Raw genomic sequence first — 72,089 nt, 5'->3', positions numbered from 1 at the left:
ACTACAGTCCTCCCCTTCATCTCAGGAAGAAGAAAACAAGAGAACAGTGATTAGAGCACGAAGGGACAGGAGAGTTGTGGAAGATACTCTCCTCTGAGAAGTTCCAAGACAAATGTCTGCAAGAAGTAAATGGCAATGATAAAAGATGAAATCTCATATATATTCAATTCCTACTTAGGGATTTCCAATAATGCATGATCAGAAATGTCATTTTTGTCATCATGAAGCAGGAGAAGAGCCAACTGCTGTGAATGAACACAAAATGAGAAGCTGAGACTCTGCAGAAGTCTCTTTGCTCACTTACTGACATTTGCAGCCATCAGGGCCCTGACCCTGAGGCTGCAGCCCCACAGAGGAAGGGAGGGAAAGCACAGAAAGGTGAGGTCAGAGGCGTCCGGTCAGAGGCGTCCACCCAGAGCTGTCCAGCAGTGAAAGTGCTGAATCAGCCCTCACCTCTTGCATAGAGGGTCCACTGAAACTACCTACTGCCAGGGCCTGTCTTCTGGAAATTCACCTTTGCAAGGAGGGCAGGAGGTTGTGTAAATAGCCACGCAACCTAATTATTACAGAATCATAACTAGAATTTGCGCTGCTAAAAGAGCTCTGTTGGGGAATGGGGTGGGTAAAAGTCATGGAAGAATGCCCCAGGCTGGTCCTAGAGGAACATGAACTTGATAGAGACAGCTGGACACCTAAAGGAGAAGAATGGCAGGAATGACCATCATTCTCTCCCGTGGTGGATGGAACCTCTCCTCTATTGGAAGATAACACTTGACTTTAAATTCCCCTGTTAATACTTGATCCCTTTGAAACTCCTTTTATTCTATTAAATAATTCCTGCCCGAATGTCTTTTGAAACTGCAAAATAAAAAATGTCCAACTATCTAGAAGTGAATGTAGCAATAATATGAATGTGCATCCATTTTAATGAAAATGGTGTGTGTATGTGACTCTGTGCATGTGTATACTGTCTAGAGATACATGGGCATGGATGGTTCAGTTTCACCAGCCTGCAGTACAGGATTTGCATCTGTTAATCAGTTCAGGATTCAGAAAAGGAGACTCTGGTAGAAGAATCCCATTACTAACCAGCAGGCTGTGAAATACTGTACCTGTTACATACTTGTAAAGAAAAATCTATTTCATTTCCTATGAATGTGCATACACATGTGAGTGCACACGCACGCACACACACACACACACACACACACAGCCCATGTGACCCAGGTATACCATGAGGGAAATTAGCTGAAAATTCCTGACATGGTCCCTAAAGGGCAGAGGGGGTAGGGAAGGGGAACCAAGGTTCTTTGAATTTGGTTTTTGTATAAACTGAAATGAGATTTTAAAACCAGAATGTTGGACATGTTTTGGAATTAAGGAAGGAAAGAAAGGAGAGAGGAAGAGAGGGAGAGAGGGAAGAAAGGAGGAAGAGAGGACTCTGGCAGATGCAGACAAGTGTGAGCTTAGTAAATAGTTATTAAGTGAAAAATAACAATGATGGGAATAAAGTGCACATGACAAATATATAAGTCAAGTCATCTCATCCTCTTCCCTTATCTCATGGAGGAGCGGCATTTAAGTACTGACTGGAGTTCTATCCCTTGAGCCCTCCCTCACTGGGATTTCATTCAGATTATACTTTTATCTAAACTGTAAGAAAATAAAGGTCTGAAAGAGAAATGAAATCAAATGGAATATAAGGGAGGAAAAATGATGGGATATTATTGAGAATTAACTTCATTATTGTATTTATTGCTAATCATGATCCTTTGCCTTGATTTCCTGTCCTCTAATAGATCCTCTTGACATTCAATGTGAGTTGAGTATTGAACTAACTTTAGGTAAGGTGATTCCTAATCCAGAAAAGTAAGTAGAATATAGTCTCTCCTATTTAAAGCAAATAATTCAAATTGGTGATCAAGTACCATGTCCATCATTCAATATATATATGATATTCTGGAACAAGCTAAAAGTTCTGGCCAGCTTTCTGTTCAAAGCGAATTTCATAATCAAGAGCCTAATTACTGAAAGGCTCTCATTGACATAAGAGAGATCTGGGCCAAAGCAAGTGACCAATAATTTCACACCTAATGAAAGACTAGGATCCTAAAATGAAGTCAAATTAGCTGAGCACACCACACAGAATCAAGTAAAGGCTCAGAGCCCAAGTTAAGGATTTAAAGAATCAACATAACAATCAAGAAAATATTCAGTTTAATGTATATCTGCTCCGATTTATCACAAGTCTTTCCCATAAATGACTTTATCCCATTCCTTCCCTACTCCCTGCTCCTACAATTCTTCTCCAAATACTTGAACGTGCATCCAAAGGCATGTGTGTATGAATACCTATGTGTACATACCCCATGCTCTTGCTTGTGTCATGTGAGCATCCCACCTGCACACCAAAACCAGCTAGCTGTTTTGTGTATGCCTGAGTCTTCTCCTTGTATTTGATGTCATTGATTATCCTTCTTCTCCTCGTCACTGAAGAACTACCACCTTCGTGTTGTCTTCCAACTATGTGGAATCAAATGTACTATTACCCTTCTTCTCCTGGTCACTGAAGAACTATCACCTTCCTGTTGTCTTCCAACTATGTGGAATCAAATGTACTACTTATCTGTATATGTGCACATTTCAATCTAAACAGTGTGTGCACGCTTGTACTAACTGGGAAAAATACACAAATGTGTGTCTCTCTCCTTATTCTCCTTTTTTTGTTGTTGTTGTTGTTGTTCTTTCTAAATTCAGATAGTTACACCAACCATTCTTTAGTTCTTTTTGTGTGTGTTCTCCCCTAACAACCCATTCACTTGGAAGGCTTTAACTATCTCTCTATAAACACAATGATCAAATTTAACTTCAATCCTGAAATCATTCTCAACTGTCACTTCTAAATATCCAAAGGCTTGCTGAACTTCTCCATCTAGATGTTTCTACCATTATCTTAAACTTGGTACATCCAAACTGAACTCACCATTCATCCTATACCCCATCAGAAAAATCAATGAGCTGCCCCACCTGCACTCCCTGTGTGTTAGGACACTTCCATCATGTCAGGCTCCAAACCTTCATCCTCCTCCTCCTTCTCCACTACAATAGATTCTCTTCAAATATTGTCAATATGGGCTTCATGACACTTTCTTTATCTACTACTGTCACCTCCATACAGCAGACCCTCATTATATTAGTCAGCTTCCCATTCCTGTAACAAAATACCTGAGGTAAACAATTTAAAAGAGGAAAAATTTATCTCAGATCACAGTTTTAGAGGTTTCTGTCTGTGTTTGTGTGGCCCTGTTGTTTTGGACTTGTGGGAAGGCAGAACAGCATGGTGAAAATGCATGGCAGAAAAGGAAGCAAAGAGACAGTGTAAGGGGCTGCAGTCCCAAGATCCCCTCAAGGGCATGTCCCCAAAGACTGGACTTCCTTCGAATTAAGCACCATCTCCAAAACATTCCACCAGCTCCCAATAATATGGCCTGTTGGAGACAAAGCTTTCCACACATCAGCCTTTTGGGGACATTCAAGCTCCAAACAATAACACTCATTTTTTAACTTTGGGAGGGCTATAATATCCTCTTATACTGCTCTTGAGGCCTCTAGTCTTCTCCATCTCTAGTTCACTTTAAAAATCCCTACCAGTGCCACCTTCCTAAAGCAATGCTCTGACCTTCTACTTACCTGTCTCAAAAACTCATGTCTCCTTTTCACCAGTTCCAAAATTTACATTCCTTAATCTGCAACCAGAGTTCCCAGGATCTAACGTGAGCTGACCACATCTCCCATGGATCCCTTCATCAGCCCTGGGTGCATCAGCCCCACTGAACCACGGCCACTCCTCACCACCAGCGCTCCTAGCTCACCTTTGTTCCCAGGGCTCACTCAGCCAGAGTGTTCCTTTCCATTTCCACCTGTGTAAATGCTCATAACTGCTCACTAATGGGCAGCCTTTCATAGTGACAATGAGCACTGTGTTCAATACACATCTCTTGTTCAAATCTCTCCCTAGAAGTCATACCTGATCTCCAGAGGAAAGCAATGTTTATTTCTCTGATCTCATTTTATCTGTTTCTTTCCTGACCCTTGTTACTTAGAAATTGGGATTAAAGTTACATGGTAGTATCTCATCTCTTCCTGAAAACTGTAAAATTCCTTACAAGCAAAGCCCCTATCTAGGTCTTAAATGACACAGCCTAGTTCCTTCATCACAGAAAGCGATTAATATGTTTGAATTAATAAGTACATATTAATGCTTGCATACATGTGCTTATGCACCTACGTAAATACTCATACCTGCTCACTAAATATGCAGCCATTCATGGTGACAAAAATATGGATCAATCACTTTTAAATCAATCATTTAGTCACACGTTTATATTATAACGTGCTCATGGTGAGAACAGTGCATTTAAAAGTGCAGGCCCACATGCACTTAGGCTGAAAAACATAGAAGAACTCTGTATAAATGGGCAATGACTTCCTGTGTGTATTGCAAGTCATTCTAAGCATATATACCTGTGTGAAAGGAAATGAAAACACTGGTGTGGCTCTGAAAATACTAGGCCAGATGAAAGAACTGGCAGGACTGGAAGAGATCCACATGCATTGAATAGATAGATACAAGAGCAAGGATCCAGGCCAACCCAGGCTGCCACTGATGGGGCAAAGACACCAGACCCAAGGATGTGCTCAGAGGGATGAGAACTAAACTGCAGACAATCCCAGAATGGTTCTGTATGAAAAACAGCCACCAAATACAAAGCACACAATGTTGCCATGGCTGACGTGTAGAAGGATCTGTGTGTGTGTGTGTGTGTGTGTGTGTTGTGTGTGCATGGGTACAGGGTGGGGAGGAATACAAGAATGAATGAATGAATGAATCCAGGGCACCCTGATAAATTCCCCCAGGGATAAAATCCAAAGCATCTGCTTCTAAGAGATAAACAGAAAGCTCTTCTCCTCAGAGGCATGGCCAGTGGCTGAACACCACGCTAATCTCCTCTGCACCAGGTCCCAAGCACCACAGCAAATGTGTGTCGGAAAAAGAAAGAAAAAGGAAAAAAAATGGAGGCAAAGGATAGGGAATCTCACTAAAGGCAATAATATGAATTCAAATGCTCTTGGCAGTTTGGATGAAAGCAACCAAAATTGATGTTGTTTCAAAGAGGGTATAGGAGCAAGAGCGAGAAAGAGATTAATTTGGCTGGGTAGATGAAGAAGACTCCATGGCTAACGGGGTGGGGCCAGGCCAGCTGCCAATGAGCATGAGAATGCCACACATTTCCTAAGTGCTGTGTGCCTCGAGCCTCGCAGAGCACTTTCCGGTTTATTGTGTCATTTGATCTCCCAAGCACCGTGGTGAGTTAAGCGGCAGAGAAGCTATTATTTCACCTCCACAGAAGAAGTTAACTGGGACCCAAGAGATCCCCAGACTAGCGTCCATCTCCTTTACACCATATCCAGGGCCCTGGGCCAGTGTTTCCCAGGCTTCAAGGTAAACATCGCCTGGAGAATGTATCGAAATTCAGATTTCAGCTCCATAAGTGTGGATTCGGGTCTGAGCTTCTGCATTTTAAAAATCTCCCAGTTGGACTGGACACTGCCAGGCTGGGCATTGCACAGCTTGACACACCATATCCCTGGGGTGCTGAGTTTGAAAGACTTGTCTCCATAAATGCCAGATTGTAACTTTTTTTTGACAGAACATGGTTTAAACAACTAAATGCTTGACCAGAAGTCAGAAATGAATCCTAGTGAGGACTGGGTAGTCTTCAGCTCCAAGACACATGAGGAGGAACCAGAGGATGTCACCCTGTGTTCTATTCAGTGACCCTGGAAGGCCCCAGTCCCTCTCTAGGTCTCTGGTTTTCCATTTATGCAAAATCAATACACATTTCTCTCCTGACCCCAGCTCTCCCCCAAATGAAGAAGCCCAGGAAGAACTTTTGTTTGGATTTATTTAGCTCTGGTGAAGCCCCCCAAACACTGAGACTACAAAAGGAGCTGTTTGGATCATCACACATGGAAAACTCGACTCCTTGTTTTCCTTCAAGAATCCTAACACACCTATTCACCCTCTTCATCCCCTTTCTAGGCTAAGAACTCAAGCAAGTGTCATTGCTCCGGTCCGTACTGAGAATGAAGGGGTGCACAAGAAGTGCATCTCACCCAGCATCCTGCGACAAGGCGGAGACCAGACGCTAATGCCCTGGCTTCTGCTCCCACAATTTAGTATTCAGAGTACAGCAAAGAACCTGGTTCCCAGGCCTTCCTCCCTGATCAAGCACCACACCTGCGTTCCATCATTTAAGGCATATTCCTTTGGGATTATAAGTCCTTTTTAGCTTTAAAAATGTCTTTCAACAGCTGTACACATTCCTGGGAGGGCTGCTTAAAACCTTTGAACTCCAGTCATTTCACCACATTCAGGGAATTTAAATGTTAGATTCTTTGTGACAACCAGCTGGCTTGAAGACACTGCGGGAATGCGGAGTGGAAAGGGCACCTGGGATAAGAGATGTCCCCCCAAAGCAGTAATGAGACATTGCCCAAAATGGCCTTTGCCTGCTTCCCAACGTTGCTGAAAGTCAGGCCCGTGTCCATGTTTCCACTGGTACCACCCACAGCCTGCTCTGAGTCCTTAGACTGACCTCAAAACTCAAGTGCCCGCCAAAGCCTCCTCCTTCCATTTGCTCCACCCATACCTGGGTTGAGCTGTTTCAGCTATGGCGAAAGTGTGTGCCATCTTGAAGGATATGGCTTTGGTCTCAGGGGACTCAGTTCTCCGATTCTGCAGCATGTCAGCCCTGGCCAAGGTCCCTTCATACAGCCTGTCCTCAGTGGGCTTCATTAAGATGATGATGATGATGATGATGAAGAAAAAGAAGAAGGAGAGGTCCCATCTCCTGACTCCCCTCTCCAGGGCCTGCCACTTCAGCCTCAGAACCAGCTCTAGATGCCCTTCAGAGACTGTAGACCTCCAGGAAAAATTAAATCCTCACCAAACACCCTTTAATTTTATCCACTTGCCTTAATGAAGGTTCCGGTATTAATGACCTCAGAGGCTTTTTGTCTGACAGTTCTGCTGGTAACTAAATCCTGTGCTGTCCCCCCCACCCCACCTACTCAGCCTGAAATCTCAAGCGTCGCCTCTAATCTTATTTTCTATTTCTGGGCGATATTGCATTAGCACCTTTTTATTTCTCCTGGCATGTTTGACAGTGAGTTCAGGCTAGTGAGAATCATCTCTTTGTGCTGGCAAATGGGGATTGCATTGGTTGTTTTAGAATAATGACTTATACTTAAAATTACCCCCAGGATGTCATAATTGCATGGTTATAGCTTTCTTCTTTGACAAGGTGGAGAGGCAGAGCTGAGGTGGCCTATGGGAAGTTACTTGGGATGGAGGAGAGAGGAATAAACAGATGTGTACCCAGCGCCTCCCCACCCCCAGGAAGCACAAGGACCAGGAACAGAGGCCCAAACTGAAGATTTGCTGTGATCAGGTGGGAAAGAGCCCGTCAATACACATCAGCATGCCCCCACTTGCTCCCGCCTGTTCATGCACAGTTGAAATGGGAGAGTGCTACCTCCCCAAGGGTGGCACCATTTTTAGGATCCCGCAAAATCCCCCAAACCATGAATATCACACTTTCTGAGACTCACTACAGTCTCTGGAATTCACAAATGAAACTTGCCTTCGACCCAACTCCTTAAACAAAAGGTCTCTGCTAAAAGACAAGCATTATTTGGGAGGGGTTCATCATTAACATTAATAGTATGAGCTGAGTTAATTTGTGGGTGCTCAAATGCAATTTTTTAAGTATTTTCTTTTAGCAGTGAAATAAACATTCTCATTATCACAGTAAGCTGTGGGTATACAGTGCTGTAGATGGAAATCTGCCTTGGAGCCCTCCACCCTGCACCACCCAAGGTGCTTCCAAGGAGAAGCATGCTGGAACTTTGCTCTGACAGCCATCATTCTGTCTCATCTTCTAGCAGGAGCCTGAGGGGGAGAACTATGGAATTATGAGCTTTGATATCCAGAGACCGGCGACGAAATCTAAAAGGTTTTAAAGGTTTAAAATGCTGCTTCCTGCCAAGGTCAAAGGGGAAGGGCCCGCCACCTGCTGAGATGATGAAGATACTGATCCAAGAGGGAAATGATGTAAGCCAGAAAAGGAGCAGAAATAGGACAGGAGATGAGATAAGCGCACTTGAGGAGGGGGCACATCACACTGAGGGGTCCACAGAGCTAAGTGGATGTGAACATGAACTTGGAGTCAGACCTGGGATCCAATCCCAATGCCATCGCCACCATCATGTTTCCTGGGGCAGATTATTCAGCTTCTCTGTGACTCAGTTTCCTGATTTCCAAAATAAGAAAAATAACAGGATCCAGGCTACAGCGTCTGCAACAACTAAACGTTAGGTGCAGGGGAAGTGCTTAGAACAGTGCATGGCATGGGGTTTGCCTTTTAATAAGCAAATGCAATTAATATTGCTATTTTCAGATAGATTGTGTGGTTTGAACTGATCTGCCCTGCCACCCCTCCAGCCTCCAGATTGCTGTTATCTTGTTCTTCTCCTCTGGAAGATTCTAAAATGCTACATTGAGTCCCTGGGAAGAGGGTCCTGAAAATTCCCAGGGAAGTATGGAAGCTGAATCTGTTGAGTCCCAAGCAGCTGCTGTGAGGTGTGGCTGGGGTAAGTCTGGGCAGGACCTCAGCCTGTATTGTTTGTCTGAAAGGTGAACAGGACCCCAGTGGGGCACTGGGAAGTGAGGTGGGAGTACATGGGAAAAACAGTTTTTAAACACGTCTACTTATCTGTGTAATTACTGCTACTGGGCCAAGGCTCAAGGGAGGAGGAACCTTGTAGACCATCTTCTCTTTATGTTTTCCTCTTTGTGGGAAAGACCAGAGACCTCCCCAAGCTTTTTGAAACAAAATTACTTTCTTTTCCTGCAACAGGGCAGACTCAGCCTGCAGGAAGGAGGCTGCATCAGGGCCTGCCAGGATTGCAATTCAGGCTTCAGCAGAAGCAAGCGTACAGCAGGCCATTTTTGAAAGTGACACTAATTAAGATGAGGATTATCAGAAAAGCAAATCTCCTTCAACTCCTTGGTTAAAACACTGTATGCTCCCTCAGTGACCTCTGTATGTGCACGTGGGCTTTGGCAGCCACTTGTGCTGTGGCAGCACCCCCCATGATTCCCTCTCCCCATCCTAGGTCTGTCACTCCAGCTAATCTGTCACCTGGGGGCCTGACTCAGGTTTCACCTGGTTACATATCTGGCAGAGCGATTGCAGTCAGCACCAGGGAGGGAGGCAGAAAGGCTGTGTGATCTCAGGCAAGGACCTAGAAAACACAAAGTTGAGGCTGGCTTTATTATCTGCAAGTCAGGCCCCCTAACCTCATTGTCCTTGACTGCTGTAACAACCATGATACTGACCTTACAAGCTGGTAATGGATAGAAGAATTATGGTAGTGGATACAAGAAAACCTTTAACCCCAAAGCATTGCACAGATGTAATTACAAGAAGACACAGGAGACTCAGGAGGGGAAAGTCCATCCATCCAGGAACACCATCATGCCCAGTGAAAGTCTTGGTACAGGTGTTGCTGGGGGCAGGGAGGCAGGGGGCGCTTCTATCTAACATGGAGGTCAAGGTCACTCTGACCTCTAGTGACAGCTATACAACTGTGATACTCAAGAGAACACCAGATCAGGCCCTTCAGTCTGTGTCATTTTTTTTTTAATTATTGTAGTTGACACATAAAAATTGTAGTTATTTATGAGGCACCGCATGGTATCCCAGTGCATGTATACATTGGGTAGCATCCTAATGGGGATGAGCATATCTGGTTCTCAAACATTCATCATTTCTTTCTGTTGAATACATTCAAAATCCTTTCTTCTGGCTTTTTTGAAACACATAACACCTTATCATGATCTCTCTTCCCCTTATTGTGTGATAGCACACCAGAACTTATTTCTCCTGTTATTGTAGCTTAGTTGCCGTTGACCAACCTTGCCCATAACCCCCTCACCCTACTTTCCCCGGCTTTCTAGAAACTACCATTTTACTCTCAACTTCTGTGAGATCAGCTTTGTGAGCTCCCACATGCGGTCATGTGGTACTTGTCTTTCTCTGCCTGGTTTATTTCATGAAACATAATGACCATGAGGACAGTGTCCCTGTAGAGAGTCCCCTAAGCCCTGTTCCTATGTGACAATGCCCTGCTGACTCCAGTCCACAGGAAGCTCTACCTTCCTCCCCAAAGTGTGTCACCAGCATACTGTTACTTTCCTTTCTCACATATAGTTGTGTTGTCCCTTGTTGTACACAGAAAAATCTTGGGGACTCTCTGCTGGACCTCATATACTTATGTGTGGATGAGCGCCTTTGCAGCCGTTAGCCAATGGCCTGGTGCACATAACAGGCTAAAATGCAGATACTAGCCCCCTTGTTTAAACCGTGTTGACCCTCTTTGTCTCCATACCTGTATGTGAGGACTCCCTGGCTTCTTCTCTCCTGTGATCTTTCTCTCTGACTACCTGCCTTCAGAAGCCTACAGAAACCCTGATCTCATCTCTCTACCGGGTTACTTCATTCACCACAAAGGCCAGGCTGGGGGGGGGGGGTACAAGGCCCCACACAGGCATAGAGGTCCTTGATGAAAAGAAATGATACCTTTCCTCACCCATTCACACCCACTGGAGAAGGGACCAGGACCAAGTTTTGCAGCATAAACTTTTGAAGGGGTCGTCCTAAAAACACACATCAGCGGGTCATTAAAACTGGGTTGTCATGCTCTTTGAGCTCTCATTCTCTTTGTCTCTCTAGGCTTTAGCTTCTTCATCTATAAATTGAAGGCACTGGACCAGGGGATCCCTGAAGATCCCCACTCCTCACCTCAAGTACAGCTCACACTAAGGGAACAGCAAGGGGAAGACTCAGACCAGACAGCAGGCTTCAGTTCTGCAGAACCCTCCATCCCAGCCCTTCCTGTGGACCAGAATAGCTTGGGTAGCAGTGAAGGTGTGCCTCTGACCCAGCAATTAGAACCGAATCCCCTAAGCCACCGCTCTGGGAGGAGGAGGAGCCCCTGCCCTAGTGCCCCAGTCAACAAAAGACCAGACCAATCAGTGTTTTGCTCACTGCTTTACTCACACACCCTTGGTTGTGTGTCAGTTACACCTCAGTAACACTGCTAAACTCTGAAAAAAACAGGGTTTCTAAAGTTGTGCTAAACAGAGCGTCTACTTAGCCCCTGTCATTTTGCAATATCATTTTGCTCTTTATACTCGGGCCAGAGAAAGAAGGGGATTATGCAAGAGGATTTGTCTGTGCCCTATTATCTCGCTTTTTATGGTTGTGAAATAAATTCTATGTTATTCTCAAAAAAAAGAATTTTTTTAAAGGGGTAAGTCCTTTCAGGGTAGCAGCTAGTGTTCAAATCCAGGCTTTGCCTCTTTCAAACTGTATGATTTGGGACAGGTAATAATTACCCTGATCCTCAATTTACTCATTTGTAAAATGGAGGACATTTATACCTGTCAAATACCATCGTTGTGAAGACTAAGCAATACTCTTGGCCATTGGCATATTTTTAAGTGCTCAATAAATGGTAGTTTCAGGATAAACAGAGGGACCAAATTACATATGGAAGTCAGATCAGGGCCACTTTGAGTTTTAAACTACTGAGGTCCAGTTGGCCCTTGTGAAAAATTTTAGGTCTTTTCTTTTTTAATGGAAGACATCTCAGAAATTATCCTTTAGGATCCAAAATTGTGAGGGATTACATGTTAGTTTCCAAATCTAGCTAAACTGGCTCTTCATCGAATATCCCAGAACTTCCTAGGGTTCCTTTCTTCCCCCTCATATAAGCTCTTGCCCCATTTTTTTTTTTTAAAGTAGGACCTTACACCCTGCTTCTCTCCCAGACCCCAGCTCCAGGTTGAGAACCCTTATTTCCGGAGAATATGCACAGTCTGTTTCTTGGCATCTTAGAGCTGTGTCATGCCACTCTTGAGACGGCAATTTCTTTTCTGTTGTTCTGTTGAATACATTTTTAAAGAAGATTCCCTTGGCCGCCGCCGCCTTGCTTTTCTTTGTGGTTAGATGCAATGACTAGAATCTTATACGTCCTTACAAGTCAATTTTCCTTTAATGATGATTTCACCTGCTCTGAAGCTTATCGGAAGGAAGGTTCACGCACCCAGGGTCTCGGCTTGAAGCTTTCAGTGGGCTGAGGCAGCTGTGCTATAGGCAGTTGCACCTGTTTTGAATGTCATCAATGTAATGCTAATATGCAAAGCCATTTGTGATGCAGGAAACCGGAACCAACAGTGAAAGAAACTGCGTTTAGGATTATAAATCACTTCCCCATCAGCCCTGGAGCTTTCTTTGGGATTCTGTTGAAGAGTTTCTGCAGGCAATGGGACCCTGCAACTTTCCCTTACTGACTTCTCTTTCCTGGAAGAAAGGTCCAGAGGTACATTGTTAAGCCTGAGCAAGAAGAAATTGGAGGGGGTGAAAGTGAAATAGAAGTTGTAGGTAGAAGGGGAAAGGGAGGAAGAGAGGGCATGCATCAGGCTAAAGGTCCCAGAGAAACTTGCAGAGATCTGCTCCTAAGTCCATAGTTTACAGCATCAGCAGGGGGTTTAATGGAGAGTTCAGGAAGGGCTGCTCCACCTCTGACCAAGAAGGACACCAGTAGGGCTTATCAGAAACTACAGTCTATAATCCTCACCCAACATGTCAAAACAGTGTTTTTGTCACTTTCAATCAACCTACTTCCATTAGCAAAATATGAAGTGTATAAAGATCAGGGTCCTAGAGGAATAGGGAAAGCCTGTCTAGTTCAGAAACTGAGTTTCTTAATTTCTGTGGTCCTTCTGAAATGCAGGCAGGACAGGGCTGGCTGTCTTAGCTACCACATCTTTAAAATGGATCCAAACTATTTTATGAGGTTCTAATCTCTTGGATGAGAGATTTACTATTTTTTAATGCAGGGTCCACCTCCTCTCTTTTTCTCAAAGTGCATGTAGCTGGACACAGCAAGAAACAATATGGGACAAAGCTCTGAAGACAACCATCCTCTAATGTCATTTAAGCCACATGCTTGCCACAATTTGAAATAAGTTTGCAATTAGGCTAGAATCCTTCAGGCCAATGCACAGAGTTCATACTGGGTTTGGCAGAGCTGGGAACTCAGGATTTTCTAGAAAGTTGGCAGAGAAGATTTGGATCGGGGGTGACAGGACAACATGGTAGGAGGTAGGCATGAAGAAAGGTCACCCTGCATCCAAGCTGCTCTTATGGCAAGGGTTAAAGTGCAGGTTGCTACAGATTATCAGCTCCATGGGATAGAGAAGTTGGACCATCTGCCACAAGCAAGACATCCGTTGCCATCTCATCCATGGAGATCTTTTGTGGCCATAAAAAGCTAAATAATAGCACAGGTGGCGCATCTCTAATACAAGTCACTAGTACCTTGAGGGCAGCAGAATTTGAAGGCAAGGAGAACTAATTCTAGGGTTGGGCACAGAGAAGATGACACTTGATCCAAAACAAGAGGAATTGGAGTGGAAATAGAAGGGAGAATGGATTGAACATGTGTGAGGAGGAGCGTCAAGGCACAAGGGCAGGTTGCCAAACGTGCAGCAGAGTTACCATGGAACACAAAATTAAGAAACTCCAGACAGGGGTCTCATCCCTGTGTACCTGAAACACAGAGAGTGGGGGTAGACAGGGCGATCCACTCAAAGATTGTCCACCTAAACCTGCAGGGTCTATTCTTCCAGAAACAAATAATTTATTTTTATTATTATTATTATTACAGGGATAAAACCCAGGGCCTTGTGCATGGTAGGCAAGCATTCTACCAGTGAACTAAATCCCCAGCACCTCCCCCATTTTATTGTTTGTTTGTTTGTTTGTTTGTTTCCTTTTATGGTGCTGGGGAATCAAACCTTCAAGCAAACTATTTTAATCAACACTAGAGGGGGTTAGTTGCCAGCATGTGAACCCACAGGTGTCTGGGGTAGGGTAGTCCTAGCCCTGTGAACTCTCACACTGACTTGTGAATGTGTTTGGTGACATTTGAGTCCATTCTGTCCTAAGAATAACAATTAGAATCACCCAGAACTGTTCAGTGGCACAACTCTATAATCCCAGCTGGTTGAAAGGTGAAGGCAAGGGGATTGCAAGTTCAAGTCCAGCCTCAACAGCAACTTAGCAAGAGCCCATCTTAAACATTACAAATGAATCACCCAGAAAGTCTGTGTGTGAATATTTCCTACTCTTATTCCAAGTATAACCATTTTTAAAGCTGCAATAGAACTCTAGTCCCTCTAGATTTCCTGGGGAGAAAATACAGTTATTTACTTATTGGCTTTATTAAAAATGCACCCATTACCTGAATGCCTCTAGGCAACAGCACAAAAATATATTTTTAAAAAGATGAGAATTCAATTAGGCAGAGATGCAGATGCACCTCCAGCAATAGGCCAACTGAGCTGTCCCCTGAAAGATGGATGGGAGCCCAGACACTAGGTACCCTTGCCTGCAGGTCCATAGATTCAGGCTCCCTGAGTCAGGAGGGAAAGTACTGTGGATATGTAGGTATCCATCACCTGGCTTCCCACCCCGCCTGTTCTGTCCCATTCCAGAATGGGGCTTTTGCAATGGCACTCAGACTGAGCCTTGGGTCTATGATGAGGCCAGGAAGGGATGCACTATCTCAGGTAGCTGAAGCAGAATCATTCAGGTAGGATGTTGGAAACACTATTAATGAGCTGCCTTGTGTACTATTTTGGATTCATGCACAACCACCATCTGAAACAGTTTTGTGATTAGGTTGTGACTATTCTAGCAGAAGCCTTGGGTGGTGGTAGTGATCTTTCTGAAACTCAAATCTGATGATGTCACTCCCTACTAAGAATATTCATGGGCCCGCAATGCTTTAGGATCCAGATCATCCCTCCTTAACGTGGGCTAGGTAGCACACTGAAATCAGACTTGAGCCAACTTTCTTTGTATCCCCACCCCATTCCCACTCCGGTTGCACATGATAATCTGTAATTCCTCAAACTGTGCTGACCTAGTCCACATCACCAGGTCTTTAAAACATGTCTTCTATCTGGAATGTCTGGAACATCCACAATTGTATCCTACCTTCTGCAGCAGGGTTATTTCTGTTCATCCTCCAAGTCAGTACAGGTGACATCTGTCCTGGAAGATGTATCTGGTCTTCCATTCTGGGACAAGTGCTTCCCAAGTCCTGAAGAGCCTGATCACATATTATATTGCAAATCTTTGTTGATACGTCTGTCTCTCTAGCCAGATGAGACTCACTGAACCACTTTGTCATTCCAGGCAGGATTCTCCCTGCCTAGCAAGAGAGCATCAAAGCAGACAAAAGCCAAGTGTCCAACCAGGCTCTGAACCTTAAGTTCTTGAAACCTGGGACTTTCCTATACAAGAAATACTATAGTAGTACCAATTCCATTAAAATTGTTTTTAATCATGAGGATGAAATAAAGCACACAGACACCCCAGCTCAGTGTGTCTTATACATGTTCATGGTTAACCAAACCAAGGGAACAGGGAACAGAGAGGCAATGTATGTCACTAACATTTTCTAAAGAGACTGAAGTCATAAAAGTGGACTCCCTTGTCCAGAGATGCCCAACAGGTAAGGAAGTAGAACTGGAATACATGCCTGAGCTTGACTGGCTCCAAAGCCCCCTGATCTTCGGTGCCATGGAGGGCTCTGGAAAAAAGAGACCCCATTTCATGGCTGGTCTCTTCCCAGATGGCAAATTCAAAGGAGAGTGATTTCCCTACAGAACAATGCAGACTTCTGGGTTTTTCTTGGCTGAAGCATTCAGCAAAACTTCTTCACCCTGATCCTCGAGGGCAGTGATTCAAAAAAAGTTGGTAGAGATGTGTTTGTTTATGTTCAAGAAACAAAGTAGTTCACTGGAATGAGCAATGGACTGGAAGTCCACTACTAGATGAAAAGTGTCATCAAACCAGCTCCTTCCTAACTCTCCCTTTTCTCCTTCATAAAACATAGATTCAGAAATAAATCATTTCTGTGGTCCATCTGTAAACCTTTGTGCTACACATGGAACAAATGAACTAATGCACCCCAAGGCCAAATTGGTCTTGAATTGCCCACTGTTTTACAGGACACACTTCTGCTTCCCTCCATGTTTGTGGATAAGCAAGAGACAGGAGTACATTGCTGCTCTCCACCAAGGTGAGGTCAGCCACAGGGACACTACAGTTGTGTCTAACAAAGATGGTTCAAGCCTTCCCATGCTCCACCACTCTCCTGAGGAGAGAGAGGGAAGCAGTGCAGGATACAGAGCCTGCACCCTGTTCAGAAGCCAGCCCACTCTGCCCTCAGGCCCAGGGAGAAGCTTATGGGGAGGAGGAAATACATGAAAGAGTTGGGATCTGCTCATCAGACACTGCAAGAGACTGATTTGCCTGCAATCCTAGCAATTGCTACTAAGAGACCATTCTCCACCCGGGATAGCAGCTGTGTTTGCATTAACTGTCTAGGGTGTTCTGCCCTCCCCAGAGGCTCCTGTGCACGCTTGGCCCCATGGCTCAGCACAGACAGGGCTTTGCTTTCAAGGAAAGGAGCATGTTTACCATCGATATGATCACGCTACTGGGAGACTGAGACTTGCCCAGCTTTGCAGCAGCTGCCTGTCATAAACTTTTCTCTGTCTGAACCAGATCCCAGAGAGCCATTAGATAATCCTCCCCAGTTATCACGTGGCTAGAGTCAGGAAGCAACCATGAAGATGTTATCTTCACCATAAGTTGCTTTTTATTTACCCAAGAGAGTGCCCAAGAGGTAGCCAGCATGATCGTAGCTAGGTTCAAATGATGCTCAGCCTGCTTCATGTTAACACCTATCCCATAGGTTTGCTGTGGAGAGAAAGTGACTTAATACCAGCAAAGCCCAGAAAACAGTGTCTGGCTCATAGCAAACTGGATACAAGCATTAGTTGTTAATTTGATTCATCCAACGCTTCCAGCATTTAGGGAACAGCTACTAAATGCCAGGAACCACACCAGACCCTGAAGATAGATAGAACAGTAGATAAGGTGGGCCTGCTTTCCCGCTGCCCTCAAGGAGCTTAGAGTCTGTGCGGAATGCAGGGGCATTCCTGGGGACTTTCTCCAGGGCATGGATATCTGTCCAATGATCAGCAGTCCTTCAAATCTCCACTTGCCAAGGAGGTGGGTGAGAAAGTCAGCTTCAACTGTCCTGCCACCTGAGAGGCAGGGTAGAGCCCTGCCCTCTGAACCTCCCTCTGAACCTCCCCTGGGAGGTGTCAAAGCTTGTCCCTGAGACGGAAAATCTGTCCCATTTTATTTAATTTCAATTCCATATTTATCTACTGAAGAATTTGCCTTTTTGCCTGAGCCGCCTGATTCCATTTCCTAGCAAGGCCTTTCCAAATAGATTAAACCTCAATAAAATTACACTGATAAGGACACCATGGTCACCCTCAATCACCCTTGGCACCCCACAAGACCTTGTTGTTAGGTGGTTACTAAATGCTACACAGCTGGTATCCTCTGGTGGCTAAAACAGTTCACCCTATTCTTCTCATCAGATGCGGGGCAGAGCCACTCGACACTCACAGGTGAATGACCCCAACAGGAGCACCCAATTCTGAAATGGTCTTAAGAAAACCTAAATTTCCCTCAGGAATTGATTTTAATTGATCTATCATTCAGCAGATATTGAGTACATAGTATATGCTAGGCACTAGGGGTAAAAAAATAATAAGAAACATCTCTTCATTGAAGGAGTTCACAATCCTTTAGGGAAGACAAATATAGATAGCTTGCAATACAGTTGGATGAGTTTGATAATAGAAATATGCATCCAGTGGCTTCTTACCGCGGGGTAATTTGTTTAAAATGTTATTCCATTGCTGGCAGGCTTTTTATCCTCAACAATTGCTACTCCCCTCTTCTCATCAATTCTCTGGCAGTTCCCTGGGTATACCATGTTGATTAATTTCTCTACCTGACATGCCCTTCCCTCCTGCTCTGTGTCTGTCTCCATCTGGTAAACTCCTATTCATCCTTTAAAACCCTTTCAAATTGTCCCAATTCTTTTAAGCATTTCCTTTTTTATACCATTGCCCTAATTTTTCCTGTTTCTATTTTTATACATATTTTCTATTATCCAATAAATTATCTGTGTATCCATATCCTTTGCTAGACCTCATGTTTCTTTAGGGCACAACATAATGCCTAACCTATACTAGGTTCTCTTAGTAAATGTTCACAGAACTGAACCATATATAAATATTCAATAGTAGGTGGAGCGGGTTATCTCAGTGGTTGAATGCTTGCCTAGCATGTGTGAGTCCCTGGATTCAATCCTAGTGCTGACAAATAAATAAATAAATAAATAGGATTCAATAGTACTACTATGACCATCAATAATAACTACTGTTTTTGAGAATTCTTAGACACAAGGCATTATGATGAGTTCTTCATATATATTTCCTCGATTTTTCCCTCAAAGCAACTTTGAACACAGGAACTATCATAGAAGACTACATTGGTATAAATTATTACTTTCCTCCCTCTGTGTGTGTCTGAGTCTTTATGTATCTCTCTGTCTCTCATACACACACACACACACACACACACACACACAATTCTATGAGCCATCTTAGAACTTCATTTGCTATTTTTAGGGGTTGATAATCTGACTTAGAGATCTCATTTCTATATTCCCACCGTGCCCTGTATATGTCCACATAAGTGCACACCAATCTAGCATAACTATTGATTTGGTTGTTTGTTTCCTTCTTTAGAACTGTAAATTCCTTGAAGTCAGGCATGCCTCACCCATTTTTTTTTTTATTCCAAATAACTCATGTTGCCTAGAGAGCAGTAAATGTTCAATGAATATTTATGGGGGGAAAATGGAAGAGGGGAGGGAAGGAAGAAAGAGGGTAGGGAGGAAGGGAGGGGAGGAAGGCTATATCTACCATAGACCAGGTGGGTTATTTAGATAGACGATATCATTCCTTTTAAAACCCCAATACCCTTCAGTCAAGCAAAGCAGAAACAAGATGATCAGGGAGTATACCAGCATCTTTGGAATTACTGAATTAGCTAATCAACTGCTACATGTTGAGCATCCTAGAGAGAAAATAAAGGGATATTGGTGAAGTAAATGGCCTGCAGATTCTCAATTGACTTTATTGCTAGCCTGCTACTTTAACCCTTGGACCCAACACTTGCCAAAGATAGTTCCACTGACCTCACACATTCTCTCTTTCTCCATGCATGCAAAAGTGGGCAGGGCCTATGGAAATTGTGTGAGCATTCATTTAGCTATATCTCTTGCCAGCAATCTTGAGTCAGGTTTTCTATCTAGAATAGCTTTCTACATAGAGCCCTGTCCTTTAGGAGCTCATAGTTTACAGCAAGCAGTTGTACCACTGTCTTTATGCATCCTACAACCCAGACAGTCCAAAGTCAGCACATCAGTGGTGCTAACTCTGTGTGCTCAACTAGCCTAGATAGCTTCTAAATCTACTTAAGGAGCAAGGAAAGGGAAAGAATAAACACCTGAAATTGAATTGGCCTGTGACTTTAGCCTATGAATTGAAGTGACTTTGAGAGGAAAAAAAACCCAAAAAACGCTATGCATAGAAAATAAATGCAAAATATTCCCACATTATTTTTTCCTGCAACTTATTTAATGAGCATTTATCTGTGGCAAATGCCTTTCCAAAGAAAATCTCCAGATTTATTAGAAGCTACCTATGGCCCAAAGCGACACCCTGCAGTCCCTCCTACCCATAATTTGCTTTCTGACTTGTAGACAGTCTCCTGCAGATTCCATGGTAGAAGGAAGTGGCCACAGGACAGAACCCATCTTTCTCCTAAGACAGAGCAAAGGGTGAGTGGTGCTCAGAAGTCCCCATAGATAAGGATACTCAAAGGGCTGTCAGTCTTCCCTAGATCATTCCCCATCTTCCCCAGTGAAATGGGTACATCACTCTCCTCCCAGTATCCATGGTCCCTGTGAGACGGTTACTTAAGGTCAGTCTTGTCACCAAAAGGTCACCCTGCTGACTCTGCTGGCAGTGGTTTAATAGGATGAGCCAGAGACTCCCAGTCAGCAGAAGAAAATCCAGCTCCTTGCGGGTAGAAGCAGTCACTCCCCCCAGCCAGAGCCTGCAGCTTCCTTTATCCTTCACCCCTCCTCACCCCCTGACTTCCCACACACCTGTGGCTGCAAGGCCCCAGGCAGGCATTAGGTTGTCACATCATAGCATGATGCCCAAAGTGAGCCCCGCCCACCAAGGCTCTCAGACAGCGGGAAGGCGATTATAACCTGTAATTTCTCATCTCGGTTAGCAGGTGACAGGCTCCCATAACATGGCATCCATATGGCGTCACCCCTTCTGTTGAGCACAATTTTAGGGCAAGATTCATACCGCTTCTCTCTGTGCTCAAAATAGATGCCCAAAATTGGGATAGAATTTACATAAGTTGGCTGAAGAGACTGTGTTCAATTAAAAAGCTTTTGTTGCCAAGGAATTTTTTTAGTTGATACATATGCTCCTTTATTGCGGTCCTAAACGGGGAAAGATTTTGGTTCTCTCTATTTCTTTCTCTCTCACCCCCCTGCCCTTTCCTTCTCCTTCTTTACTTCCCACCCTTAATAAATAAGAATGGGAATGGGTGTCTGTCCTGAAGGGCAAATGAGAAACAATGGGGAAGCGCACCAGATGGAAATAACAGGGACTCTGGCCCACGAGATCCAGAAGCCAGTAGTGCCCTCTCACCTAGCCAGGGCAAGCCAAAAATGATCTTTTCCATGTGTATTCTGGGCTCTGCCCCAGAGAGAATGGGTTGTCCCACTTTGCAGTTATCATAAATTCAGTTTCCAGTTGTACTGAAGCATGCATTTAAAAATACAAAACATGTTTTGTTTAAATCATGAAATAATACTGTTCCTGAGCAAAAATTGGGGAAACAGAAAAGCATAAAGGAAGGGAAAATTCACGGGTAATTTTACCATTCAAAGAACTCTTCACATGTGAGTATTTTCTTCCAGCCTTTACTATAGCTATGTATATTCACACAAATTTGGGATTATAACATATAAATACTTCTGCATCTTAACATTTTTTGTATCATAATTCCCTGAGCATTTTTCTCTATCCAGTACATTTCATGAACATCATTTTTAATGGCCATGCTATAAGGTATTTAACCATTTCTCTATATTGGATATTTGCTATTTCCAACTATGTTGCCATTCTATATAAATATCACTGCAATTAACAGCCTTGAATCCTTGCATGCACCTTGGATTACCTCTTCAGGAACAATTTGCATGTGTTGTGATTCCAAGTGTATATTCCCTAGCAAAGACAAGTCACCCTCAGCTTTTCACATGCTTTGGGGAACGGTTCATCTTATGATTATTGCATACATTTTTTACAATGCGTTTAGCACCAGAAATGAAATCAGTGTTAAAGAACATAATTTGGTAGTTGAGTATATTCCTGTGGAAACTTAAATAACCCTGGATTGGGCAGCTGCTATTTTTTTCCTGCTCAGCATCCACCCCCCTCCATTCCCCTTCTTTCCTGCATAAGAGTATACACCTGCTCCCACTCTCGATTCTTGGGGTTCAAGTTGGTGGGCAGAGTTTATGACTTTTGGATTCAAGAGTAGCCAATCAGATTCACAGTGGAAGGCAGTTCTGGAATTTCTGTCCAAATTACTAGGAAAGAGGTTGTCTTTTTCCTCTGAGATGACTGAGCAGGTAGAACATAAGTCTAAGAATGTTGGAAATAATCTCTTTTCCCACATGGGAAGAGTCGACCCAAGAATCCAATCGACATGGAAAGAAAGCCAAGCTAAGACAATGGATTCCTGACAACATTTATAAACTCTGTTCTCCTGAACCCGAAACTAGCAAAACTACCCCCACAGAGTCTGCGGTTATGTGAACTATGAAATCCCCTTTATTAGTTAAAATTATTGGAATTAGATTTTCATTTGGTACAACCTAAAACTGCCAGCTAACGTAGTCCACACCAAGGGTCAGAGTGTGGGTTCATAGCATCTATGTCCTCTATAAATAATCTGGTGATGAACTATATGATTATAAAACCTCTGCAGTGGGTTGGGTTCTCTGCTAAAATCTACTGGTGAAATCCAGCAAGAGCAGCTCCAGGCATCTAGAGGTTGAGAGTGTGGTAAGGTTATGGGGAAAGAAGACAATATGAGCTGGGGAGAGAATGCAGAGCCATGAGCAAGGAATCACTGGATGATTCAAAGGATGTGCCCATCACATCTAACTGAAAAGAGTAAGAATCACTTTGTTATAGTGGAATTTAATTTGAGCTTGAAACCTTGACAGAATTGTCATGAGTGGAGATAGAGAAAGAGGATCCTTGCCAACTAAACACAGCAGGAGCAAAAGGGCAGAACGTAGAAAGCTCTAGTGTAGGTTAGGGTGCATATGGAGACTCACAGGGGATCCTCTCCCATGCAAAGTGTCAGAAGCCATTAACTGAAGAGGGAGCTAACCACTGCCTGTAGCACGGTAATTATAGGATTATAATTGTCTTGAATTACATCTTACAATGTTGTATTGAAACTATTGTCTCACCTACTTAACTGAAGGCTCCTTGAGTCTGGACATAGCCTTTACTGCATACCCCAAGCTCTTGGCATATTGCCCTTGTATTCTTTAGATGGTCCCAAAATCTCATTGGCCAAAAATAGCTTAAAGCTAATTGCAATGTTAGACTGAACAAAGTCTAACAGTCAGAGATAACATCCTCTCCTGGTGTCAGTGCGTTTCCTTGGAAGTAGGGCAGGAAAGCAAGCATATAAGTTGTCTGAAACCACCAAATGCTCTGCAGCTCTGATAACTGGCTGCCTTTTATTTTCCTATATGACATTCTTGACACACCACGCAAGACTCAACAGCCACTTTGCTTGTAAATAAGGACTCAGCACCTATTTGGTGAATTGCATTAATAAGCTGTGGACTTTGTTGCTTTATTTCTTCAAGCTAGCGACACTCTCCCCACCCCTGCTCAGATGTTCCCAGTGCGGATGGTTTAGTATATGACCGAGTGCAAAGCCGACTGGTGAGTTTTCCTAGCAGAATCATCTAGCCCAGGGTTTCCCAACTATTCCTGAACATAAGAGTCCTCTGGGGTGCTTGGTATACAATTAGATTACTAGTCTCTCCTTTGGAAATCTTGATTCAGGAGGCTCAGATTGGAGCCTAGAAACCAGAGTTCAAAGGAGGCACCTGAAATGATGCTCTGGGTAAGTTTAGAAGAATCTGTGACTCCACAGAGCGACCCTCACTGCAACGTGTTAATTAACCAGCATCATAAGCAACTATTTAACATGTAGAAAAGTAGTTTTGTAAAGTAGAAAGGACGCTGTCAAGGGAATTAGCTATCATAGACTCAGATCCTACCTCAAACACTTGCCAGCTGAGTGACTTTGAACAAATTATGTAACCTCCTTGAACTTGTACTTCTGCCTTAGTAAAATAAGGAAGGTACTACTTGCCCCTTTCCCTCCAAGGAACCTAATTAGATGGTGTGTGTTAAAGTGTGCCATCTATGGAAGGGATTTCTTGGCTGTGAGCAAAAGCCATTTGATGATCCGCTTGATGGAGGAGAAAGGCCTTGTGACAGTCGCCACTGATTTGTAAATATCAGCTCTACAAAACTGCTCATTGCTCGATTATCCTATTGGTGCCAACACACCAGAGCTGGAAGGTCATCTCAATGAAAAACAATTAGCATTTATAGAACACTTGTTCATCTGCATCAGGCCTAACTCAAGATTAATTATTCAGACCCATCAATTTGATCTTCACAACAACATGATGAGGTAAGTACGCTTTTATTGCCATTTTGTGGTTGGGGAAAATTGAGATATAAGGAAGGTCTAGCTAAGTGACCTACCCAAGTTATAACAGAGGCCTGGTTAAAGGAGCTAAAAAAGGTCACACAGGTGTAAAGGAGCAGAGTTAAGCTTTGAACCCTGACAAATTGGCACCAGAGCCCCCATTTCTGATCCATAAATCACATGATTTCTCAAGGTGCTAAGCAGTCCCCACAATGACAGGCAGAACATCCAATGTGTCCAGTTGTTTATTTCATTTCTCTTATATGAAAATACAAAACCTGGTAGCTTCCTTTAGACCATAGATTGGTAGCCATTTACCTTCTTTGGAGTTCAGCACTATCCCAAGTGCCTCTTCATAGTCATTATGGAATATTGGAGCCTGATGGAGTGTTGGCAAATATTCTGCCTATGAGCCTCAAGCTAGAAACCCATAAAAATGTGCCCCACAAACTTGAAGTGCAAATGAGAGCACCTGCATTTAAGAAAGGCACATGCTAGGAGCTTTGGCATTGTCTACACCTGGTCATTTGATATAATCCCCAAGACACTTGGGTTTGCTTCTTCAATCCAATCCCATTCCTCTCAAGAGAAAATGAACAGCCTAAACCAATGAAATAGATCCCCCAAGTTCAAAGCAAACTAAGGACAGAGTCTGTTCTAGATCCCACCTTTCAGATCAGTACTGTTGGAAGCCACAATGCGGAGGCACCTCAGTAGCATCCTGACAGTCCCGCACAACACAATGCAAAAGCACAGCTAGGACAGTGCAAGCCAGGCACAGTGATGCACGTGTATAATCCCAGCAACTCCAGAGGCCGAGACAGGAGCATCATCGCACTATGTAGCTCTGTAGTAAAGAGCCCTTGGGTACAATCCCCAGGATTGCAAAAATCAAACCAACAAAAGGGACAGTGTAAAAAGGGTTTGAGACAGGGGCCACTTTACAACCCCTCCAAGTGCACTTTCCCTATGCTCAGAGCCCAGAGGGCAGCTCCTCTGCCTGAACATCACCCACTAGTTACAGCGGCACAGCCACCGTGTCACCACTGTTTGTCACAGTACCTGGAAAGTGGGAGCACATGGGAAAGGCCACCACTCTCCCAACAAGGCAGGACAGGCCAGGCTGCCAATGCAATTGTGGCATTTTAATTGAAGTCAGCAAAGAAGAATAGAGGAGACTGGCTGCTTTCTTTCTGGCCCTGGGAAGAAAGGGATAGGGGAGGAGAGCCGCACAAAGCCGCCTCTGCCACGGCTGCATTCAGGTTGCCGCCTCGGAGCGCCTTGTAGCTCTGGAGAACTTTTAATAGAAATCTGCAGAATGAAATGGGCTACAGCTGTTTTCCTTGATAAATATATTTTATGCTACATGCCTCAGCCGCCATCTGTTTGCTGATACGAGCACTTCTTCGTGGCAACTAAGGAGAAGTCATCAAAAGGCACAGCAGGAGGTGGGTGTGGGAGCAGGTAGAGTGGGTGAGGAGGGCAGGGCAGTGGGACTGTCTTCAGGCTGGAAGGGGGAGGTACAAGGAGGATGGGAGCAGGTGCATAACAGGGAGGTGCCCCAAGCAAGTCAGATGCCCAGCTGTCCACGCGCTCCTCCACCAGGCACTTTCAGCATCTGTCCCCATCCTCCTTGGATCCCCAGTCTCTCCTCCCTCCACTTTCTTTGTCCTAAAGGTTGTTTTTTTTGCGGGGGGGGGGGTGCCAAGGATTGAACTCAGGGGCACTCGACCACTGAGCCACATCCTCAGCCCTATTTTTAACCATAATGGTGACCCACCTCTCAGCCAGCACTGTCCTGTGCAAGCATGCCCATTGGCCCCCAGCAGGAGCCTGCTGACCATCGGTGGCAACCTGAGAGGGGTTTCACCTCCCCACCCCTGGTTCCACTGTTCACTGAGCCCACCTCCCAACTCTTATCAGGACTGAGCACCCAACTGATGTGACAACTAGCAGCAGCCAATGCCCCTACAGGGGACATGACCTAGTCTGGAGTCAAAGCAAGTCAGGGAGTGGTTTCAGAGATCTTCTTCCAAGCCTATGACCACACAGCTACCGAGCTCTGTTGCCAGTTGTTACAGAAACAGCAAATTTGACTCCTGGATCCCTCTGGCTCCCTGCGTCATGTGTGAACGTTCCCTCTTGTATTCACTCCCACCTTGACACCATTAGCCATGTTGTGATGTAGCCAGAAAGTCCACACCAGAGGCTCGCACATGCCAGCATCAGGCTCTTGAATCTCAAACTGGGAGCTAAAAAAATAAAAAACTGTTTTCTTTATAAAGTACCTGGTATCAATAGAAAATGGACTAAGATGCCCATTCTGGGACTACAGTATTTTCATGAAAGGCAACAGATTTGCTGACTCTTGACCAATGATAGCAAGAGAACATATTGCTTGCCTTTTGAGGAACAAGTGTTCACAGGAGTGACTAAGATACTTGGAGATTTCTTGTTTGTTTTTTTCCTTTCCTGTTTTTCGTTTCATTGTTTTGTTGGTTCGGCAGTATTGAACTCAGAAACACTCTACCTCCAAGTTATGCCCCAGCCTCTTTTATTTTATTGTGTTCGGAGACAGGGTCTCACTAAGATGCTGAGGCTGGGCTAGAACTCATGATCTTCCTGCCTCAGCCTCCTGAGCACCTGAGATGACAGGCATGCATCACTGTGCCTCCTGATTTCTGCTGAGTACACGGCTTATGTGAATATCTTTCTTTCTTCCTTCCTTGGGGAAAAATGTGAGAGGCCAATATGACTCACTGCTGTCCTGAGCAGCTCCTATTTCTGGCATCCCATTGACATTACCTACTTCTTGTTTTCCCACCTACCAGCTCTCGTAAGAGGAATCCAGCCTGCCTGGAGATGGGGTAAACATGCATCCATCCCAGGAGGCGCCACACGGAATAAACAGCCTCCAGTGCATCTCCCTGTCCCCCTTCATCTCTACCCCACCTGATCCACGTGTCCATCAGAGAGGAAGGCTACTGCTCTGATTGCTCCCTAGGCCACCTGAGGGCCACAACTGGCCAGTGTCACGACTGGCTAGAAGCACAGACTTCTCTCCTTATCCTATCAGAGCTCGTGAGCCTCGAAAACAGGAGGACAGGAAGCAAGTCTTGATATTGGGGGGCAGGGAGAAGCTATTATTCCTGGCCACGAAGAGCAAATGGGCAGCCCAGAGACATGTCAAAGCCAAAGAACAACTGGCTGTCTGAGAGAAGGCTGGGGAGCTGGAAAAGGGACACAGGCTTCCAGAAACATATTAGTCAAAAACAAACTGGACTGCGCACCCACTGCTCAGTGCCACCTCCTCCCAAGGATGTGGGCAGGGTGACTGCTGGTGACATGCTTTGAGATACTCTGACAGAAGGCACTAAATCATTGTGTACTGAGTACTGTGATTTGGGGTCCAAGAAACCAAGTGCTTTGGACGAGCTTCAGAACTGCTGGCTGTTACTCAGAGCCAGAGCGAGCGCCGGCTCCATCAGAGCCCCAGTCCCTGGTATTAATAAGTGTTTCCATGGCACTTGATACTTTGCAATTATCTTTTCTAACACGTCTGCTTTAGCAGAATTAGCAGGCCAAATGTAAATCCTCCTGCCCTCCCTTCTGCCTGTAGGCTTTTGAAGAAGGAGTCCTGGCTCCCCGTAAACCATGTGAGGAGATGAGACGCACCACTGGAAAGGACCCCAAGTTCCCAGCCTCCTCCATCCCCACTCACCTGCTGGCTTCACACTCCCCGCTCCTTCTGTTGCAAGGCCTTCCATTATTGGTTCACCTATTCAGCAATCACATGTTGAGCATTGACTATGTGCTGGCCAGTGACTTAGGCACCAAGATACAGCAATGACTAAAACAAAATAATTCTTGTCCTCATGAGAATTGTATTTAACTAGGAAGTAGATAACCAAATTAATATTTAAGACTATAAATTAAAACATAAAGTGGGATAAAGGGTAGTGAGCAAGTAGGAGGGATTTTATAATAGATACAGTGGTCAGAGGGCCTGATGAACAAATGAAATGAGGAAACACATGAGGCATCATGGGAAGACATGGAAGGAAGGAGGACCAGCACATGCAAAGGCCCTGAGGTAAGTACACCATGCATGTAGAAGAATAGCTAGGAGGCCAGCTGGATGGACTGCAGCCAGCATGGGAGTGTGTTATTGTGGTATAATGTGTGATCAGAGATATCAAGGGCTCTGATCAGAAGCCCCTTCCTCTCCAGCCAGCCCAGCCCAACTGGACCCTCTCTCTTTTGAACTCCTATAGTGGACCAGCCTGAAGTGGTTCCCTTAGCCCTTCTCTGACACCTCTTTTGTAGCTTCATCATTTCATATTTGTGTTTCCTTTTACCCAAAGCAGTCACAGGCTCCTTAGATTTCCTCTCAGATCTTGCACCCTTCCCAGGCCCCAGAGTCATCCCACTCACCCTTCCTTTCTGACACCCTAGCTTCTTTCCATTGCCTCCTTGAATATGATTGGAGCAGATGAACCGCGTCCCATCAGTAATATGGCTCCGTGACTCCACCCAAGTCCCCAGCCTCACCTGTGTTTCTAGCTTTAATTTCAACCGTCAATACTTCCACTGTTCCAATTAGTCTTCATCACTAATCCACCTTTTGAGAAGGCATTTATTCACTCAGCAGTCATTGATTTATTCATGTAACTTTTTAATTTTAATTTGCTACATGCTAGACACTGTCCTGGGTGCTGGGAATAAGAAAATGTACAAGGCAGCAGCAAGTCTTCTGGGCCAATGAATTATAATTGCGGAAGTAAATGCTAAAGCAAAAGTACAAATGAAATGTCATGAGAACACAGAGGACCCAGAAGTTAATGTCTGATTCTTTCTGGAGAGACAAGGAAGGATTTACAGTGGGCCTGACATGACATATGAGTATTGAAGGATGTGTAGGAGTTTACCAGAGAAAGAAGGGAGAAGTAAGACACTATAATAGTGGTTCTCACCTGGGAGAAATCGTGTCCCCAAGGGACATTTGGTAATGTGTGGAGATATTTTTGGTTGTCATGAATGTGGGCAGGAGAGTGCTACTGACCTCTAGCAGGTAGAGGCTAAAGATGGTGCTAAACATCTCAAAAGCACAGAACAGTTCCCCAGCAAAAATCTCCCTGCCCCCAAATGCTGTTATCACCAAGGTTGAGAGACCCCATGTTGGAAGTAAAAGGCACAACATAGGAAAAGGGTCTGGCAGGTCTAGAGAACAGCAGGAGTTCAGGTGTGAAGGGGAAATGAGGAGTAGATGAAAGCCGGGGTGGGAGAGGAAGCTGGAAATGTAGCTTTGAGCCCAAAAGAGAAAGGTCCCACCCCTTACATGTGAAGCTTTGCTCCAGAGATAACAAAGAGCCAATTAAAGAGAAGGCTGGAGGAGACGAAAATAACAGCTGTCAACTACTGAGCCTCGTCTCGGGACCAGGTGCTTTACATTACTTCTAATGAGAGAGGGGGGAGGAGGAGAGAAGGCAGGAATTATTATTCTACTTTACCCATCAGGACACAGGGAAATCAAAGCTCAGAAAAAGGAAGCTGTTTGCCCAAGGTCAGCCACCGGGGTGATTACAGCAAAGGATCTGGATTCAAATGTAGCTCCATCTAGCCTCTGAGCCAGTAACCCGGAGTGCAGCGGCCTCCTCCAGGCTGGCCTCCTTGCAGCAGTGATTCCACATGACTTCATGGCAGCTACGGGGCAAACCCTCCTGGGAGAAGGGAGGACCAGGTAACAGGTAAATCACTCTGGAATCCATGGCATTGGATCCAGACTCGTTGGTGTCATTGGGTCTCAGGAAACATGCTTTCATTGCCTCTAGAGAACAACAGAGCGTTTACTGATTTTCTTCTTTCTTTGCTTCTTCTTTCCTCCCTCCCTTCTTCCTTTTCTTTCTTTCCCCTCCCTCTCCTTTTCCTTTTCTTATTTCCCTTTCTCTCGTTCCTTTGCTGCTTCTTTGAATGTGTTTGGTAAATACTGACATACTCACCAAAACTCACTTCCTTGCCCTTCTGAGCATGTAACCAGACTGCACCTCCTCGCTCCCTCTGTGGCCCTGTCACTGAATTCTAGCACAGTATACCTCATCAGGGGCTGGCCCATCCAAAAGCTCCCATGTGCTCTTCTTGCTCACTGCTCCCTCCGCTACCTGCAGAAAAAGATTGTGGAGGAGGGCATATAGTTCAGGGGAGAAGGACAGAAGGGAATCAGGGCCCCCTGGGTCCCAGAAAGTTGCAGCCAACCCATTACTTCTCCATCACTATTGGTACAAGTGACAGACATCTACTGTCATGCTACCATGATTTAAAAGTTGTTTGTTAAAGCAAATAGACTTTCTTGGCCAACCTAATGCTAGCAGCATGGATGAAAAGGTAGACCACTTAGAAGAGCTCCCTGCAAGTACAGAAAATTCAAACAAGTGGCATCTGAGGCAGAAGTTCCAAAATAGGCAGATAGAGCAGTCATCTATCTAGTGTCCTCCCAAATGTCTGCTTTATTATCTCAAGCATGTCATTCTGTCACCAAATTTGCCTCAAAATACAAGTAGATGTGTACAGATTCAGCAGAAAGAAGGAGAAAGAGCCCAGGGGATGCACTCCAAGGCTGAGTTGCCTGTTGAAGGGCCTGCCTGTGAGCCCTGCCTGCGAGCCCTGCCTGATGACCTCTGTTCTTATCCCATTGGCCACAGCCACTTGCCAGGGAGGCCAGCAATCTGCATCTTTTGACTTGACACCTTGCCCCTCAGGATAAAAATCAGCGCTCTGTTAGTAAGGAAGAAGGCAGATTGAATATTGGGTGGGAAACCTAGAGTCTTTATCCAAAGAATCAAGGGAAGAGGGTTTTGAATGAGAAGATACAGCCAGACTAGGTATGTAATTGCCTCCTGTCCCTTATGTGCTGGACCTGTTTCTGGCTTTGGTGGTCCATGGGATGAAGGCCCAGGTGTCCAATATGGCTCCGCCCTAGGAGGCAGGGCTGGCGGGCTGGAGCGCTGGCCACCCCATCCTCCCACTCTCATGCACTCAGTCCAACCCTGCTCACACTCTCTTTGCCCAAGAGCCATCATCCCACTAAAGCAAAGCATCCTTCCTTTCCCTGCTGGCACCCCTTCCAGCACAGTCTCCACAAGGGGAAGCAGCCAGGAGCCACCCTGTGGCAGCTTCAGCTTTCCAGGGCTCCTGGGAAGGAGTCGCGTTGGCGCTCCTGAGCACTGGCTGCTTTTCGCTCCTTCACAGTTAACACCATAAAAACACACATTCTCCTACCACAACGCTAAGCCAATTTCCATGTGGAGTTAACGCTGCTCTCTCTGCCTCTCCTGCTTGGTGTTGCTAAATGCTGTTCCCTGTGGCACTCAGCACAGGCCTGCAGGGAGAAAATAACACAGAATTAACCTCAAACATAGGTGTGGGGGTGAACAAAACAGCTTTACCAAAACAAGGATAATCACCCCCTTAATGTCAGCTCTTTGGGTTGCCACATGAGGGGAAAAAAAAAAACTGCATGGATTTCCCATTTGATAATAGGACTTATTTCAGAGGCTCCATCCCCCTCCTTCTCACTGGCAAGCCCAGGCAGTATAGGCAAGGAAGCAAGTGGAACAAATGGAAATCAGCTGCCCTGCTGTCTGTCCCCCGCATAACCAGGCATAGGAGGAGAGGGACAGTCTAACTGAACATGCACTGGTCAGGAGCCAAGGCCGGCTCCCACAACCTGTGCTCTGGGCACCTGGATGCTGGGATTTCAGGAATAGACTTCACCTGGCTTGGCACAATCCAGTCATTCCCAAGCAGGTCGGACTGCTATCTCATCAAGTCCAATTCCCTTCTATCCCTTTGACAGAGGAACTATCTGGCTCTTTAGTCAATAATAATCCAAGGCAGTGGTTCCCAGATGGGGATCTTTCTGAAGTATAGATCCTGATTCAGTAGGTTGGGGGTGGATCCATGATTCTGAATCCTAACAAGCTTCCAGGTGAAGTCACTGCTGCTGGTCCCTGACCCATACCTTTGTCTGATATCCTTGACCAATAAAATTTATTGAGTTAAGGAACTGAGAGTTGGAGGTATGTTTGCTAGAGCATGAATAAGAAAGTGTCCAGGACTTTTAGTAAAATAACTCGTGATTTATGGAATTACTTATCCCTGCACCTCAAAAAGCTATGAGTCTAAGACAGAGGACCATTGGAAGAGTACTCTGGCAAAGGAACCAACCAGGCACCATCAAGGTGTGTAGGAGAATGAATTTATCATTACCAAGAGGCAACACTAACACTTCACTCTGGCAAACCAGTCTAGACTTCTTTGTCAGTGGCCTCTCTAGAAGAGGAGCCAAAGAATCTTGCACTGCCTTCCCTCTTTGATATCACCAACTGACTTTGTCAACAGCATCCCAAAGCTTGATGATCTTGGGAAACCAAGGCTGGGCACAAGGTGCTCACTAGACCCCAAATATGAAGACCTTCTCCTTTTAAGCTAGCTATACGAGGATCACCTGAGAGTGCCCAGCCCAGCACTTCTTTTCAAAGGGCCATGACCTCTTTCAAGCATGCATCAGACATCATGTGACAGGACCTGTTGAGGCCAAAGTTTCCTCTAGGGCAATACACTCAACCCACAAAGTTCTTTATCCCTTGCCTAATCTTCTCCTCCTCCTAGGCACTTAACTAGCTCTTTCTCTTCTAGATGGTGCCTCTTGTTCCTCGTTTTGTCCTTGCTTCGCTCTTTGGATTCGATACACTCCATTGCCTTCCCAATTACCACTGTGGAACTTCAGTTTCTCCCATGTCTATTTCTGGCTTTGGAATGAGCAATATGTCCTCATCCACCTCAGATGAAACTCTTCCCACATTAGACTCTCTCCCAGGTGATCTTAACCACTCCGAGGTATCATTGAACATCTGTGGGCTGATCGATCCCAAATCTGTATCTTCAATGTTCCACACTCAAATATCCACAAACATCAATTTCAAGGTGCTCTGAACCTCACTGATCAGCAAACCTGAAAGAATAAGGAGAACAAAGGAAAGAAAGAAGTACCTCACCTGCTTTTTAACCCCCAGTCTCATTAAATGACACAGTTGCCCACTCAGCTGCTCCAGTCAGACTCCTGGGAAGCCTCCCTGTCTGTCTCTTCCCTCCCTCCCATCATCCCGCAGCTCTGTCAAGTTTGAAGTCTGGTAACTTCTGTATTCTACTTTGCTGTAGAATGTAGAACTTGCCATGTGTTTGATTGATTACTTTCAGGTCTTCACATAACTTCTTCCTCTTTTAAAATGACGCACTGTTAACACCTGTAGGGTTATGTCCCGATCTTCCTTGACTCCCATGCAGTTTATTACTCTTGGTGGCTGCATGAGTGGCATGAGAAAGTAATAAATGAGTGGTGAAATCTGTTAGGAGAGACTTCAGTAAGTTAGGATTTTAATCAGAGCTATGTGATGTGGCATTCATGTCATTTAGGCAACACTGTTGGGGACACTGATGTTTTCCCCCCAAAGAATGATGATTCCCCATTATTCCAAGAAAAAAGAACCACCCCCATGACTCAGCATAGAACAGCAAACTCTCTGCTGAGATCATGTCCCTGCAGGTGTAAGTTTACCACACAAATTCCCCTCTGACTTAATTCTGCTGGGCAGGGACAGAGGAGAGAAGAGAGATTGTTTGGAAAAGGCTAATGAGCCCATGCTCTGGTGGTTCCAGGAGCACCGTCTTCCTCCCTTTCTTTCGGCCTCCCCTCCTAATGCCTAGAAACGCTTCTCAGGCAAGTCTCTCTCATCCAGGAAATGAGCCCAGTTTTCAGTAGCACCTTATATACATGACTCGACATGCTTCTCAACATGCTTTGCAGGAGCTGATAATCAATGCACACAAGTTGCATGATTTTGTGTGCATTAGAATCTGAGATTTCTAAGCATTGGGGCTACCACTGGCCCATGGCATAGAAATAGTTAAATTTATTAGCATTAGTGTCTTCATTTTTTTAAACTGTCCCCTACCCATTTATTACATTATCATCAGTAGTGATATCAGCATGTTATAAACCCTAAATCATATTGCAAAAACAAAGATTGTTACTACCAGTAATAGTAATAGGTTATAAACAGATTTTGCAGGGGAGCTGGTAGCAATTGACCAAAATTGTCAAACATGGTCAAAGAAGAAAATGAGGCGGAAGGTAGGTAACAATGGATTGTGAGAAGAGAACAAAGATCCCCAAATGAGAAAGCTTGGTGGTGGGAAGAGAATGACACTCAGATTCAACAGGCAGGGGTCCCAAAACCTAGATGTGGAGAAATAAGCAGCCCCAGTTCATGCAGACTTTGGAGGACATGACAGGTATGTTGGGTGTTTTTTTCTGAAGATCATGGAAGCAAATAAAGTGTTTAAAGCAAAAGAGCATCACCATAAAGTTTTTGTTGTTGTTGTCTGTTTGTTTTGGTACCAGGGATTGAGCTTAGGGGCAATCGACCCCTGAGCCACATCAGCCCTGTTTTGTATTTTATTTAGAGACAGGGTCTCACAGAGTTGCTTTGTGCCTCACTTTTGCTGAGGCTGGCTTTGAACTCTCAATCCTCCTGCCTCAGCCTCCTGAGCCACGGGGATTACAGGCCTGTGCCACCACATCTGGCCCGTCATAAAGTTTTATTAAAGAAAATCATTTATGCTGCAATGTGAAGATTAAACCCAAGTGGGACAAGACCAGAAGAAAGGAAACTTTTAAGACCATGTGGCCATAAGGATATAGCTTGACATGACTACAATCATCTTGGTCATAACCACTATCGGACTTGCCAGGTGACCCTAGCATGCATTCCAAACCCTCAGTGTTCAACAAAATTATCAAGATAATCAGCTGAACATTCAGCACCAGCCAAAAGACACCCAAACCATCCCTTAACTGATGTTCCACAGTTAAACATTTCTGAGAAAGTCAGGTTCATTCTGGAGGGCTGTGGGCCACATTTCTCTAGCCTAGCATGTAAATCTCATCCTCCTGCCCTGAGAGACAGGGATCCTCCTCCAAACTTTCTGATACCCAAGACACACTTCTGTCCATAAGTCCTCAATAAATTCCACTTTGTGCAATACTGGATTTGTCTCCCTCTTTCTTTGGTCTCTCATCACCTTCTGCCTTTGGTGACAAGTTCTCATTTACTGGGTTTTCCCAAGATAGTGGCAGTGATCCAAGTGCGAGATGGCAATGGCTGGGTGGGGCAGGTGGTGGCAGCAGAGATTGAGGGACTCAAGAACTAAATGCATAATAGAACCACATGCTACAACCTCATCCCAGAAACCAAAACTCAGCAACTCTGAAGTACTGCCTCTAGATTAGCAGGAAGACACGGGACTTCTAATCACAAGATACATACTCAATTCCTACCTTGAACATAATTAATTAATTATTTAATTATCCTAGTTTCATGGATTGGGCAAGCTGCTTAACCTCTACAAACCTGTTTCCTCCTCTGTACAATGGGATGATAATAATTGCCCTGCCTCACTTACTAGGTATTGTGAGGCTCAAATCAAATACAGTACATTTATACTTTGTAAATTGTCAAACACTGCATAATTGTTGAGCAGTTGCAGCATTCTCCAGAGATCCAGTCACATCAGACACAAACATAAGAGCTGAAGAACATTCAGCTTCTCATCTGGGCCTCCTGCCTGATGCTTACTGGACCTACCTTAATTTGTAATAGGCCAGGGCTTATTTCCATGGTTCCTTAAATTGTATAAAGCCTCTCGTAGTGAGAAAACTTTGCAAGAATCTTATTAGACACAGCAAAGACCAAAATCAGCACAAAGCTCACATATAAAAGCTTTAGCAAAAAAATAAGGATTTCTCTAGAGGCTCTATATGTGCTTAAATGGCGCAGAGAGCTAAATTGTGAAATTACAAATGAGATGTGGAATGGCATATTTGATTATACAGAGTCATCTGCAATGCCTCATAACATGTAAGGAATTCGAGAGTCTGTTTATCTGGCACCAAACTCCAGGAGAAATCTGCAATAGAGTTCAGTGAGTCTAATAGGTATTCAGACGACAAGGGGTGGGCTTCTGGGGGGACTTTGTGGACTCTCCTTCACACCCACAGCCTTGGTCCCACTTTCTTTCCCTAAATTCTAAAGGCTCACATAGACATAATTTGATTTGACTTATTTGAGAAGAAATGGAAAGATCAGCCCTGGTTAAGGGTTAAGGAGACTATGTTATATAACAACTAAAAGGCATGATCTCTGTTTTCAGCTTATGAGGAATGGGGTTCACAGTTCTGGACTTTGATAGAAAGAAGTACCCCCCTAGCCCAGAGCTGATGGGGCTCCACACCTGGTGGGAAAGAGCACCTGCAGATCCCCCTACTATTAGATCCTGACTTCACTGCTCACTGGTGTTTAGGCCTAGGATTTCCTCAGCTGTAAAGCAAGATAGCAATGGCTGTTTTGGAGTGCTGGTGTCATTAAAGGAAGCAATGCATGTGCCCAGTAACCCCACTTGGCAGTACTCAGTTACAGCTAGTAACACTCCTATGTTTTGCAGATGGTGATACGTCTAAAGGTGTAGTGGAAAATTACTCAGTGAGCCAGGGGCTGAAGAGAGCACTTGTGCTGCTTCGCTTCTATACATGACACCTGAATACTCACCACAGTATCCCAAGATGTCAATGATACAATAGCACCTTAATGACCTCAGAGTTCTGCATTTTTCAAAGCAAATGCCAAGAGGATGCAATAAAAGCAGTCACTCTCTTCCGACACCAAAATTCTACTGGAGCCTCCAGCACCAGTCTTTCACCCCACTTTCACCTCTGTCCTTGACTTTTCACCCTCTGCCTCTCACCTTGGGACCCACAGGCGTAGGCAGGGCTGAAGCTGCTGTGGGCAGACATTTGCAGAAACTCAGCCTCCGGAGGTGCTGATGTTGCAACAGCGCCCAGCAGGCAGGTGCTCGGGAGGCGCGCACAGAAGAGAACAGATTGAGAAGTGCATTGGGAAGTCTCTGGCACAGATGCAAAAGCAGAAGGGAAACTTTACTCTGTGCTCCATCTTCCCACTCCTTGCAGCAATTCAAGGAGAGGGGCAAAAGATCGGAACTGTTCATTTGAATCCAGCAATATCCTGTGTCCTTGTGTCTAAGCACTAGATGCTGTGCTTCCAGAGGTCAACATGCAACATATTTATTACATGTTTAAAGGTCCCTACCATCCCTGACTACAGGATTTTATTATGTATAATACTATACAGAGTGCAGGTGAATTCAGCACAGAGGACAAAAAAAAAAAAAGAAAAAACACAAAATACGTTTGTGTGCACGTGCTCGCGCTGGAATAGAAGAGATGGAAGGCAGGACACTTACATATTTTAACTGGATTTTACTTTTTTTATTTTTATTTTTTGGTACTAGGGATTGAACCCAGGGGTGCTTTACCACTGAGCCACATCACCAGCCCTTTTTTATTTTGAGACAGGGTTTTGCAAAGTTGCTTAGGGCCTTGCTAAGTTGCTGAGGCTGGCTTTGAACTTTCAATCCTCCTGCTTAAGTCTCCCAAGCTGCTCAGATTGCAGGCATGTGCCACCACACCTGGCTGATTTTACTTCTTAATCATTCTTAAATGAATAAGGATGGAGCTTGGTTATAATGATAAATTAGTGTCAAGGCATCAAGGAAAAGCTTTCTCCAGGGGACCTCCTTATTTCTTTCATGTCATAAATACCTCCCAAGAAGAGTCTACAACAGTATTTCCCTAACATTTGTTCCATTTTATAATTCTTACACACACATGACTTAAGTAACATCTTTCATTTTGGGGGACATTGTTTGACTAACCTCTTATCTTAGAGCTTGTTATAGAAAAACACTTTAGAAAACTCTGGTTATAATATTCCTTGGACTGTGAGATCAGAATCTTTTTATATCCTGAATAATATCTTACCTAACTTAAAAGACAGATGTTTCTGAGCACAGTGGCACAGGCCTGTAATCCCAGCTTCTCCAGAGGCTGGGGCTGTAGGATCACAAGTTTGAGGCCAGCCTGAGCAACACAGGGAGACCCTGTTTAAAAAAAAAAAATGGAGGGGGATGTGTGAGGACCTGGGTTGAATCCCCAGTTCTGAAAAAAAAGATACATGTCAAATGTCCTCCATGTGTAGTATAATTGTACAATACTTCTCAGAAGACACACAAAGACATAAGATTGTTTTCTCTGCACCTACAATCAATCTTAAAGCCTTACTAATGGGCTCTACTAAATTTATCTCTAATGCACCAGTCCTTTGTTGTTCCCCTTGTCATCGTCCACCTTTCTCCAGACCTCCAACTGGTCAGCCAGGTGCTGTGTCCTCCAGGGGCCTGACACAGCTCTCAGCTATCATCAAGATTGCTCATCTGCATCCTCAGAAACCCTGGGTTTACATTTTATAGCACTTATCCTATGATATTAGAATCATGTGTTTTGGATCTTCCTCAGACACTAAAATGAGTATTACCTCTTAAAGGACTTTGTAGCCCATTAGTACACAGCATGGTATCGGCCACTCTTATAGGCAGATGTTCCTATGACGTCTGCTGACCAGCACGTAGCCTCCATCATGCACATTTGGCCATGGGTCATAGTTGCGCGTGGCAGGCAGGCGTTCCTTAAGAACAGAGCCCAATTCATTTTGGAATGTCCAATGTCTAGCAAAGCGCTTAGCACCTAGTTATGAACAAATGAAAGAATCAATCAACCAACCTCTAAATTCCCTTTGTGTTTTCTAAATTCCAATACTAAAATAATTCTAATTGTGATTCTTCTTACCTGTGTACCCCTTGAGTGCATAGACAATAAGTGCTATTGCATTTCACTGAGGGAAGATGACTTTCAGCTAGAACGGGTGGGGAAATGTTCTAAAGAGAAAATGTAATTTCAACTGGGCCTGAAGAGTGGCAGAATTTGGGGGTACTAATGGAGAGGGGAGAACAACCAGGAGGAAGACAGAGTAGCAGTGAGGGTCAGTGGCAGGAAAGGTCAGCCCCTCTGGCCACTGCACTGTTTTCTCATCTTTAAAGAAAATTTTAAAACGAGCTTGGCTCTTTTTCTCCTTTTCTTTTCTCTGCATCCCTTTCAAAATTCTCAGAGATTATATGTCCCTGAACTTGCTTTCCACGTAGGATCCTTCATAACTAAAGATACTGGTGTAAGACTCAGGGGGCCACAGGGTGACTCTCCAATTCACCCAGGACTATGGGCTTTCAAGGACTCATTATTTTCAATGCTAAAATCCGAAAAATCCCAATACTCACAAGGATGTGATGGTCATCCCAACCTTATTGAAGAGATAAGGGGGAAAATTGAATGTAGCCTAATAAAACTTTCAACAAATGTTCTACTCTCCATCCTTCCATTATTGTGGACCCTAGCTCCTGATTTATTTTCAATTTGCAGGACAAAAGGAAATAGTCTTACAACTGAAAAAAAAAAAGTTTTGCCTAATCTATGAAGTTTCCTTTCATATATCTCATTCCTTATTTAGGTTAGGTGCACCATAGCTCAATGCTACAATATAAGAATTGCTATCATTCATTTACCAATTATTGTGTGGCAGGAGTTTATATTCCCCAAATACATGATATACTCTTTTCTGACAAGGGTCATGACTTAAATTTATCTTTGAAACTCAAATATATTGCACAAAGCAAGCAATCCAATGCACGTGTTGAATGAGTGAAAGCATTTCCTTTTTGTTTGATTTATTGGCTGGTTAGACACTTGTGGCTCATTATTTGAATATTCTGGTTATAACAGATCCATCTACAGGTGTAGACCCTCCTTGAAACAATTGACTCTATTTGCAGTCCTCCATTTTGTAAGAAAGACTGGGGCAGCTCTTGCTATGGAACCAAAATCTTCCATGTTACACCAGTTTGCAGTCTCAGGCATTAGCTCTCTAAACAGAAGGGTTCAGTAAGACTTAGGCCACAGAGGCCTAGATGCTCCCCAGACATTCTCTTGGGTTCAGTGATGAGCCAAGCAGCTTCCACTAATGGTTCCACCTGGTGTGGCAGTGTAGCCCAGAGGTGGCAGGAAGTGGCAAGCCCTCTCTGCAGTTTCTAGAGGCCTTGGACCCACTGGAACATAAGGCCCTGTGTTAGATTTCCATGACTATAATTTCCATTACTATAATATCTGAGATAATCATTTTATAAAGAGAAAGGGTATATTTTGGCTCACAATCTTGGAGTTTTCAGTCCATGATCAATTGGCCCCATTGCTTTGGGCCCATGGTAAGGCAAAAGTATGTGGCAAAGCAAACCCCCACCCCATAGCCAGGAGGTGAATGAGAGAGACATAGGAAGGGACCAAGGTCTTATAATCACCTTCAAGGGCATGCTCCCAGTGACCTAAGGACCTCCCACTAGGTCTCACCCCATAAAGGTTCCACCTTCCACTGGCACCACCCTGGGGACCAAGTTTTTAATACATGACCTTTGGGGGAAGCTTATCCAAATCATGGCAGGTCCCAAACAGCTGAGCTTTGGGTGAGGGGGTGTGTTGAAAGAAGATGAATTCCAATTTGAATACAGGAAAAGAGATAATACATAAATGAATTAATATTAATTTATTGTACTTTTCCTAAGTTTTCATTTTGAAAATTCTCAAACCATAGAAAGCTAAAATATTATTTGGTAGAAATTCATAAGCCTTTCTTTTCCCTGGATTGCTAAAGTTCTGCTCTATTTGCATGAGTTCTTTCTCTCTCCCCTCCCTCATCTATGCATTTTTCTACTGAATATTTTTGCTAAATCATTTGAAAATGAATTACAGGTATCTTGACCACTTCAGCCCCTGAAATATTTAGCAAGTAGTTTCTCAAAGTTATTCCATTATCCTATACAAGCACAATATTTCCTGAACTCTCAAGAGAAAAGGGTTCAAGATATCATCAATTAAACTGTCCATATAAACATCTTTCCAGCTATCTTAATAATGTTATTTACAACATTTTTCTCTGATCAAGATTTCAAAAAAAATAATTATATTGCATGTAATTGCTATTCTCTGTAGTTGTTTTAATAAAAAACAGTCCACTTTCTTTTCCTTTTTGATCTTTCATGGAGTTTTGGAATTTAGGCTAGTTTTCTTGTAGAGTCTTCTGTAATCTAAATTTATGTGTTTGTTTCCTCATTACTATCTTCAGATTAGGTCTTTTTGGTAGAAGTGCTACCTAGAACGTGTTGCACATTTTTCATCCCAACCTATCAGGAAACTGCAAATACCATCTTGTTCCAGTGCTAATAATGACTCTACATGGTGTTGAAGTTTCAGGAGCCAGAACTTGTGAGGCAGTCATTTCCTTTGGTTGTTTGGCTAAGGTGATGCCTGCCAGATGTCTTCCCTATGAAGGCTCTTTTAATCCTTTACCAGTGAGACATAGTTTATGGGATAAGACCAGGTGAGTATCCTGTTCTCTGATAACTTTCACCTGGTGGCTTTATCATCCCTTGATTATCTTTGCCTGAATCAATTATTGCACTGATGGTTGCAAATGGTGGCTTTTCTAATTTAATTATTTCTTTCATACACATAAGTGGACATTCTTCTGTTTAAAAATACCACACTACCTTCCTCTTTTGTTATTTTTTTATCTTATAATATCAATAGACCCGCAAGAAGTTGCAAAAATATCACAAAGGCCCAGTGTTCCCCAAACCTACCTTTCCCTACTGATAACACCTTACATAGTAGATTATCAAAACCATGAAATTGACACCAGCACTGTGTGATTAACTAGACTACAGAACTTATGTGGATTTTACCACTTTTCAACATTTTTAATTTTTAAATAACACTTTGGACTCTATTTCTTTTCATTGTGTTATAACCTATTGCCATCATTATTCTTTTTGATGTTCACATTGTCTCAAATTTGGCTAGTGGGAACCCCTTCAACCAGCTCATGTCTCCTTTTAACAAGTGATCATCCGTCTTTGAGCTATTCTTTGCTTTCTGGTGCAACAAAATGTTCCAGGCTCCATTCCTGTAATTAGTCATTTTCCCAAGGAGCCTGGGTTTCTTTAGTGGGAAATGATATTTAGAAAGTAAGACCAAGTGGTTAGGTGAGCTGATTGCTACTGGAATTACTGCTTCCAGGCCATTTTGAGGGGTAAATCTGAATACAGACTGACTCCTCTAATTCAAATCCCAATTCACAGGAGTCTTCCTCACCTTTCTCATCCTATATTTGCATATGCTTTTGGTTCCTAACACCATTGATTTAACTCATGTGCTCATCTTCAACATATTCAAAATAGTTCTAGAATCACTATACCAATACTATTTCCAAGAGGAAACCTACAGGTAAATTTGAGATAACTGTACAGACCCCCTTTTTTTCCTTCAGCTATCATTTATTAAGGATTCACAGGAAGAACACTGTGTTCAAGAGTTTTTGAATTAGTTATTTATTTTCTGTATGGTTGTCAATTTGATATGTGGTTGGCTTCCTTTGTTTCATTTTGTATTCAGCTTTAAGATTTGCTTTATGTTCTCCCTTACTGATTTGATTTAATTATATTTTAACATACATGAAACATTTATATGATTTATAAGTCAAAATTATATTAAAAGCTATACTCAGAGAAGTGTCACTGCCATCCCTATCCCTGTCACCCTATTCCCACACACCCTAACAGGCAACAACCTTCTTTAGATACCAATTCATACTTCCTGCCTTTCTTTTAGAAAAAAGTAAGCAAATAAATACATGGGGTTTTCTTTCGTTTGATTCTTTATTTCTTACACAAAAGGTAATGTACTCCACATGTTCTTTCACACTTTGCTTTTTGCTTTTAATAACCATTCCTTGAAATCATTCAATATCAATTGATGAGGAGCTTCTTCACTGTTTTTCACAGTGTTTGTACCCTATTTTGTGAATGTAACAAAAGCTATTCCACATTCCTACTATAAATAGACATTTAAGTTGGTCTCAATGTTTTCATACAATAAATAGCATCTCAATACATACTCTTATCAAAAGTAGTTCATATTTGTGGAAATGTATTGCATGGTAAATAACAAGAGTTGTGAAGGTCAAAGGGTAAATGCGTAACTTTTCTACATATGTCACATTCTCTCCATGAAGACTGATAATTCTACTCTCATCAGTGATATACAAAAGAATCTGTTTCTCTGCAGTCTCATTGAACTATATTGTCAACCTTCTGAATTTTGCCAATCTGAGAGGCAATAAATAGTATTTTGAGAATAGTTTTATTTTGCAATTCTTTAATTGTAAACAAGTTTGAGTGAAGTTTATGTGTTAAGCTCACTGGCATATACTTCTCTGGGAAATGTCTGCTTCTTCTGCTCATGTTTAAGGTTTTCAAGTTTTACTGATTTCAAATGTTTCTAGGTGGTAGAGAGACAAGATTTTATCTCTGAAGTATATTACATATACTTCTAGTTTGTTACTTTTCTCAGCTTTGTAATTGTCTCATCATGCAAAATGTTGGTTTTTAATATAGTCAAATTTATTAATCTTTTTTCTTATTAAGTCTGGATTTTGAGTCATGATTAGAAATGTTTTTTCTAGACCCTAAAAGTAATTCACCCATGTTTTCTTCCAGTAGTTGTATGGTTTCATTTTTTACATTGAATTCTCTGATCCATTTGGAGTCTATTTTGGGAGAGGGTGTGAGATGTGAATCCATTTTTATCTTTTCCCAAATGGCTACCCAGTTGTCCAACTCTTTAATATTTAAAGTCCATTTCCCAGAGTTTCTTGAACTGGAGGCCTTCTACACTAAACAAGTCCCACAGTCAGTATTAGGCTTGTCAAAACAGAAACCAACACATGCAGAGTTTTCTTTCTTTCAAAATGACACTGTCAAACCCTGAAAGGAAGAGAGGACACCAAAAAAAAAAAAAAAAAAAATCTAAGAGTAAGGGACTCCAAATTTCTAAATATGCATGTTTTGGATAATATTTATCAGTAGTCTATGCTAATGGCAAAATTTTTAGTATGAAAGATGGTATGGTGAAAAGTAAACTCATGTTTCTATATCATCTTCCATCCCCTCCAGAGGCAATCAATGGTGTCAGTTTCTTAGGTACCTACCACAGATGATATGTGCCCTTGCAAAGAAAGGGAAAGGGTGGGGGGGGGCGAAGAAAAAGAGGGAGGAGGAGGAAGAGGAAAGAGAATCTACACCCTTTAAAAGACCTTTGAATGCAAGCAAGCACACACATTTTCACAATTTTATCACCCAATGGTCCTATGGGTTCCATATTTTTTTATTCTATCTGCTTAGCAAACACTAGAGGTTCAGAGGTCCAGTGACTGGTCCAAAGATCTCAGCTGGAAAATAGAGGATCTTGATCTACCCTATCCCCTCTGTACCATGATCAGGACATGCAGGGAGTGGATGTTTGGAATTCTTAGAGGCACTCTAAGAGTAGGGTCGATGTCCCCACAAAATAATTTGACAGCAGAAACAAAGGGGTATCCAAGCTCTGCCAAGAAGTTAGCAAGTGCTGTCATATTTGTGTTCTGCTTTGACAGGAAGCTTGGGGGATGCTAAAGGTAGTTCATGTAAATCAGGACAAAATCTACCATTTCCAAATACTCAAATATTTCCAAATACTCAAATAAGATTTGCTACTAAGAGGAAAAAATATCAAAAGTAAAACTGGATTGTGTCAAGAAATGTTAGCAGCTATGACTCAAAGATACATGGTGGGGGGCAGGTCTGTTGACTCAGAAGGGTCCATTTCTTAGTCACTTAGCAGTTTTTACCACACTTTAATCTTCTAGAGAAAGAAAGATTTACAAAGTGGGGGGAGGTAAAAATAAAGGATTGCAACAGAAGGATTTGCTTCACAACAGCAGTTCATGGCAGCATGCAAGGAAAATATAGAAGAGAAAGCATCGTTATGCTGTTCCAGAGAGAGGGCTTTTGAATAGGGAAGTAGATGGGTGTCAATTTCTGTGTATTAAAACATTCAAAACACAGCTCCCTTCTCACAGAAGTTCCTCTATTGTAATGGAAATGTATTTTTTCTCTCTCTCATCTTCACAGATTACAGACTCTGTAGAGAAGTACACATGTTAAACCAGAGAGTGGGGGGTGCCGCTTCCCCGGAAAGTCCACAGGCTGTTTTTGGCTCCCAAGGGATTTTACTGCTTCTGGACTAAGGTCCTTGAACTGCTCCATTTCTGGAGGTCCTGGGAATCTCCAAGAGGCACTTTATCAGGAAACAGCAGAGATCTAGTTCATTATCAACCTATCTATTCCCATCCCAGTCCCTTTCCACTAACCTCTAATTGTCACTACCACAAAAGATTTTGGAAGCTCTAGAGTTTGAGATTCTGTACCTGAGCTTGACATGCGGACATTCTATGTGCTCTGTTCTCCAACTGCCCTCTGTAATTATCTTGCCTCGTATGGATGCCCATCCATGCATGGATAAATAGCCTTTCACAGATGTCCATGTGAACACGAATGCCCTCCGTGGCATGCATTCCCATCTTTGCATGAATGCCCCTCCTTGCGTGGATGCCTATCTTTGTAGAGATCCCTCTTCGCATCGATGCCTATCTTGGCACAGATGGATGGATGCCTGTGCAATCAGCTATTTGCTGAAAAGAAATCTCCACCCCAGCACTTAAACTCTAACCTATTGGCCTTCCATTAATCTTCCTTTTCCTTATTTGCTTCAACTTCTACTCTACTATGATTCCAGCTAAGAAAATATGTATTTCCCCTCTTATGTTCTCTTCTCTACAGTCAGGTTTATTGTTCTGCTCTTCCTACCATGACTCTGTCCCCTACCATTTAAAAATTCCATTAAAAGTCCATGATTTAGGGGCTGGGGATGTGGCTCAAGCTGTAGCGCACTCGCCTGGCATGTGCGGGGCACTGAGTTCGATCCTCAGCACCACATAAAAAAATAAAATAAAGATGTTGTGTCCACCGAAAATGAAAAAAAATAAATATTAAAAAAAATCCATAATTTATAGCAAACCTTCTTGAATTTTCCTAATGATTCAAAGGATTCTATTCTTACTCTTTAGAATCTGTCTACCAGTCCATCAAAGAGTTTATCTATTAGTTGCTTGCTCTGTGCTAGATGCTGTGCTAATATCAGGATAAGTGACATTTGCAGAGTGCTTTCCTGTTTGGAAGGCATTTTCACGTTGCTTTTCCTACTTGATCCCCACAACAACCCCCTGAGGTAAAAGGGAAGAAATAATTACTAGTCCCACATTGCAGATTTAGAATGGAGACTCAGAAAGTCAAGTTTCTGCTAAGAAGTGGAAAAGCTAAAAAATTAAGTATATTATCTCATTTGAGAGCTTGACATGTCTGCATTCTATGTGCTCTATTTATCAACTGCCATTCTGCATTTCTCTTGCCTTGTGTGGATGCCCATCTATACATGGATGCATATCCTTTCACTGATGTCCATGTGTACATGAATGCCCTTTGTTGCATGGATGCCCATATTGGCATGGATGCTCATCTTTTGATTTACCATAAAGCTCTATGCATGTTTATATGCATATTCCCCTCTCCAAACCCCCTCCCCCCATCTGTATGGCTGTAATTAGCTGTACGCATGTTTTTCTGTTTTTTTTTTTTTTCTAAAGTGTTTGCTCTACCTTCACTTTAGTAGATAAGGTCCCCATAGGCTGGAGCCCAGAGTGGCCCTGTAAGCTCGGTGCCACAAGGAGTAAGAAAAATCAAATAAATCCACAGATTTACAGAAAAAGCCGGGTATAGGTTTTAACATGCATAGATGCAGCCCCATCTGAGACAGGAGCATGAGTCATTGGGAGCAGATGCAGGTGGGCTCCCTGATGCTTTAGCCATTTAATAAGTATTAATGTTTTTTGGAGCAATTTCCATTCCGTCAACACAGCCCTGAATGAATCGGCTCTGCAGTCTCCAATCCAGTCACACTCCCTCCCCTCCACAGAAGAGCCAGCGCACATGAAAAGCCCCCATAGTGGGCATATAATTATCATCAAACTGCAAACCCATTTCTCAAGGATCCTTCCCCATTGCTAGAGAGCTGGATTAATCAGCACGGCTGGCAGTGGTTTTTGCATCTCTTAATTTACTACCAAACACTCCTTCTCTCCTGAGAGGAGATGTTTTGTTACGTGTAATTAGACCATGTACGCAATCCTATGTGGGACTTGTTATTTTTGCACAGGAGGATTGCTGAGCTGTCTCCAGGTGGGGAATGGTGACATGCTGCATGAACAAAGGTATGCTGCGCGTTCATTTGCAAACCTCCACCGGCGCGGTACAGGCTCAGTTGGGGAGATGTTAGGGCTGGAGGCACACACAGTGGGCTCAGCTCCTCCGCCTAATTGTCTGGGGCCCTGAGCTTCAGAAGATAATGGCTGAAGCATATGCTCTCTGCTGCTTCTAAGGTTTTCTGCCTCCTGAGAGCAATGCCTGGCAGCATCCACTACAGGGCTGAAGGGCCTGGCAAGTGACTTCAGACCCCATCTTCCTAGGTTGCAGTCTGGGAACCATGGGGCTGGTTCTCAGTTCAAGAAACCAAGTGGTGGCTCATCTTTGGCAAAGGGGTATCCCTGAGGGTCTTGAGTCCTAACCCTGGAGCTTTCACCCAACACTCTCCTAACATTCAGCCCCACCTGAAATGAAGCTCTGGGAGCTCTCTCTTACACCAGAAGCAGAATGAAAAGAGCCTACTGAAGCACCACCTGGCCTCTTTCAAACGCTCTTCGCCAACTTTCTTAGAACTTCCACTCAGGACTCAAATTATACTAGAAAAAGCTATTTAGAATTAGTATCAATTGGAGGAAAACATACCTAACATTTACATTTTTCTTCAGCTGTCTTGATTTTTCTTAATAATGATAAAGAAGCCAGGTCTCTCAGGATGACTTCAAAACAAGTGTTTCATAGACACCAGAAACATGCTGGCAAGATAGGAGGAGAAAGACGCTTGATACCATCCACCAGAACATCTAGTTAGGAGGCACTGGGGCTAGACATGCTTTGGATCAGAGGTCCCCGGTCCCTGCTTTCTCACTCACTAGCTGTGTGACCTTGGGCAAGTCACTTATCTCTCTGAGCCTCCATCCCTTCATCCATGGGAGGATGATAATAGCAATAGCCTCCGACCTACCTCCTGGGGTCTTGGTGAGGAGCAAATGAGATAATGGCAGTGAAAGAGCTTTGTAAACCATATTCCTCTGTACAAAGGACAGTCCTTGTTATTAATAATAATGACTCTTCCCACTGATAATGGCTCCAACCTGGGAGTTGGGGTGGTGATGCTTTTCTAGCACAGCCTGTCTCCCTGACGGCAGAGCCTTTTGTGAAGGAACAGCGGCGAGGAGCAGCCAGCGTGTGCCCTGTCACTCACCGGGTGACATCTCAGGAGACAGCAGTTGAAGGTGCTGGAGGAGAGGCGCTGTGGCATCCTGTCCCTCAGATTTGACACAGCATAATTGTTTTGACATATGATGGAATTTGTCCTCACATGGGTCAGAAAAAAGCCCAATACCGATGCTTTTCATCTAATTTCAATTACAGTCATTAAAACCCTTACTCCTGAGTCAAACCTTTCCAAAAAGCCATCAATGACAGCCCATTACAGATGAGTTATTTATAGCGGCGCATGTTAATTTTACAGTACCACAGACCAATGATTCATGGCTTGGCATTAGTGAGAGACATCATTCACTGGGCTGAGTGATCCCTGACATAACAAGCATCACTCTGTATCTTTGTGAGGACGATTCAAGGCCTCAGACTCAGAGGCCAGACCCCAGCCACAGCTGAAAACCTGGCCCACCTGACCCAAGGACACAAACTGCCCTAAGTGGGGAAGAATGGTACCGCGTGCTTGAGAATTGGGGTGTAACACCCAGAGGGTTTCTAAATGACATGACATTCAACCTGAGCCAGAGGTTCAGCATTTATTCTCATGCTTATAGCTATTAGTATGAGCATTCAGTAGACCTCACATTATTTGATGCTGCTGCTGCTCAATAACTCTGAGGGGATGTCTGATACTCACCTGGACTTGATGGAAAAAGATGTCTCTGGAGCCAAAGAAAGCCCAGCATCCTTTTATCCAAACGGCTTCAACCTCAAGTTCATAAGTGCCACTTTGACCGATCAATATTGGGCCTCTTGGTTCTCAGTCTATTTGTAGCTGAAATTCTCCCCCTTGATTAAAAATTCACCAAGAGGCAGCCTGATGTGACATTTACGAGTTCCTGGAAGTGCATAAATGTTGAATGTTAGAAATTAGCACCGAGTTATTTAGATGATAGAACACAATAAGCAAGCAAGAGGGCTGATATTCAACACTCTGATATTTTTTATTGTCTCTCTATGCCGCCTCATGACAAAGTGGAACTAAAACTTCATACAAAAGCATCTGAAGATTGGACTTAACCATGGTACCAATCCCTCCTTCCAAGTGAAACTCCTCCCTTCCAAATGAAACTGAATTTGATCCAATGAAACTGTTTGACTCCCCTGTTTCCTTCCAAGTTTGCAGCATTTTGTCGATTGGTAGCTTGCCCAAATCCCTTGTACTACAGGCCATGATAACAAACATTTAAATAGATTACTTTTTTTTTCATATAATAGTGGCTCTGCAATCATTGAGAGGATAGGTTGTTGGTAGAAGTAAAGGTCTGATCTCATTATTTGGGAGTTTTCAATCATAGGAGTGCTTCACATTCTACCAATAAATATATATATTTGTAATTTTTTCCCTGCCCACATTCTGGCCCTTTCCTGAGCTTCTGTTCTATTCTTTTAGTGATTTCTTGGGACATTTTTGTAATACTCTCTCTACAGATCTTATGGACAATTGATCATAGTCCTGGGAGTTTAGCTTACTTCCTGGGAGATTTTGTCTAGTCTAAACTGAGGTCAATGAAGAAACATAGAAGGTTAAATGACTAAAACTCCAATCAACTAGCCCAGTACCATTCTATGCCCTTTACTTATTGTCCACCCAGAGAGTTGTTTGTACCTGGAACTTCAAGTCTGTCAGGTTGCTGGTACCTTTTGCAGAATACGATAAAACATTTTCTTGACTTTTATGAGGGGAAATCTAGAAATATCTTATGCATGGGTGAAGGAAGTCATTTGTGTTGACTCCAAGTTCAACCATTATTAGGCTTGTGACCTTGCTCTTTGATCTCTTTACCTACTGTTTTCTGTGAAATTAAGGTAATGATAGCACCTGCTTCACAGAGTTGTTATGAGAGTAAAAGAGCCACTATTTGGGGGCATTGCCTAGCACACAGTAAATACTGTATAAGTGTTTGTTAAATAAAGATTTTTTTTAATTTAAGAAATATTTATGAAACACCCACTGCCCACGGTAAGATGTAATGTTAGAGACTGTAGGAATAAAGAAAATTAACAAAACACTATGTCAACCTTTAAGCACAGTTTCTAGAAGGGGATAAAAGTATACAAAGATAACCAGCTGGGTGCTGGGTGCAGGTCAATTCACGCAAATGCAATGGAAATACAGAGGAGGGAGAAATCACTTTGGCTGAGAGGGGACTAAGGAGATCACACGGAGAAGATGGCACTGGAGATGTTCCTTAAAAGATGCAGATTTTCAAGGGCAGGAAGATAATGGGAATGAGGCACAAGGCTATCCAAGGTGTGCCCAGCACATGGATAAAGCCAAATTGTCACCTCCATGATCATCAATCCCACATTTGTCTCCTCCATCCACCACCATCTCCACTTCTCCTATCTTCCCGCCTTTCTTCCTCTCCTTTCCCTTCCTCCACTTGAAAAACTCTGCACTGACCTCTCCATTTCTCCAAATTTTTTCTTTTGTTTCATCTCATAATCCCAAAAGCAACATGGGCAATTTTTAAATAAATCTAGTAGTACAGAAGGATGTAAAATGAAAAGCAAGATCTTCTTCCTCCGCTTCTTATTCCCTAGAGGTAAAGATGGTGTGATGGTTATAAAACATGGCCACAAATTCTTCACACTCCTGTCTTTGAAAGGCAGAGTTTGTATCCCTCGCTTTGAATCTAAGCTGGCTTATGACTACTTCAAACTAATGGAGTAGTGCAGAAGTCACACTGTGTCTTTCAAGGCTAAGTCATAAAAGGCCATGAAGCAGCTAACTTCTTCATCCAATGCTCTCTCTGGAGCCCTGAGCAGCCATCTAAGAAACCCAACTTCTCTGAGGCATCCTCACCAAAGGGTCTACATTCTGGAACTCTGGGTCCAGCCTTTCAGCTTTCTCCAATACTTACTATATTCAAGTACACAAATATACCACAATTTATTTAACAGTTATTCCAATGATCAATGTTATAGTAGCTCCCAGTGTTTGGAGCATTATAAATACACCCATGCACATTATTTTTCACTTATCTTTTTGTATTATACAGGTATTTCTGTAGGATAAGCTTCTAGAAATAAAATTGCCAAACCAAAGAGTAGGTGATTTAAAAAAACAAAACAACAACGACAACAACAAAAAATCATGCTTCAAATAGGCTATGCTATTTAAGATTTCTAGTTGTACGTAACAGTAGCTGTTTCCCTGTAACCTCACCAACACTGAATATTATCGAACTTTTTAATCCTTATCATGCTGATGTTGTCTCTGCCTTTATTATGTTAAGCACCATATGTATGCAGTGTAAGTGAGATATCCTAAGTATGACTTGTCCCTTCCTCAAACTCGCTGATCTAAGGGGAATGTGGAAGTGAGGAAGGGGTGCTTGGCATGGTAAAAGACAAAAATAATTCGAAAGGACAAGCTATTAATAGCTCAGGCAGATGAGAACTCATTTAACATAAAGTCGAGCCACAGAACATCTCGGACCTGCCAAGAAAATGTGTCAAGACATGATGAAATTCAGCTCAGTGACATTCTGCTAATGGCAGGTGTTATCTGAAGTCCAGAACAAACTTGTTGGAAGAAGATGGTTGGAGGCATAAGGAATGAGGGAGGGAGGAAAAAGAAAGTTCTCTTGCTAACTGGACAGTTGGCTAAAAATATAACATTTTGCAATGATTGATTTCAATCTGAATGATTTCGGAGACACTTAACATTAGCAGTTCTTTAACCAAGATTCCTAGGAATATTACATAGAATGGGATTTTTTTTTTTAGAAAAATGTAGCCTGCCCACATTACCCCCCACCCCAAAATGTACACATAGAGCCATCAAAAATGCTGATTCATTTGGTCTGCATTTGCAATCCATCAAGTGGTTCTGAGGCAAAACATGGTTAATAAAATTTTTCTAGAACAAAAATAGTGACCCTGGGGACTTACCAAAATGGATTGCTGGGTCCCACCACCAGCACTAGGGTTTCCATACATTTGGGATGGGGTCTGAAAATTTACATTTTGAGGAAGCTCCCAGGTGATGCTGGTTCAGAGTCATACCTGGAGGACCATTTCCATAGCACCAGCAACACATGAGAGCTTGCTGGAAGCCCAAAATGGCAAGTCCTACCTCAGAACTAAGGAATCAGAATCTGCATGTAATAAGATCCGCAGTGACCTGCGTGCACATTTAAGTTCCAGAAGTGATGCCCTACAAATCTGTCTCCTTTCCATTGCATTCTGTTCAGAGGGAGGTGCTTGCTGGAGTGGAAAGCTATGGGGAAGTCCTGGGTTCCAGTTCCAACACTGTCACTGTGAATCTTTGTGATAAAATAAATCCAGTTCCTTCTGGTTTCAACTTTTTCATGAATAAAGTTGAGAGACTGGGCTGAATAATCTTTTAGATTCCATCTCTTCTTCCCTATAATTTCAATTTGGCAATTTAAACATTGTTAAAATCCATACATTGAAATTCTAACTCAGTATCTCAGAATATGATTGTATTTGGAAATAAGACGTGTAAAGAGGTTATCAAGTTTAAACAAAATCCTGCAGGCAGACCCTAATCCAGTCTGACTGGTATTCTCAGAGGAGATTAGGCCAAATTATGCTATGTGTAGGTTTAGATATATTACAATGAAGCTGACGATTATGCTTAATTATAATCCACCAATAAAAATAGTTTCAAAATGACATTAGGACACAGACACCCACACACAGAGAATTGGCTTGTGAGGACAGTGTAAGAAGACAGCCATCTGCAAGTCAAGGAGAAAGGCCTCAGAAGAGATCAACACTGCCAACACTTTGATCTTGGACTTCTTACTTCTGAAACTGGAAGAAACTGGAAGAAAATAAATGTGTTTAAGAAAATCAGTCTGTGCTATGGCAGCCCAAGCAGCCTCCTTCATACCTTGAGCTTTATAACTAAACTAGATTAGAGTCTAAATGCAGAAATCTACCTTCTTGTTACAACTCACCTCATTATCAGACTAACTAGCCTTTCTAGCAAAGTTCTCCAAGAACATTGGTCCTTCCATCTGGTCATTCCTCATGATCTCTAGGCAATATTCAATGCTGGGGGACATTATTTCCCTGGATTCCATATCCAAGGGCCTTGGAGTCTTCCTTTACCACTTGACACTGTTCCCATTTTCCACTCTCTGATTGCCACCAATCCCTTATCCCCACTCCCACCAACACTTCCCATTCTACCTGGATTTAGCTTTAAATATTAATCTTTGGCCTCTGACCTCTTTGACCCCCCTCTTTCTACAATCAAGCTAGTCACATTTCTATGCCTTGTCCTGGTTGTACCATAATCTCTCCACCCAAGAACAGATTTATGTTTATTGCATTTACATTCAGATTTTTTTTGGGGGGGTGGGGGGCTTGGCTAACCGAGGGTACCCTTATAGTACTGGAGAGGGTTGGTGATGGATGATCCCTCCAGTATAGGTGTATGTAGCTTCTCTGCAGTGTGAGTGTAGCTAGAAATAAAGATCTGAGAATTCTCCTAGCCACATGCAAAGATTCAGGCATCTAAACATCAACTCGAGGATTGTCACTGTTTTGAAAGCCCTAAAAGTGAGCTTATTTTTTACAAGCAATAGGACTTAGATATCTTGGGGCATTTTTTTCAGTAGAGACACAAAGTAGTTAAAGTCCCCGCAAAAAGCAAAAGATTTTTAGTCCTTTTAGACTTTTTCCTGAACAACAAGGAAAGTGTCAGAACTTGATTTTTCTTTTTCCCATCAAGATGGTCTAAGGCAGTACTTCTCAGCATGAAGGTGCACTCATGCCACCTGAGGTCTTCTCACAGGGTTGACTCTGATTCACTAGGTCTGGGATGAGGCCTTAGAGTCTGCATTTCCAAGAAGCCCCATATAAGTTTACAATGTTAGTCCATCAATTACACCTTGGATGGCAAATATTTAACAGCCGTAAGAACTTCTCTATGGTTTCTGAAGATTAACCCATAATTGAAGGTTAAATTTTAAGGTCTGCTCTGCATGGAGGTGAGCGTTTGAGAGACAAAACTCTGAGTTCATTCACTCACCATCTACCTTCACCTGACCTTTAAAGAGGCCAATGCAAACAAGCAAAGGCCTCCAGTTTATTGGTTATTACAATTATCAGTCTATCCCAGCTCACTCTTCTGCCACAACATGAATAAAGGGAAGCAGATGAACTAAGGAAACCAGGAGTTTAAATTTTAGAGCTTAATAGACATCCATTCTCTACCTTTTCATGTCTATGGAGATATACCCTAATCTCACTTCTTGAGATTTTCAAGAAAATCTCAAGAAGTGCCTTCTCTGGTCCCAGTGTTTGCAAGGAGTTACCCATAGCAGCCACCAGAAGAGGCAATTATGATACCTAGTACGTTTCATTAAGTTTCTGAGTAAACCTATGGAGCAGCACTTTGCCAAGTTGTCTGTATATTGGGGTCACCTGGCTTCAAACACAGCCAATGTCTATTCCTCCAAATATTGTGACTTATTTGGTCTGGAGCATATCCTGAGCTTTAGACCTTCTTTTAAAATACCCTTATAGTATTCTGATGTACAAATAAATCTGGAGTCACTGTTTTAGGATATATTGATTGAATGAAAGTCAGTAAAGAGGGGAAGAAAGTATAGTATTCTGAAGGACTCAAGATAGCTGCCTCTTAATTGTTAGTTTAGTTTTTTATTTATTCATTCATGCATGCAACAATTAACAAGTGAGGACAGACTTTGTGCCAGTGCTGTACTGGGTCAAACAGGAAAGACAGCCCCTGTCCTCACTGGGTTTCTAGTCTAGCAGAGGAGATACAGATGAGCAAATAGCTAAGGAAAGCACTGTGTGAATGTATGGCTCTTTTTTGACCTTGGAAATTAAGTGTGATGCATCACTTAATAACAGGGATGTGTTCTGAGGCATGTGTTGTTGGTTCATCTTGTCACTGTGCAAACATCCTAGATTATACTTAGACCAACTAAGATGACTACTTTAATATCACTAGGTAATGTAATCTTATAGGACCATGGTCATATAAAATATATGGTTCATCATTCACCAAAAAAATTGTTATGTACCACATGACCTAGTCCTAAGAAAATGATGTGGAACATATGAGAGATGGACACAGCCAAAGGACCCAGGGACAGTTACATCTCTCAGCTTCAGGAAGTCTGGTAGCAGTTCTGACAGGAAGAATATATTGTATTCATGCATTCATTTTTCCATTCACTCATTCAACAAATATTTAGTGAGTAAGAATTATGCTCCTATTACTGAGCAAGCCGCTGAGTAGACAGCAGTAGATTCAATAAACATAGAATCTCCTGCTCCTCTCAGAATTTTTGAATTTCCTAATAGAGCAGATATTTCCTGTCTTCACCTGCTTGTCATTCATTCTCTTTTGGCACCAGTACTTGGAATTTCTTTTGGTAAATGATTTCCTCTCTCCTAGTCTATATTGTCTGGGGAAATCTTCTTTACTTTCTCTGGAATACCAAAACTGTCTGGGTCTTTTTTGACCTTGGAAAACCCAGGTTTGTGGATAGGAACATAATGATTGGCTACCATCTTGGGACCAACAGATGAATGGTAAGGATGTAACCAACCTGGAGAAGAGAGCCAGGAAATAGGGACTGTGCCTGATGACACTGTTTGCCTGGAAGAAGCCACGCTTTTTATCTCTGCCATTCATACTAATAAATTCCTTTTAGGGCCTCATCTGGTTTGAGTTAGTGTTTCTATTATTTGCAATCCAAAGAGTCCTGACTGCTATATCTAAAATGGATTTTTTAGAAGTATTTTATTTGCAATTAAAAAATAAATAAGCCCATTAATATACATTTGTGAATTGCTCATTTTTCTAATTTGTAAAAAGTATGTTTTTAGATCCCATATTTTAATATGTCTTTAGGTACACAAATGGAATTTTGTAAGGTAAGTCAAATCATGCACTCAAGATGTTCCAAAGAAAAGTATTTAAATGATGCTATACCTAGTTAGCAGCTCCCTGTTAAAGGCTCAAAGAGCAGATGGAGGGAAATATTCCAGGTTCTTCTATCTGCCTTCTAACAAGTGCTTTAGAAACCTTCTAGGTTTGAAAAGACTGCTTGGGAGTTTGACTTTCTGGGTAGTACTGCTGCATGATTATAGATAAAGAGAGGCCAACTAAATATTGTGAAAGCATGAGGTGAGCTGAAGTATAGGCTACTGACAACAATATTTTGCAGGGAGGTAGCTTAGATTTCAGCTACCTCCCCGCAAAATATTGTTGTCAATTTTTCTAAATGCCTTTCATATTGTCCTCTCATTTCCAAGGGTCCACATTCTCATCATTGCTAGCCTAAACTCACGTAACCACCCCTTAATGATTATTCCAAACTTCCTCGAGGGCATAGCATCCCTATCTCTAGGCACACACCCAGTCCTCCCTTCACACCCAGCCCAGAGAGAGTCCACCATGCTGTCTACTTAGAAACCTCCACCTGCAGGATAATTCCCAAGATTTCTTCCCAGGTATATTTTGTCTCAACCTATCAAGCCTCTACCCTCTGTTCCCAGAATGTGCTAGTCTGTTTCAAGTGTTTGCGCCACGTTCACCGCACTCTTTCTGTCTATACGCGTACTAGGTAAACTTATCTTCATCCTTCAAAACCAAATTCAGTCATTGTCTTTTTCAGGAAAACTTTCCTAGGAATTCCCATCTCTAAAGCCAATTCCTTTCTTCTCTGTACTTTGTTTATAATTCCTACATATTTTTATCCCCTAACATTCATTATTATATCTTTGCCCTGCTGTGTCAATATGAACTCCTTTAAGATAGGGGAATGAATAAGAAACTGCCCCATCTGTAGTACCAAGCATAGTACCTGATGCATAGTAAGCTCTCAGTAAGTGTTCCATGAATGGAACAGATTGCCTTTGTCTCCAAGTCAGTGTTGAAGGTGAATTAGAAAGGAACATTGTGACCACCGAGGACAGGATCAAAATTAGGTTTAGGATGTAATGATGAGTAGCTAAGAATTAGTGATAAAATTCATCTCTGTGTTTTCTTCTCCAAAAGATTTTCTAATTCAATATGTAAGGCTTACATGTGTACCTTTAGTATCACAAATAGTATTTTGTTGGCTAATATCTAAAAGTCAAATATTTATAAAGTGTGTAGGTTTAAGTTGAAATCTCCATAGAAATTTCAAAACCAGGTTTGTGTCCAAACACTTTTTAGTTTATTCTGGAAGAAGTATGGGATTTTAATTCCCTGCCCTAAATTAAGTAAAACTATCTGAGAGAAAAATTCTTTAAAAAAAAAAAAAAAAAGACATTGCCTAAATCCTAAATTTGGAAACAAAAATCAACTCATTGAGACCACAGGCTGAATCCAGAAGGGTCAGGGTGGACAAAGGAAGATAACAACCCCTCCTTGCCATCCTGACAGGCTTATTCAGGTGAACGGCTTCCTGAGCAATGATTTCCAAACAACCCTGCTCAGACAGGGACAACAGGACCATGTGGCCCTTCAGTATCTCATCTGTGTCTACACTCACCTTTGTTGGAGAAGCCCTACTGGATCTGGGTTGTGTTCATGCCTAGCAACAGTTAGAGACACAACATCACTTTAAACTGACTGCAGAGGAAAAAAAGGAAAAAAAAAGCAGGGGGTGGGAGATGTGTGGGGAGAGAGGGAGGGAGAGGGAGATTGCCTTGTAAAATTGGCAAGGGCTTTTGCTTGTTTTTTTCCTGGTGCTTTTATATTCAAGGCTGGTTTTAATGTTCCAGGAGCCCTTATTTTGCTACTAGCTGACACTCAGTGGAAAAGGTAAGGAGTAAAGGGGCAGTTCCTCCCATTTTACCTCTTTGTTTAGCATTGCAATTTCCTTGTTAACATAACAAGATTAGCTGCAGTGAGAGTAGGCCTTCCCCATGCCAAGACCACCAGCATGTAAATAACCTCAATAAATACATTTTTTTTTTAAATCTAGCAATCAAGAGACAGATATAACAACCTGGAATTTCTGGATTCTCCACCAATCTAATTACAATGGCAGTGAAAGGACATGTACCTAATTAAACTGCCAATCACACCAAAATGATATGCATCCTATTTATACAAATATTTACTCCTGCGGCTGGAACCAGCCATTTTGGCAGAGCAGGAAGCAACTGGCAGTTATAAAGTAAGTGGGATCACGTGTCTGCACAAACCAGGTAAAGCTATTTTACCTATAGGCTCAAATACATTTTATTCTTTCTTTTTTTTTCCTTCAATTTGATTTTACCTTTTTAACAGAAGTGCACATCATCTGTGGGGCTTAATTTTCCCAATTCAAATGCACAAATTTACCCACCAACCCCACCTTTAACCCATTCCAGGAACTCATCCTTCTCCCATGGGTAACAGCTATCCTAACTTCTCTCAGCATAGTTTTATCTTCCCTGTTTTTGTCCTTTATATAAATGGAATAATGCAGAATGTACTCTGTAAGTGTCTGCCTTCTTTCATTCAACATGATATTGTGAGGTTCATCCATGTAATTTACAGTGTTCATTCTTATTGTGGTATAGTACATGTACCACAGCTCATTTAATCATGGTGGCATTGGGGTTGTTTCTTATTAGGACTATTTTAAGTCCTAAATAGGACTATTTATAAGTTCATAGGTCTATAAACACATAGGTGCAATAGTTTGGATTTTGAATGTCCCCCAAAGGCCCGTGTGTTCAAGGCTTGATTCCCAACTCACGGCACTACAGAGAAGTGGTAGAACAATTAGGAGGTGGAGCCTTAAGGGAAGAAGTTAAGTCTTTGGGTGTGGGCCCTTGGAGGGGATATTGAGACCCCAGCTCATTTCTCTCTCTCTCTCTCTCTCTCTCTCTCTCTCTCTTTTTTTTTTTTCATCTTCCATGAGAAGAACAGACCTCCCCAACCATGCAGTTCTACCATGATATTCTGTGCCTTCAGGGGTCCAAAGCAACATGGCCAAATGGGCATGGACCAAAACTTCAGAAAACATGAACCAAAATAAAACTTTCTTCTTCTTAAGTAGATTATCTCAGGCATTTTGTCACAGTGATAGAAAGCTGACTAACACAGGAGGTATGTAATCACAGATCCTATATTAGACATCTGTTAAGCTCTTATGGATGCTGCCAGGTTTCCAAAGTAGCTGTAGCAATTCACACTCCCACCAGTGTGGTGACTCTCCAGCTTCAACTTGAATGTTACCCACATGACCTGCACTAGGCAATATGTTATGTAATTTTCAGAGAAGACCCATTTTCAGATAAGGAAACTGAGGTCAGGAGACTTGGCAATATGATCCAAGGTAACAGCAGGGACTATTTGTCCCTTGAAAGCTGAAACTCTTTGTCCCTGTGTTTGTGGCCTCTCAGTTGTTTTGATGTGGTGCAAAGTACTGATGTACTTTATTCTGGATATAACTAAGTTCCTTTCTCTCCCCTTTCTGCTTTGTTTCATTTTGTGGAGTTTCATGGACTTTGCTTACCTCTACCCATTTGTTTCTTTCTCTGAAATTTCTCAGTCCAAATAACAAAAGCTTCACTGGGATTTCGGCAAACTGAAAGCTCATTTTCCTTCTTGCCTCCTTACTAGATCCTCTCTCCCCCCTGGACTTCTGAATGTACAAGTGCTTCCTTACAAGTGTAAGGCTTGTCCTTTAGCCACCCTGCCTTCTCCCTTGGTGACCATTACTGTTCAGTATTCCAAATATATACTCTCTGGCTTCTGGGAACATGGTAGGATCTAGTTTCCCCTTGTACTTCCTAATGCCTCTTAGACTTATCTGATTCCATATGGCTAGTTCTGGCCAGTGATTTGTGAGCGAGAATGGTGTGTCTTTTCTGAACAGGAACATTTCATTGCCAATGCAGACACTTCCAGAGCTCTCTTTTCTCTCTGCCTGCTTTATCAGCCTGGCTCCTGGAGTTAAGAAGTGTGGATCAGAGGTGGTCAGTCCACATGAATATGCAGCCTAAATCAGAAAGAAAAGTTTGAAGACATGAGCCACTAAGACTTGGGGGTGTATTTGTTATATAGCATTACCAAGTTTATTCTAATACAAAAAAAAAAAAAACATTTAATTTTGTGAAGTTAATTATAGTGATCTCTATTTTGAAGTTCCCAAATTCTCTCTCTATTCCTGAACCACAAACTTCAGGTTTATTTAGCCTACCATCTTCTCTAAATCTTCTCACAGAAAACTAATATACATCTCAAACTCAACATGTTCAAACTGGAATTTTTAATCTCCCCATCCACTCTCAAATTTGGACCATCTAGAATATCCCATAACTCAGTTAATAATAGCTATAATATTCCCAGTGATTAGACCCCAAACATGAGGGCATTCTTCTCTCTTCTCTTTTGCTTACATCCCACATTGAATCCAGTAGCAAATCACACAAAATATATCCAGAATCTGACCCACCTTACCAGTGTTTGGTTGTTTGATTCTTCATATCATGGCTTTTCTAGATAATGGCAACTTTTTACCATCCTTTATTGAAATTTTCACACAACCACGCTTTCACTCTATCCTCAACCTATTGGCCTGACGTTACACTACCCTGGTTCTCCCACACTCATTTCTTTGCAGTTCTTTGGCCACATTTCCCCCCTCACTTTAGCTTCCTGATCTTTTTGTTATTCTGTTTTGATGAGAAAAATCAATGTTTTCTGTGGCTTTAATTTTCATTTTTATTCCTGTTTTACAAAAATATATGTATAACAATGATGGTACTGGGAATGATTTTAGGAGGTATATGGATGAATATTTCTATTTAAACCGTTATGATTTTATTTTAATGTGTATTAGACAAACTGTAACTGGCATATAAAGTCTGAGATTTCACAGATAATACTGCTTAGGGGAAGCCAAATAAATCAGTTTAAGTCAAATTGAAGTAAAATATTTCATAAACACTACCACAGGGAGGAAATGTAAGAAGTATACAAATGAAATTTAGGGCATACAGGATTGCCCCTCAAATAATCGATGCAGTCAATTCTCCCTCGTCAGCCCAGGGTTCGTATGGCCACCTGGAGAGATCCATTGAGATGGCCCACCATACCTTCAACACTGATTAATAAATCCCAGGTGAGTTCTTCCTTAAAACCTGTTTCTCCATTTATTCAATGATGCTTCTGTCTGAGTAGGCTGAGTCCAACAAATAGAAGTCATTTTTGACGCATATCTCTTTTTTGTCCTCTTTAATCATGAAATTTTTAAATCCTGAAATGTCTGTCCCTTTTACCCTTTCCCTTCTTATTCTCATTAACATCATCCCAAGCCATGACCCAATTACCTCATACCCAGATCATCATAATGACCTCCAAACCATCCTCCTGGCTCTATTTAAATCCAAAAGCATTCTACTGGTACCCTAAAATCATCATGTTCAAAATTTTCACCAGTTTCCTCTGAAGGCAATGTCCATGTTCCCTAGTCCTATGTCAGTAGTAACTAACTTTTATTGATAATTTAATGCTAAAAGAGGAATTTTTTAAAGAACATATATTGAATGTTGAAGACAAAGGGATCTTCTCATTTAATCTTCATAACAATTCTATGAAGTAGATACTATAGATGAGGAAACTAAAGTTCAGGTGTTAAATGATCTGTTAAATGATCTGTTAAAAGCTGGTATATGAAAGAGCCAGAATCCCATTCAAATAGCCTAATGCCAATATCTTTATTCTTAAACTGACATTGTATATGACATAGTGACAAACATCATTTCTCATTATAGACCATCCCCCTGTTATCTTTTTCTTCATTCAGGTGAGACTCATTCCAGCATTTATTTGGCCTTTATCAAGACCCATTTAGGTCTTAGTATTCTACCTCTCCCACACACACACCACCTTCTGCTACAATGTACAGACTGTTCCTCTCCTTTAGGATGCACTCAAGTTAAACTCCTGCCGTCTCACTAAAGCCAGAATTACCACTGGAGTAAATAGATACCCATCCTTCCATATAAAAAAATGTATTTTTCCCCAGACCCTGAATTATACAACTTCAGTCCTGATATCAACTTGGCACCGTGGACAAATGACTAGAAGGAAAGGAACTGATACCCCAATTTTATGACCAGAGATCCCTTCATCTCTGAATTAAGAGTATTTCAAAGTAACACATGTGACACAGCTTAAGGCATAGCTTTTCAACTGTTTTGCATGGAGTCTTTTATAGCTCTCAATTCACTGTGTTTAATACACATTCAGTAATTGTAATAACATAGGCTGATCGACAAATGCACCAGTATTTCAGAAAACAGACAGCCAACTAGGAGGCCCGCCCAAAGAAATCATGACTCTATTGAGCATTTGATTGACCAGGACATTTGGTGTTCATTGATCATTTTTCAGTTGGTCAACTCTTCTTTGAATTGTTGACCACAAAGAATTACGGAAAAAAATTAAAATGTTAAAGATAAGCCGTGTCTTCTGTTCTTTTTGTATAATAAAATTGCCACAGAATGGAGCTTAGAATTAGGAGGAAGTTGGACATCATCTAACCCCACCCCTTCATTTCAGGAATAAAAAACAAAGGCAGGTAAAGTGATCCAAACAGGATCACATAAGTCATGATTAATAGATCCAAAACTGTAACCCAGGATGTTACACTGAGACTCAGTGCAGTGAGTCATTTATGCTTTCTAAGATTCAGTTTTCTAAATTCTGTGATGGGGAAAATATTAATGGCTACACCCATATTAGAGAATTACTATAAGAATCCAATAAAATCAAATGAAATAAGTAGTGAGCAAATATCTGACACGTATTGGTTACTAAGTAAATATGCATTTATTCACTCAATGGTTGGTCAGCTGTCAAGAATTTAGAAAAGACAGATTTTAGGAAGATAAGTAAAATGTACTCAACATGTGATACTCAAACACATCACACAACTGTTTCTGAAAATCCTAGAGATCCTAGAAACCAGGGTAGGGAGAAGGTAGGCAGGGATGAAGGGGGAAATGTTGAATGGCAAAGATGTCCCCAATTGTTTTTCAAAGGAAAAGTTGTGTGTCACCTGGGTGACTGATGAAAAACACTAATTAAATTTTTTATTCTTTTATCCCCATAAAATAAACCACTTTTAGCAATATCAAGCTTTTTTGGAGACTCAAGAAAATAATTGCCTGACTCTCACACTGTAATTGCTTTTAAAAATTAGTTTGAAGTTTGAAGTTTGGAGTCTGTTTTTTGAGATGTTAAGTGAATGTTAGAGCCAAATCGTAAGTCATGGAGCAACTTCTAGTCTATGTGGAGAGAGACAGCATCTTCCCTGCTCAATCTGTTTAGCACAGAGTGGGCAAGGTGCTTGATCCTGCTTCCCACCTAGAATTTATACCCCTGTATGCCCTCAGCTTTCTGGGGCACCTAGAAGGCAATGTCTCTGGTTGCCTCTTTCTGTACTAATGAGAGGAGCTAGGGTAGGGTGAGAGTGCTAATATTAAATATTAAATGGTCAGGATGGCACCGATCTTGCAAAGTGTCTTGAAATTTTAAATAATGAAAAATTTAGATACATATAAAATCACAGAGGCAGGATGCATTGAGTGACACACACCTGTAATCCCAGATACATGGGAGGCTGCAGCAGGAGGATCATAAATTTGAGGCCATACTATCTCAAAAATTAGCAGGAACTGTTTTTAAAATAAGAAATAAAAATGGCTGGGGGTGTAGCTCAGTGGTCAAGCACCTCTGGGTTCAACCCTCTGTAGTACTAAATCAATAAATAAGCAAAGAGAATGATTTAACATATGCCCATGTACGAACCATTTGACACATTAAGTGCCTTTTTTCTACCCATTTTAGAAAGAATTTCAAAGTAAGAATACATGTAATTGAACCCTCATCTACACCATTCATTTCCCTTCCTCCTAGAATTAATCACCATCTTAAAGGGAGATTTTGATTACATCTTGTGTTAGTCATCTTTTATCCCAAATACCTGACAAGAACAATTTAGAGGAGGAGGATCTACTTTGACTCACCACTTCAGATGTTTTAGTCCATGATCCACCAGGTTCATTGCTTCGGGCCTGAGGCGAGGCAAAACAGCATGGCAGGAGGGAATGGTGGAAGAAAGCTGCTCAGTTCATGGCAGCTAGGAAACAGAGAGAGGAAGGGGCCACAAGACAAGGTAACCTTCTAGGGAAAACTGCCAGTGGTCACTTCTCCCAACTACTCCCACCTCCCAGTAGTCCATTCAGTCCTCAATGAATCAATCCATTGACAAGGTCAGAGCCCTCATGATCCAATCATATGATCCCCAAAGCCCCACTTCTGGAAACATAAGTATCTGGGGGAAACTCCAGATCCAAACCATAACCTTTGTGTTTTTACTACTTATATATTTATAACCCATATGTGATGTTTTGTTCTTGAATTTTATATAAATGATATCTGCACATGTATTTTTAACTTGCCTTTTTCATTCAACATCAAGTTTTTGAAATGTATCTTTATTGAATGTATGTAAATCTAGCTCATTTTCACTGCTAGAGAACATTTCTTTATATTAATGGACTACGATTTATCCATTACTTTATGGATGAACATTTGACTGTGTACAATTTTTCGTGATCACTAATAAAACTATAATGAATGTCTTTGATCATATCTGCTTGTATACAGGTACAAGACTTTCTCTAGAATGGACATTTAAAAGTTAGATAAACACACACTGGAATGTAGTCGTGTTTATCTTCAACTTTACTAGATATTGATGAATTATTCTCCATTGAGCCTGCACTAATTTATGTTTGTATCCCCAGTTTATGACTATTCCTGTTTTCTCTCCAATGTTTGATATTACAAGAATTTTACACTTTGTTTCTAACTAGATAGTAAGAAATATGACCTCTCTTTGTTTTAACATGTATTATTTTATTTTTTACTAACAAATTTTTACATTTAAAATTTTGGGGGGCTCTTTGAATTTCCTCTTTTGTAGATTTCTTCATGTCCTCATCAATTTTTTTGTTTTGTTTTTTAAGTGTATTTGGTGTTTTTTTAAATTTAGCCAGTAAAATATTTATTTTTTCTTCGTTTTTTATTAACTTTTTTAATTTACATAGGACAGTGGAATGCATTACAATTCATATTACACATATAGAGCATGATTTTTCATATCTCTGCCTGTATACAAAGTATATTCACACCAATTCATGTCTTCATATATGTACTTCGGATAATGATGACCATCAAATTTCACCATCATTTATAACCCCATGTCCCCTCCCTTCCCCTCCCACCCCTCTGCCCTATCTAGAGTTCATCTATTCTTCCCATGCTCCCCCTCCGTACCCCTCTATGAATCAGCCTCCTTATATCAGAAAACATTCAGCATTTGATTTTGGGGGATTGGCTAACTTCACTTAGCATTAACTCCTCCAACTCCATCCAACTCCTCACCCATCTTTAATCTCTAGGGTATATAAAGAACTCAAAAAATTAACACCAAAAAAACAAATAACCCAATCAATAAATGGACCAAGGGCCTGAACAGACACTTCTCAGAAGATGATATACAATCAATCAACCAATATATGAAAAAATGTTCATCATCGCTAGCAATTAGAGAAATGCAATCAAAACTACTCTTAAGATTTCATCTCACTGCAGTCAGAATGGCAGCTATTATGAATACAAACAACAGTAAATGTTGGTGAGGATGTGGGAGAAAAGGTACACTCATACACTGCTGGTGAGACTGCAAATAGTTGCAGCCAATATGGAAAGCAGTATGGAGATTCCTTGGAAAATTGGGAATGGAACTACCATTTGATCCAGCTATCCCTCTCCTTTGTCTATACCCAAAGGACTTAAAAACAGCTTACTACAGGGACACAGCCACATCAATGTTATAGCAGCACAATTCACAGGAGCTAAATTGTGGAACCAACCTAGATGCCCTTCAGTACATGAATGGATTTAAAAAAAATGTGCCATTTATACACAATGGAATATTACTCAGCAATAAAAGGGAATAAAATCATGGCATTTGCAAGTAAATGTTTTTAAAGTGTATTTGTAGGAATATATTCTTTAATGTTCTGGCAACAAATTCTTTGTTAACTTTGTGATACTGATTTGCACATTCTTGATCCCTCAGTTATTTCTGTTGCACATATCCAAGTGTGAGAACAGCCAGGAATAAGCCCTCATGTTCAGAGTTGCCAGACTCAGTCTGTTCTGGACAGTCACAGACATTCAAAACAATATATTGGAGGGGCCAGAGAACAGGCCTGGGGTTCAGAGCCCTGAGTTCTAGTCTCACTGTGACTCCAGATTATTTAAGCATTCTCAGCTCTCTATTTCTTCATCTCTAAAATCATAATGTTAATAGCAACTTCAAAGGCCTTTGTGAGAAACAAACAAGATACATTAAAATCACCTGGCAAAATGCAATACAAATGCTGGCCATTATTAGTAGCAATGACCCAAATACAAGTTTACTATATTAGTCTGTTCAAGCTCCCATAACAAAATAGCATAAACTGGGTGGCATTAAACAACATCAATTTATTTCCTCACAGTTCTAGAGGCCAAAAGTCAGATATAAGTGTGCCAGCATGACTAGTTTCTGATGAGGGCTGTCTTGCTGGGTCAGTACACCCTCTGTCTTGTTGCTGGGCACTCAACAATCATGTGACATCTTTGTGTTCAAGAGCAGAGGGAGGAGAGAGAGAGAGAGAGAGAGAGAGAGAGAACGCTCTGTGTCTCCTCCTTTTCTTATACAGGCATTGGTCATATTTGATCAGGATCCCATTCTTATGACCTCATTTTACCTTTCTCACCCTCTCAAAGACCTGTCTCCAAAGACAGTGACACTGGGGATTAGAGTTTAGACACAGAAATTTGGGGGAAAGACACAATTCTGCCCATCACAACCATGGTCAATTGATGCCCAATCATTTATTTCCAAATACAGTAAAGTTCCTTCATCTTTTATTAGGACTTGGAGACATAGATAGGAACACTATTGATTTTGTCATCTCTGGATTACACCACTCAAAGGTATTACTTTTAGAAAAACAATATTTGACCATTTCTGTGACTTTTATTCATAAGGGACAAACTCTGATTGAAAGTCTTTATCCCTACAGCACCAGCTTAAATCTGATTGTGCAAAGAAACTAGACCAATTCTATCCCATAGAATTTTCTGTACTGATAGAAATAATGGTCTCTAAAATCTACAGTATTCAGTACAATCACCATGAGCCACATGTGGCTCTTAGGGACTTGACAAGTGACTGGTTTGGGTATTGTTAATTTTATTTCATTTTAATTGATTTAAACATAAACCGCCACACGAGGGTAGTAGCTACTATGTTGGGCAGTGCAGGTCTATCCTATGCATGCTCCCTAGTCATGAAGTGACTGTTCTAGCAGCTGATTTCTCCCCATTTACTGTAGGGTCTTTGTTCCCAGACTCTGCAAGATGGAGCCTAGTGTCTCCCTCTAATATAACGGGGACATATGATAATAAACAAGAAAAAGAATGGAAGTTTGGAAGTCAAGTGGGAATCCTGAGCCAATGTATGGGGGGAAAAGGACTGAGGCTTGGGAAGTCAGAGTGGCAGAATGAAGGAGTACTGTGAAGTAAGAAGGAAAGTGTCTTGCCAGAAATATTCCTGCAGAAATTATAGCACTGGCATGTGCCTCAAAAGTCAAGCATTTGGAAAACATCAAGTTTTTACTCTTCCTATTTTCCTTTTACTTTCAGGAAATCTGTAAAATAATCCTTAAGTATAGAGGGTTTCCAGACTTATGATGGAGAGGTCCCTTAGCAACCTCTCTGAACTAAAACTCAGCATGGCTGAAATGAGAAGAGAAAAAAGTGGCCACTTGTTACTTCAAAAGGTTTCAGCTTTTAAAATGATTTTCCCAAATAGAAGCAGCTCATTGTGGGAGATCACAGAACACTCAATCACCAGTCAGCCTCTAAGACTTACCACAGCTGGTCCCTCTCAGGCAACTGTGCTGCACCCAGCTCCCATTAGAATACCCCAAGGAAGGTGGAGGCATATAACTCCCAGAGCATCTGAAACCAAGAACAACCAGTTCAGAGGAGCACGGTCCCCCAAGCTCTTATGAGAGAGGTGTTTATGAAAGTCATGATTCTGGATTATTGGTTGAAGTAGAAGAGAGTGGCCCAAATCTGCTCTGAAAAAGATAACTTGAAAATACAAGCTTTTTGATAAGGTTTACATAATCTTTTTTTAAAAAAAAACATAGACTCTTTAATGGGTGAATATTCATAATATAAAGCAATCTTTTAGCTCAATTATGTTGAAGACTGTACATAGGAAAATATTAGAACATAGCAAATTTCAAGTAGTTATCTTATTTTTAATAATCTTAGTGAATCTTTTTTGAATTTTCAGCTTTTTAACATATGCATTTATTTATATGATGATGACAAAAATATTACAGAGAAGTACAGAATATTATATTGTTTATATTTTTCAAAAAAGGTTGTTTTCTATTGTGAGATTTTTTTTTTCTTTTATCATGACGTTTTTATAAAAATAGCAGTTTTTAGAGAACTGATTCGAATAAAGGGAATAGTGGGACTTTTCTCCCTTTTTTAATTGACAAAAGTTGTATGTATTTTTGGTACACAACATTATGTTTCAAAATATATATACATTGTGAAAAGACTGAATTAGGCAAATTTAACATATGCATTGTTTCACATACTCCCCCCGCCCCTTTTTGTAGTGGAAATGGTTAAAGTCAATTCTCTTGGCAAATTTTAAATTAAAAATGCACTGCTATTAGCTAGAGTCATAAGGTGTTTGGAATCTTGAGAGCTCCTTCATCCAAACTCTGAACTTCAGTTTCCACCCACTGTCCCTTCTCTTGGCTCACCCCTGCCACTCACACACTCCCAAATTGTATTTACTGCACTTGTGATGGAGCAAATGGCTTTGTGTGTCTGACAACATAGGCGTCAAATTATGAAAACTGTCTTTTGTGCTCAGATCAATAGGCCAAACCCACACTTGCTTTTCAGCTCAGAAAAAGCTTTCTATTCCCCCTTCCCCAATGGCCTTTAACTTCTGTGCCAGTAACCATCAAACCAGGACTAAATGTCCCAATGTTTGAGCAGGGAGGTGAGACAGGAGCCAGGGATGTAGGTACACCTCCATCCAGCTCCTCAGAGTCTTGAATGCTTAGTTTCCGAAGGAAACCTCCTTCTCCACTCCTTGGAGAAGCCACTTAGCCCCTCCCTCCTTACCCTTGCAGACACCTCTGAGGGCCACCCTATGCCCTGGCCCCCTGTCTCCCATGTCGCTCATCACAGTGGCTTGCCAATACAGTATCAGAATTCAGATTAACACAGTGACACAATCTGGGCACATACCACAGAGGAACAAAGGCCACAGGAATGCAGGGGACTTTTCCAAAGTCTTTTATTCACTCAGCCAACCTAATTGTCATTGTTATTCCTCACCACACGTCCTGGCTTCCAATCTGAGAATAACAAGAAGAAGCAAAGTTTGCACAGCAGTTTACAATTAATCATGCACTTTCCTGAGAATGGATTTTAGTGGCTGCCAATCCCCCATCCCTCCCACTTTACCACTTGGCCATGGGAAAATCACTTAACCTCTCACTGCCTCTGTTTCTCATTCATTCCACAGAGATTGTAATAGAAACAGCCCACATGTACTGGGATATTTGATAGAGATAATAAATATATTATGTCCTTAAAGGGGCCATCACAGTCCTAGGCATTTGCTGAACTGGATTCCCTGTCTCAGTTCAGACTTACAGCTAGGGGTGAGGAAGAACTGTTTTCTCACCACCTCACCTCTCACCTCGTCTCAGGAACAACAAATCATAACAGGCTTAACACTATCCGTGGTGGCATTTGGGCATGTCTTGCACTTATAAATTTGAAGAAAAGAAAAGAAAGTGTCATTTGGGCTGCAATACTGAAAGGCCAGAGAATATCTAGCTCCAGGGTGTGTCCTGTCTCAATTCAACCCAACCCAGGCACCTTCTACAAGTTCTCCCTTCCTCCATTGCTTCCCCTAGGAAATCTCTTTAAAACTCACTTGCTGACAATGTAGGTCCCTCAGAATGCCCACCTTGTGGGACCCAGTGCCTCGAGCAAGGACTTCAAGGACTCTTTGATCTTTCCCTAAAATCCATCCCCAAAGACACAGACCTACAAGCACCTCCAGGTTCTGTCATCTCGCCCTTGCCAATCCCATAGCAACAAGCAAAGACAGCTCCGGAAGATAAAAATGACTAGATGTTGCTTTTAAAATCATGTCACCCATGCAGGGGAGAAGCTAAACCATTTTTCCCATTGGCATGATATGGCATTTTGTCCTTCCCCTTATCTTATCTTCACAAAATTTGGGAGTGACCAACCAAGCACTCACTTGTTAATTCTTTATGGAGTTTCCTAGGTCCAGGCAAGGTTCTCTGGTCAAAACACTAGCAATCTTGGATATGTGCTGAACAGGACTGTGTCCACCTACTGGCGAAAAACAGGAAGAGACCCTTGGAAGAAGTCCAGCCGGGCAAGGCTTGCTTCAAGCAGTCAAGTAAACCAGGACCCTATCATCAGAAGAAAAGGAAAACAAACAAGGGAAGATGCTTTTCAAATAAAAGACAGTATATTTGGGGGTAGAGTTTGAATTATCACTGACATGGAAAATTTAGAAGGAATTTCTTTCCCAAAAGGTCTGAATTTAAAATATCAGATTCAGATGTATTAAAAACAAAAATAGGGAGGGGGAGATGGGGAAATCAAGTAGCACAAAATAATCATGGGCTGTAGAAAAACTGATCTCAGTATGTCCTTAGATGTTTTTTTAATGGACAAAATCAGATGCATCTTTGTTTGTAATGGAAGTCAGGTCACCAACAGTGATTTACAGCTCAGTCAAAAGGACCTAGAGCTCAGTCCCTTGTGTATATTTACCCTCAATTGCTACCTACCTACCATGTGTAGGCAAAGCCCATTCCCAATTGCAGAGCTGCAAGGGGGAGAGAGCTATTTTTCCCTATGCATATGTTGATATGCAGAAAAGAGGACAGCACTACTCTGCAAGCTGTCCTATTGAAGCCTCGTTTCCTGTCAATCTTCCTTTTTTCCCCCTTCCATGAAGCTTTAATTTTTTGCCACAGCGCTTTCTACATTTTAGTTTCCTGCAAACCTCAGGAAATAGACTGAAATTAATATCGTCAGATGCTTCTGAAAGTGCTGGCTTGGCGGCATTGCAGAGCGCTTTCAGATGCCATTTTGGGATTAAAATATACCAGTTATGCCCCATTGTTTATAAGAGAGATCTGGGAAGGGAATTGTGTATGAGATTTGACCAAACTGAAATGTAGGTTAAAAAAAAAATTAGAAATAGAGACCTGAACTTTCAGAATAGACAGAATCAGCAGGTAAGGAAATGAAGAGCAAGTTAAGGCAAGAACTCCTCCAGGGATTCCAAGCAGCAACTCACCACCCCATCAGTGCAGGAAACTGAGGCAGAGATGCCTTGCTTTTATTTTCCATGACTATAAAGCTGTTGGTAGGACTTGCACATCTAGATCTGACTCAAGAGAGAAACACAATGTGTCACAAGAAATAAAATGAGGCAAAGAGATCATTTATTAACTCATGCATTGTGTGGTCACTAGTATGTTGAGTGGGGAGAATCCAGAGCCCAGGTT

Source organism: Marmota marmota, unplaced genomic scaffold (genome assembly GCF_001458135.2).
Source record: "Marmota marmota marmota unplaced genomic scaffold, marMar, whole genome shotgun sequence".
NCBI classification, from domain to species: Eukaryota; Metazoa; Chordata; class Mammalia; order Rodentia; family Sciuridae; genus Marmota; species Marmota marmota.
Note: the sequence above shows the minus strand (reverse complement) of the source record.